The sequence below is a fragment of the Phoxinus phoxinus genome, assembly GCF_949152265.1.
Source record: "Phoxinus phoxinus genome assembly, chromosome: 21".
In the NCBI taxonomy this organism is placed as follows: domain Eukaryota; kingdom Metazoa; phylum Chordata; class Actinopteri; order Cypriniformes; family Leuciscidae; genus Phoxinus; species Phoxinus phoxinus.
In genome coordinates, this window is record NC_136896.1 from 10,543,878 (window position 1) to 10,611,241 (window position 67,364).

The 67,364-nt window shown below is 36.9% G+C and overlaps 6 protein-coding genes and 1 pseudogene across 10 annotated transcripts; 5 read left to right on the forward strand and 2 right to left on the reverse strand.

The window, feature by feature from the left end:
* The first annotated feature begins 10,099 nt into the window (after nucleotides 1–10,099).
* Nucleotides 10,100–13,875, forward strand: LOC306989815 (uncharacterized protein). The gene is made up of 6 exons (XM_079595828.1): nucleotides 10,100–10,431; nucleotides 11,198–11,253; nucleotides 11,410–11,559; nucleotides 11,878–12,039; nucleotides 12,123–12,212; nucleotides 12,777–13,875. Exons 2-6 carry the CDS (start codon nucleotides 11,227–11,229, stop codon nucleotides 13,089–13,091), a joined length of 744 nt encoding a protein of 247 aa, XP_079451954.1. The 5' UTR covers nucleotides 10,100–10,431; nucleotides 11,198–11,226; the 3' UTR covers nucleotides 13,092–13,875.
* Nucleotides 13,876–15,446: 1,571 nt separating this feature from the next.
* Nucleotides 15,447–30,681, reverse strand: nrap (nebulin-related anchoring protein). Of its 2 annotated transcripts, none has more exons than XM_079594533.1 (43): nucleotides 30,442–30,681; nucleotides 30,130–30,224; nucleotides 29,869–29,956; nucleotides 28,663–28,767; nucleotides 28,447–28,551; nucleotides 28,204–28,308; nucleotides 27,869–27,976; nucleotides 27,674–27,778; nucleotides 27,483–27,590; nucleotides 27,292–27,399; nucleotides 27,085–27,192; nucleotides 26,723–26,839; nucleotides 26,108–26,212; nucleotides 25,874–25,981; nucleotides 25,656–25,769; nucleotides 25,369–25,467; nucleotides 25,168–25,272; nucleotides 24,944–25,051; nucleotides 24,751–24,858; nucleotides 24,425–24,622; nucleotides 24,215–24,319; nucleotides 23,983–24,081; nucleotides 23,784–23,888; nucleotides 23,570–23,677; nucleotides 23,145–23,456; nucleotides 22,956–23,060; nucleotides 22,113–22,211; nucleotides 21,891–21,995; nucleotides 21,686–21,793; nucleotides 21,492–21,605; nucleotides 21,197–21,394; nucleotides 20,983–21,087; nucleotides 20,684–20,782; nucleotides 20,493–20,597; nucleotides 20,215–20,322; nucleotides 19,730–20,041; nucleotides 19,496–19,600; nucleotides 18,938–19,036; nucleotides 18,733–18,837; nucleotides 17,729–17,836; nucleotides 17,317–17,628; nucleotides 16,944–17,096; nucleotides 15,447–16,295 (listed from the first exon to the last, which is right to left on the reverse strand). In XM_079594533.1, exons 1-43 carry the CDS (start codon nucleotides 30,511–30,513, stop codon nucleotides 15,948–15,950), a joined length of 5,586 nt encoding a protein of 1,861 aa, XP_079450659.1. In that variant the 5' UTR covers nucleotides 30,514–30,681; the 3' UTR covers nucleotides 15,447–15,947. The 2 variants fall into 2 exon arrangements, with proteins under 2 accessions (XP_079450659.1, XP_079450658.1); XM_079594532.1 differs by having other exon boundaries at nucleotides 28,447–28,554; nucleotides 30,442–30,659.
* A 2,456-nt stretch (nucleotides 30,682–33,137) lies between these two features.
* Nucleotides 33,138–40,744, forward strand: casp7 (caspase 7, apoptosis-related cysteine peptidase). 2 transcript variants are annotated; one of them, XM_079595266.1, is made up of 7 exons: nucleotides 33,138–33,298; nucleotides 34,335–34,457; nucleotides 36,194–36,342; nucleotides 36,829–36,957; nucleotides 37,565–37,740; nucleotides 37,942–38,080; nucleotides 38,976–40,744. In XM_079595266.1, exons 1-7 carry the CDS (start codon nucleotides 33,267–33,269, stop codon nucleotides 39,200–39,202), a joined length of 975 nt encoding a protein of 324 aa, XP_079451392.1. In that variant the 5' UTR covers nucleotides 33,138–33,266; the 3' UTR covers nucleotides 39,203–40,744. The 2 variants fall into 2 exon arrangements, with proteins under 2 accessions (XP_079451392.1, XP_079451393.1); XM_079595267.1 differs by lacking the exons at nucleotides 33,138–33,298; nucleotides 34,335–34,457 and adding an exon at nucleotides 35,284–35,429.
* A 659-nt stretch (nucleotides 40,745–41,403) lies between these two features.
* On the reverse strand, nucleotides 41,404–44,453 carry LOC306989636 (putative E3 ubiquitin-protein ligase TRIML1). Its single transcript, XM_079595510.1, has 6 exons — nucleotides 44,156–44,453; nucleotides 43,982–44,077; nucleotides 43,642–43,875; nucleotides 42,735–42,754; nucleotides 42,372–42,514; nucleotides 41,404–42,183 (listed from the first exon to the last, which is right to left on the reverse strand). The coding sequence occupies exons 1-6, from the start codon at nucleotides 44,174–44,176 to the stop codon at nucleotides 41,606–41,608; spliced, it is 1,092 nt and encodes a 363-aa protein (XP_079451636.1). The 5' UTR covers nucleotides 44,177–44,453; the 3' UTR covers nucleotides 41,404–41,605.
* Nucleotides 44,454–45,174: 721 nt separating this feature from the next.
* Nucleotides 45,175–49,307, forward strand: plekhs1.4 (pleckstrin homology domain containing S1, tandem duplicate 4). Its single transcript, XM_079595511.1, has 10 exons — nucleotides 45,175–45,531; nucleotides 45,801–45,820; nucleotides 46,454–46,487; nucleotides 46,567–46,661; nucleotides 46,757–46,872; nucleotides 46,985–47,119; nucleotides 47,643–47,718; nucleotides 47,833–47,886; nucleotides 48,295–48,381; nucleotides 48,468–49,307. The coding sequence occupies exons 1-10, from the start codon at nucleotides 45,471–45,473 to the stop codon at nucleotides 48,471–48,473; spliced, it is 684 nt and encodes a 227-aa protein (XP_079451637.1). The 5' UTR covers nucleotides 45,175–45,470; the 3' UTR covers nucleotides 48,474–49,307.
* A 1,375-nt stretch (nucleotides 49,308–50,682) lies between these two features.
* LOC306989249 (pleckstrin homology domain-containing family S member 1-like) lies at nucleotides 50,683–55,646 on the forward strand. 2 transcript variants are annotated; one of them, XM_079594761.1, is made up of 13 exons: nucleotides 50,683–50,794; nucleotides 51,109–51,200; nucleotides 51,309–51,424; nucleotides 51,500–51,652; nucleotides 52,097–52,199; nucleotides 52,324–52,515; nucleotides 52,604–52,692; nucleotides 52,822–52,878; nucleotides 53,339–53,413; nucleotides 53,531–53,626; nucleotides 54,226–54,318; nucleotides 54,485–54,617; nucleotides 54,699–55,646. In XM_079594761.1, the coding sequence occupies exons 2-13, from the start codon at nucleotides 51,135–51,137 to the stop codon at nucleotides 54,759–54,761; spliced, it is 1,236 nt and encodes a 411-aa protein (XP_079450887.1). In that variant the 5' UTR covers nucleotides 50,683–50,794; nucleotides 51,109–51,134; the 3' UTR covers nucleotides 54,762–55,646. The 2 variants fall into 2 exon arrangements, with proteins under 2 accessions (XP_079450887.1, XP_079450886.1); XM_079594760.1 differs by having other exon boundaries at nucleotides 50,687–50,794; nucleotides 51,106–51,200.
* A 1,288-nt stretch (nucleotides 55,647–56,934) lies between these two features.
* On the forward strand, nucleotides 56,935–62,212 carry LOC306989250 (annotated as a pseudogene). Its single transcript, XR_013800726.1, has 13 exons — nucleotides 56,935–57,052; nucleotides 57,369–57,405; nucleotides 57,520–57,614; nucleotides 57,723–57,838; nucleotides 57,914–58,066; nucleotides 58,408–58,486; nucleotides 58,815–58,988; nucleotides 59,068–59,156; nucleotides 59,264–59,320; nucleotides 59,741–59,815; nucleotides 59,923–60,018; nucleotides 60,589–60,671; nucleotides 60,809–62,212. The product of XR_013800726.1 is annotated as an uncharacterized misc_RNA (transcript).
* The last annotated feature ends 5,152 nt before the right edge of the window (nucleotides 62,213–67,364 follow it).

The window sequence follows — 67,364 nt, forward strand, 5'->3', positions numbered from 1 at the left end:
ACTTTTACAGTGTTCGAATTTAAATATGCAAATAAGAAGCAAATAAAAAGCCCTTTAGTTATACCAAAAATGCATAATTTAAGAGTTATGTAACTGGGCAGCATGTTTATTTGCGTTCAGACAAGGACTGGAAAAGATTTACGAAAATTACAAAACCCTTCGAGGACGGACAGCATAAGTGGACAAGCTATAAAAAAAAACCAGTCAACGATGCTCAATTCTTTATTCTTGGACGTTTTGAACCTTATGCATTAATAAAGTAGCGAAAAAGCCAGAGCACATGCACTGCCCACCAGCTTTCTGCTACAGTTGTAAATGCACAAATGGTGAACACATCTGTAAGACATTACTGTCTGCGGATATAAACAATAGGAAATGTTATCTTTATATTGACGGTCTTTGAGTGTGGGAGCTTAAGACAACAAATAAAAAACCATTAGAGGTCCTTTCCGTTCTCCAGGATCTTTGGGTCAGATCATCGCACAGGATTGCTACTTATTCTGATCCTGTGAGGTCATCATACAGGACTTTGTTCATCACGCCAAACTCCATCCAAACAGCACAGGAGACAGGCCTTGAGATATCATTAAAATATAAGCCCTCTGTGGAAGCCGAGAGTTCCAGAAGCAGCCTTGGAAAGTTCCAACATTCCCTTTAAAGTCAAGCTTGCTTTGCTTCAATCGCAAAATGATTAGTTGTCAAGGAGAAGAAGTGCCAGACTGCTGAAAGAAATCAAGAAATCAACATCATCCTCGGGTTGTATTTCATCAAAGAATTCTGATCCTGTACCATCCAGCAGATATATTTTATCTTAGGGGTGGGCTACCTTCATTTTTTGGTGAAATGGAAGAAATGTTGACAGACAACCTAAAGCTCCATAGATGTTCCTAGATTGTTGTGTCTCAACTGTGTTCTCTCAAGGGAAGGATAAATCTTGATGACTGGATGATTTGAATTTTGGGAAGCTGGAAGAAAAATACAAGATGTCCCCATCCTGTTTTGCACCTGTGGAAGTCAAAACTGTGCGTCATGTTTTCCAGACAGAAATAAATTCATTTCTCTTTAGCCGACTTCAGATGCGTATTGCCAGAGAAACACACATGCGCATAATCACTCACACACTGTCCTGAAACATTTAGATGGTACAAACCAAATAAACTCCGGGGCATGTTTAGACTAGACAGTCACTTGCATGAATCTGAAGACAAAAAAATAAATAAATAAAACACTGTTGTGATGACCCAAACATATTTTAAATAAACTATATCAATATGTAAGCATTTTGGAATGCCAAACTGGAAGGTAACTGGCGGTTACTTATAAGGAGAAATCAATCTTTTATGGGAGATGAATGAAATCCCCTTTTAGTGAGTCTGATTCTGCTGGGCCCCTGAAATCATCCAAAGCTGAAATTAACGTTGTTGCTGCCATAAAGTTTTCACTCCGCTCGCCCCTGCTTTCTCTCGGGCCACTGTCTTCCTGTTTGCACATGGGAAGATTTATAGCTATTTGTTTTGTCCAACATTTTAAGATGAAAACAGCTACGTCTCTATCAATCACCACTGCTGCTGCTGAAGAATCCAGATGAGTATTTCTTTCTGGCCTTACTTTGGGGAGAAGAGAAATTTTCCATATTTCCATATGAATAAAAAAAAAAAGAAGGGGGGAGACTGGAGTGTGAGAGAAAGGGACGAGGAATCATCCGCAGTCTTCAGAGAGTTCAGACGAAACCAGATGTTGAGACGTTTTTCTACCAGACAGAGCATCACCAGAATCACCACAGGTGTTTTCCATTTTGGCTCCCGTGAATACAGCATCATCCTGGAATTGACACTAGGATAACATATCACAAACAGGGACATCCATCTGTCACCGCAAGCTCTGAAACCACAGAAGAAGTGAATGCCGCTAACAAGGCTAATAGGTTAGTCGGGGAGAACTATTGAGGGGATTATTTGTAGTGGCTGTAAATACACCAGAGCAGACTCCTTCCTTACTCTTTCCATCAGTTCTGTCAACACGGTTTGCTTTTGTCTTGTCAAATACAGTCCAATAGCCATCTCAGACATTCTCCGAAATTACCATCCAGAGCAGCAGTAGCTGAGAACATCTGTGGTCAGGAAACCAGGGTCTCCACAACTGCTATTTTAAAAGCCCTGATATGGAAACAGTGAGCATTAATGATTTTCCTCTAGAGCAATTGTGTTGTGAAATATGAAGACAACTAAAAAAGAATTGGGCCAATAAGAGCTCCCTTGATAACTCCGAATTAGCCTGTCAGTGTCTCGTGGAACTCATACCCTCTCTGTGGAAATCATGGAGATCGTCTTTCTTGGTTTGGCAATTCGCACGAATAGGAAGATCTAGCCATACGCATATATAATTGTCAGAGTTCTCAGGAAGAAAATGTAATTCTTCATTTTCCCTTTTTTGAAAGATAAAAGATTGGATAGTGAGAGAACAGTGGATCTCATTAACTAATAATAACTGCTTACAATTTGTGAAAAAAATAAAAAAAATAAAACACAATGATTTGGATACTGTATAAATCCAACAATCCCAAAAATCACATTTTTTACATTCAAATCATATGTTTGTTATACATAAATCACAGTATACAACAGCAAACATTTGCATAGTCGTTTGATTTAATATTGGGAATTTGGGTTGGGGTAGGTTCATGGCGCTGCTCTGAATAAGGTCTGTGAGGTCTGTGAGGGATGGACTCACTGTGTTTTCAATGGCATCCGCTGTAAAAGCAACATAAAGTTCCTAGATCACTTATAATTTTCCACAGCTCATATTGTCTGGGGGGTTTTGTCTACTGAAATTTCTCTGAAATATATTTTTGCAGTGTTTCGTCAGCAGAACAATCCAACAATCCACATCACAGCCTCGCTTTCATTCCTGTTAAAAAGGAAGATGGCGCTGCTGTGAACAACAAGGTCTGTAGTGGACATTCACCGTATCTTTGACAGTTTCGCTCATTTTTCGTCTCATGCACGAGCGTCGCATTTTTAAGAAGCGCACATCAGTTGTGGTAAATGTTTGCTTGACTTGCGAGAACCAATGAGGTCCATTCTCGTGTGTTACTCAGCACGTTTGAGCTTCAGTCAAGCATGTTCGTTTGAGCTTTTATGTTCGCTGATCATTTACGATTTAATAAAAGCCTAAATTCAATCTGTTTATCACATAAAGTGATTGTGTCTCTTCAAAAAATTTGGACTAAACCGCGTAATTTATATGGAGTAGTTTAACAATCTCTTTATTAACTTTTTAGTCAAAGTGGTAGTTGTGTAGCTGTCAACGGAGGGACAGAAATCGCTCAGATTTTATTAAAAATATCTTAATTTGTGTTTCGAAGATGAATGAAAGTCTTACAGGTTTAACACGAGGGTGAGTAAATTATTACAGAATTTTCATTTTTGGCCGAATTTAAGTGAGCACTTGCTTCCATAGTCAAGAATTTATTACTTGGGCAAATGAAAATGACCTACATATGCATCAGGACTTTAAACCCTGTATATCAAAGAGTTTGATTTGGCTTGGCTCACCCACACTCTGAAGGGGATCACATCAGTCACGAATCTGGCTTTGTAATTATTGTCGTAGCATGCATGGCTAAGGTGCTGGCATTCCAGCCCTGGCTGAGGACAAACTCTCTCGGTATCATTAATGAATAAAACATACACCACATTTCATTGAGGAGAATGAAGAATCATTACAGCTGAGTCGAATTCACAGAAATACAAATCCCCTGACTGATAGAATGCATGGAAATCAAACACACATTGCAGGACATATGGCTTAACACATGCTAAACAGATAACTTTGTCATACTGCATATTTTTACATTTGCAATTCAAATTAGTTTAAGTTAAGCGCTGTAAAACAATCCATCCAGCAGGATCAGCAGGTCTTGCACAACTGCATTAAAGAACCACTGCTTTGGGATATTTTTTATATTTTCTATTCCACGATTCTCTGTCAGTCTTTCATATCTCACTCAGTTAGTCTACATGAAATTTCCTGATCTATCCACAGTCACACTGGTTATCTGGAAATAATCAGACAGAGGAAAACACTCTCTTATAGAACATCAAACCATCATGGCTACAGGCAAACAGGGCAAGAAAGGAAATATTATGATTTGAGACTTCTCAGATCATATTTCGTGTTTGAGTAATGCGACGTGGGTAGTCTTGCAGTAACATAGCTGCCTCCTGGTGCCAATTTATGGTGTGCAGTCCTTGGGGAAAAATGAGGGGGCTGTCAAAACACTTGAAAGCTAGTACGGGGTCAAAGGCCATTAGGGCTTTCATCCCATCAGAAGAACCTTCAGATTTAAACAAACGGTTAAGGCTATAAAAGTAACAAATTGTCTGTAATAATTGTTCATTGTTGTTGTGGTTTTTCTTTTAGCTCACCAGACCACCTGTTACCCCTCAGGTCCCACTCGCCCCGCTTGCAAATGATCTGGGCTGCGTTTCTCAAAAGCATCGTGAGGAGAGCTAAGTTGATTGTAGAGACCATTGGTGGAAATGGTGACTATGATCTACTTAGGCTCACAATGCTTTTGGGAAACGCAGCCCTGGTCCTACCATTGAAAATGTGCTTTCTAAATATAAGCTTTAGAGATAAACATAGGCCCATGTCTGTGTTTAAAGAAGAACTCTCGTATAACCCCTTATTGAAAGCGAGGGTGAGCTGGCTAATTGGCATTTTGCAGATGTGTGTAATAGCAGGGTGAGTTTGGGGCACTGACCACAGCTCTGTTTCAGAGGTACTAATCATAAACTAAGACTGAAAGGAAAAAGTAAGGAACTTTTATTAGCTGTAATAAAATATTTTTCAAACAAATAGCCAAGAGCCACTTTTGTGCCAGAGGTGTATCAGTTTCATGAGCAAATGTACGTCAAAACCAATTTCGTCCTTTTAGAGTAACAGATAATGGAAGGAAATTGTTGTCATGATACTGCAAACACACACAGGTTATCCATGTTGTTAGCATGACATGGCTGATATCTAGCTAGCAGAAAAAAGGACGTTCCAGGGACGCTTTGCTAATGTTCCCATTAAGTTATGAAAATGTTATTTCTGAATGTTCTCTAAACATTCAAAACCTATTTATTACTTCCATTCCTTTGAAACCAAACAACTGATATCTTGTTGCATCGCTGCATCAAAAGGAACCAAATTGCAATAATATAAATGAAGTTCCAAGTGGCCAACCAAAGACCACTAATCACCATAATGATGAGGTCAAAACAAAACAAAAATCAGGAAAATTAACATCAATTTATGAAGTCAGCTTATGTGATGTTCTCTCAAAATTTCAGTTGTATTGACAATTCAACATTCAAAATGACTTTGGGAAATGAGTGAATGCAACTAGAGAAAGATAACTGCAGAAGTGGAGGAAATGAGTGAAAAGTCTAATAAGAAATACCCTGCCTCTTTATTATTATTATTTTTTGCCAAAACGGCAGTCAAACCAATCCATTAATCTTAACTTGGGTTTTCTGAGTAAACAAGGCAATGTGAATAGCACAGAATACTAGATTTTTAGAATTAAGTTAAGACAAGTCATTTTTTTTAGTTAGAACAACTGTTGGACTCTACAGTGCAGTTCTCTTCCGTTAAAAATACCACTTTATATATCTTGATAACCGTGTGCTTGATAATAAATCTTGTTGTCGCTTAAACGTTGTCCAAATATGAGCATGTTTTGGAGCCTCTTTAAAAAGCACTTGAATTTATCAAAGACATATGGGGAACAGTGTGAGGTATAAAAGGATATGAGATTACTGAATTGATGCTGGGTGTATAAGGTCCTGCTATCAGGCAATGTGAGTTCAGCTAAGGACGCTGTGTCAGGCTAATGAATATAATTTAGTCGTCTGACAGAGGCTACCGTCCAAGGTGATTCTGCAGAGGAAACATGGAAGGTATCATGATGTTTCAAACTTACTGCCAGTTGCTAAAGAATGTGCTGATGCTGCAGTCCAAACCTAAAATCATTTTCCAGTACCATCTGTTGACAGAGACCGGCCTTCTTCTCTCGAAATGTTTTCCTTTTCATCTCCTCTGTTCCAGTCTGAATAATTTGTAATGTTTTATTTAACGTGCATTTTTAAACTCTTTTGTTTTGTTCACCACAATTAAGGTAAATATGGAAACATCATTCTATCTCGCACAGGGAAAACATTTTCCAGTTTAGATAAATTTGTCCAGGAAAATAGATGACTTCTACAGATGGAATTCTGAATTGCTCCCAAAATAAACCTTAAACTTTGTGCTAGAACAAAAGTAAACCGTTCACATGTCTGAAACACACAATATATAGTGGTTTTATGGACTAAACATGAACGTGCAAATGCTCAAATTACACCGACTGGACATGAAATGTAGCACCATTTCCAGATAAGGTGTTCTGCAAAACAAATCATCTAGATGAGGTCATATTCCATGTAATATATTTGTGAGCTAATAATTGGCATATCATTTTAATAAGGATATGAATTATGGCCAAATTTTACCCTCAAACTCTGAATCAAATCTATGTATTTACAGCAGAGGTCTGTTTTACTAGACTGTGAGGAGATCATAAAAGCTAGCCATTTAACAAAATATATGCCACAAGCTCAACTAATGTGGCAAAAATTATTTTGAAGTTGCCTGGTTAATTATCTGATCATAAAGCCCATAATAAATCATAATGTTTTTTGGAAATATTACTCAAAATGTACAAAATATGATTTTTGGACTCATTTTAGTCAAAATAACTCATAAGCCAAGATCACATTAGCTTAAGCTTAGGTAAATTGCAGTCATTCCTTCTGAATGTTAATTACACGGCTCTCTGAAATACTTTAATTTGGTAAGTCACACAATCCAGCAGTCTGATATGTCTTATTAAAATGGGGTCTCATTTGTGAAATTTGGGCAAATTTTCAATAGCAACAGTTCACATTGAAGTCACTTTCTAACCGAGCAGGTTTCTGTTGGTCAACATGGCGAATCCGCACGACTAACTCGAGCCCATTGCGAAATCGGAAATCTTTCACTCTTCACTCTTTTCAGTGTTATTTTTTTTTGCAGAGTTTGTCTTATTTCTAGACTGATTGTACTGTACATTGTAGTGGACTACTTTTTTCTTAGTGGAGGCTTTATGGTGTGTTCCATTTGTCTGTGGAAGTGTGAAATTCCTTGTTCCCACTAGGAACTTTTAACTGGATTGCCCCCTAAAGTGAGAGCTGTGACTGGGAAACTCGGGGGAAGTGCAAAACCCCGACTTCAGAATCCAATATGGCTGTTCAGCGAATCAAGCGTAGTGAACCAGCAAAGGTTTGCCTGGATGTTTCCTTCTTAGTTTTTCAACCTGTGTAACGGAACATGGTGGACATCGTTCCCAGCTCCCACATCCCTTTTCTGAGGTAAATGGAACGCAGTATTAGTATACAGGCTACACTTATAAAACAATTTCAACTCAAATCAATATTTCATGTCCACATATTATATTTATTTGGTGCGTAGTCATGTAATAAGCAGGAAAATGTACAGTCAGCATGTCATTATTGCAGAATAAACCCCCTCAGTTCATTATCCCGTAATTAATTAATGTTTGCTGGTGAAGGTTACGTGACTTTATGTAGACCCTTGTACATAGCATTGAGCACAGTATGGAAAAACTTACCAGTTTGGGATATCTGTTTTCCACAGCATTCTCTGCCAAGCCTAATGCTTCTTATTACCTCATGAGAGAATGCAATTCACCAAACCAAGCTATAACTGGACCCCAGGGGGACTCGCAAATTTATTGAAGAAAGAAGTGTTTTTTGAGCCAGAAGAAATAACTCAGCAATTAGGTTCTATTTTTTTTAGGAATTTTGGGAAGTGACCCCAGCAAGCAATGTAGTGGAAATGAGTAGGATTACCTTGGATTGGTGCAACTGCAATGCACCATCTCCTGCTTTGCTAGAAAAAGACCCTTTAATACAGCAACTTTAAACAAAGATGAAGTTTATCAGAAAATTCACAGTGAAAAATGCCCGATAATAGATTGGTTTGGTTTTATGGCTCCAGTACGCCTGTTTCCCTCTCTGCAGGATTCCACAGTGGTTCTGTGAACCTGCGCGTCACAAACGGAGAGCTTGGGCATTGCGGTGAGGCAGGAGCGAGAACAGGCAGCCATCAAATTAGCTTTAAATGTCATGTCATGGAACCATGATGCAGAAGTGAAGTATGTTACAAGTTTTATTTGTGCACATGATTAACAGCCATTACAACGGTTGGTTTTCCAATGGAACCGTGTCCAGTAAAAACTCATAAGAAAACCTCACTCTGCTGGGAATCCCTGAGCAACCGTTCTCATCCTGTTCTCATTTTCACACTTAGGTCACCCTGCCCTGGCACCTGGCAAATTCTTGGCTCTTCAATTCTCTTATTTATTCTGTCCCTCTTGCCAAAGACCACAGAGAAGACGTGAGAAAGAGAGATAGAAGGAACGTGAGATCTTTAATGCATTACATATGGGACATAAGGAAGAGCCAACCGCGTAAACAAACAAAAGGGATGGTGGATCAAGTACTGTGTATAAGTTTAGCTACATCACTTTGTGGTCCTTGATGTCTCACATGACAGTAAATGAGTGGCGCTCAACTGCTTTTGACCAAGGTTTACCTAACACAGTGGCACAATTGATTATTATTAAAAAAAGTCCTTAAAGGTATAGGCCCAATGTTTTTAATAAACACTTGTTTTTAGGCCTGCTGGTTGAAACTCTTCACATCCTGAAAGCAATCAGAAGTCTAAATATAAAAAAAATGTGCACATATCTTCTGTGGAAGTCTCATAACCAAAAAAAAGGATTATAGGACCAAAAAAAAGGATGCCCTATCTGCCTGTCAACGTATGTATTTCCATACCTCCGCGCATCCTGCTATCCCTTTAAAGTTCTTTGTATAAATATGTATTGAAATGTAATACCATTACAATCAACAGCATTACTATAAATATTGCACATATTATTATGAGACAGGCTAAATAATTTCAAGCTTACCACAATTAACGCACAAAACAAATTGTGTTTGACACAAACTGCATGTCAAGAAACCTGTTAACCTGTTAGCATTAGCCTGATTTGGCTTTGGTAAAAACCAAGTGACAGATGAATTTACAGAAAAATATTGTAGAATTTGATTTGTCAATCAACAAAAGATGGGTTGCGTTTTCTCCATTCGTTTTGCTGTCCTAACTATTTCCCCCCACGAGTCACGACCCCATCAGAACAGACCTGTGGCCCATTTTTGGGTCGCAACCCACCAGTTGAGAACCCCTTCTGTAAATATCACCGGTGTTGCATTACAGTTCTTAGGCAGAGAGCATGTGTTCATTTTTCCATCTACGGATCTAATTCTGACAGTTTGTGTTGCAGCACAGAAGACTCAGGAATGTCCTTATTTTCCATGTGGAAAGGCCGACTCATGAAAGCCAATACTCCAGTGGAATACAACTCATTAAGTCAGGCTTTTTTTATACAAGCCATGTGGCACTATTTAAACGGACAGGGTTCACTTCAAACTGGACAGAAACTGACTGGCCACCATGTCACGTTTTATGTGTGTCCGCTGGTCCCCCCTCACTGGCTGTAGAAAATACACAGTGCGCAGTATTTTCTTTTCAAAATGAGCTTGAAGGTACACTTGAAATTTACAACATGTGTAAACTATACTCAAAGGGTTAGGAAGTGTTTCCTAAGATCTTTGGAACATTCATGTACTTTGCAAAAGCAAACTAAAGACAGAGCCAAGCTGCTGATGCTCTTGGGTTGCCCTGCTTATGTTATGAATTTAGCAATTGATCTCCATCACGAAAGGTCATAAAACTTCTGTTTAAACTAGAGAAATACCAGAAACGTCAGTGCACATTTGCCTTTGTGAGCCATTCAAGATAATGCCAACCTTTTTCAATCAGGTTTGCATTAGCGAAGTTCATGTCTGGCTCCCCACTCAGTCTAATCACACTTGTGTGTTTGTAAAGTATAAGCACAAAAGCAATACAAATTCACTATTAAAGGTCCACACTGTAAAAAATAATCTGATCAAAAAGTTATGATAACTTATATATGTCATTAACTCAGACATAACATAATGTGTTATGAAATTTCAGCTCAATTGTTTGAGTTTTCAATCTTTCAATTTAGGTTCATAAGTTACTTCAATGAATCACAAATTACAGGTGATTGAATGAACTTGCCATTTTAAATTAAGCGGAGGACAGCTCTTTGCGCATGTGCGGGAGACTACAGACGACGAGGCCACGAGACAAGCACGTTTTTCGCGCCTGCAAGGAGTCACACTTCAAACGGCCAGGTGCCTCATTTTTCCATCAGACAAGACGATCGGGTTGGCGTGAACAACTTCGCTATTGGTAAGTGTTCGTGTTTTGTAGATATTATGAATGTGCGTTGATGAAACCAATAACGCGATTAACGTTACCTTTTGATATGTGCGGCAACTGTGATGTCATTTAAGCGAGGCACATTTCAGCGGCCGTTAATGTTAGCTAGAACACGTTTGCAGTCTTTTAGTTCAGTCAGAGACGGTTGATAAAGCTTCATCTGAGACAATACCAGTTTTCACTGTAAACTGTTGTAGAAAACACCATTTCTGATAGACCGTATGTCAAGGCCAAATAACGTTAAGTTACACTAACGTTACCGTTCAAAAGTTTGGGATCAGTCAGATTTTTATCTTCTGCTCACCACGGCTGCATTTATTTGATTAAAAATACAAACAAAAACAGTAATATTGTGAAATAGTATTCCAATTTAAAACAGCTGTTTTATATTTTAATATATTTTAAACTGTAAATCATTCCTGTGATCAAAGCTGAATTTTCAGTCTTCAGTGTCACATGATCCACCAGAAATCCTTCTAATATGATGATTTGATGCTCAAGAAACATTCATGATCATTATCAATGTTGAAAACTGTTGTGTACAATTTTTTTTCAAAATTCTTTGATGAATAGAAAGTTAAAAATAACAGCATTTATCTGAAATCTAAAGCTTTTGTAACATTAAACACAATTCAAAAGTTTGGGGTCATTAAGAATTTTTATTTTATTTTTTGGGGAAATAAATAAATTTATTAATAAAATAAATAAAATAAATCAATACTTTTTGACTGTCCAGATCCCCCTGAAGGACTGAGTGATGAAGACATGGAAGAAAAGCGGAGGATGATGGAGGTACATCACACACATGCACATCACACATACCTGTCTAATATTACTGCATACATACCTGCCTATATTATACTAACTACCTACACTTTGCTTTTGTGTCTGTGAAGCCTACTATTTTGTCTTAGTATGTGCCCTTTGTTCTTGTGCAATCAAATTCAGATGGAAGTGCTGAAAAAAGACCCAGATCACCAGCAGATAGATGAGCTGATGTCTGCCACGTTCTCCAAGCGCAGAAAGGAGATTGTAGGGGATCAACCTCTCGTTGGGGATGTCATAGCTAGATGGCCGGCCATGTTCTGTGAGAGACAGGTATAACAATAGACAACACAGCCTAAGATTAATCACTTACCATAATCCAATGACTGGATATCAATGTATGAGATTCTCTCCAGTAAGTACTAGAGAGATGTCTGATAGTGTACTGTAGTCCGTTCAGAAATGTGTTTTTTTTTAGTCCGAATGGTGGCGTGAATGTGCATACAGATAAGTGAGAGGATTGTGTTTAGTTTTACTGAGTGGATGAAAGCCTTTGACAACTGACCACTTTATCTTACTAAATTGTGACTCTATGCTTTGAAAAATCTTTTCTCTAATTTCTTAACCTTTTTGTCTTTTTTGTCTCCTCAGGTTCGGGCAGAGTTCAAAAGAGTCGTAAGCACAGACCTTCTTGAGTCGTTCCTCGATGGACTTGATGACCTGACACCAAGACTGCTGGAAGTGTACGAAGCTGCGACCAAGTCGGCAAAGAAGCCTGCACTGAAAGCGATTTTGGACTGTCTGAAGAAAGACGTGAGTAGACGAGCTGAGAATTGTAAAATTGGGCACCAGATGTTCGCAATAAAATCTCAACACTGCTTATTTTTGTCTTGTAGGACACAAACGAAAGGAGAAGGACTGCTGCTCTGCTGGGTCTGCCACACTACCTAAGAGAAGAGCCATCAGACATCATCAGGATGTGTGACGTAAGACCTTTTTCTGTCATGCATAACAGCCCATATACGAACGCACCCACCCACATATACACTTGCGTGCACACACACACACCACTCACCTCACTACACCCCACACACACACACAAACAAACAAACACACACACAACCTTTAACACAGAGCTTGGATTAGATACACTCATGGGTCTTGATAAAGTCCTGTGGCAGCAAAATAGTGATGATGCAGGGAGGGGTGAGGGGCAGAATAGGGATGGGGAGGATGAGGGTTGGGTGGAATAGTGGTGATGGGAGGAGGGAGAGGTAGAACAATGTTGGGGGAGGAGAAAGGGGGGGTAAGAATAGGGATGGGGAGAGAACCCAGTGCAACATACACTTAACCCAGATCTGAGAGGACACTGAAGTTTTCACCCTTGCAGTAACCTTGCAACATTGCCCCTACAAACATGCACACTCACAACCAAGACTATTTTATTAGTTTGAAAACAAGGCTTATGATCACTGAGACTTAAGTAGCTTTGCAGAGCATGCACTTCTTGACCCAAACATTCACACTATTTTTTTCTTCTGCTTTTCAAGGCCCATGGTGAGACTCTGACTGCAGCCATGGAGGGGATGCAACTTGGCCTGTTGATAGGCTATGAAGGTGAAAACCAGGATGTATTTCCACGTGAGGTCTTCAATGAGGCAGTTGTGGTTGAGGAGACTGTTGTGCTTCACAACTTTAAGGATGTGCCATCCAGCTTTGCCATGCATTTGGGGATCATCTACTGCGTTAACCTTGAGTATCCACGAGCCATGAAGTATTCCTTTGAGTTCCTTCAGAGGGTAGTGATGAAGATAAACCAGATCAAGCCTCTGCCAGAGTCAACGGCATCCGAAACAAGCTCCTGAGGTACAATTTGTAAACCATGCCCCACCCGAGAATACGATTGGAATTCATTTTTGCTTTATTTCTGTTGACATGTATCAAGTCTCAAATATTTGAAAACAACCAGCTGCAGTCTGAAGTTTTACACACACACACACACAAACAAACAATCAAACACATACACACACACAAACACACAAACACACACCACACGCAAAAACAACACAAACACACACACACCACACACATGCATACATACAAACAAACACACACAGAAACAGGGTTCATCACAGATTAAGACGATTAATGATTTATAAAAGTATAAATATTGAAATTTAAATGAATCTTTGTGCTGATTAAAATATAACTGATATTAAACTCACCAAAGACAAAGAGTGTTGTGTAAGGAAAAGCTAATGTGTTTAAAGGAAAGTATTTTCTATTGGGTGAATATGAATAGTGTTGTATTGGCTTAACATTGGTTTTAATTTTTTTTAAAAATGTTTTGTACACACAAACACACACAAAGAAACAAGCACACCACAAACACACACAAAGAAACAAGCACACCACAAACACACACACCCACAAACAAACACCACACATACACATACATACAAACACACACCACAAACAAATACACACAGAAACAGGGTTCATCACAGATTAAGACGATTAATGATTTATAAAAGTACAATTTAAATGAATCTTTGTGCTGATTAAAATATAAAACAGTTGAAACTGATATTAAACTTACCAGAGACAAAGAGTGTTGTGTAAGGAAAAGCTAATGTGTTTAATGGAAAGTATTTTCTATTGGGTGAATATGAATAGTGTTGTATTGGCTTAACATTGGTTTTAATAAAAAAAAAATGTTTTGTACACAAGTGTGTGTGTTTATAATTCATTAAGTTAAAACAAGAAATTATTTTAGATCATCTTAACTTGATACCCTAATTCAAAGACATTACTTAATTGAAATTACTAAGTTGAACCCACTAATGGGGATAAGTGAACAGAATGCTCATTAATGAGTTCACTTTATTTTGAACTTGCATAGCAAAGTTGAAACAACAAAAATTGTTTAGTCACGTTGACTCGCAGAAGGCAATTCACAGCTTAACAAGACTCAAAATAATGAGTTGAAACAATTCATTAATCCATTTTGTTTTTACTTGAAATTTTGAGGCAGCTGCTTAACTTATGCTTTTAAGTAGAACCAAGTAGATATTTTTTACAGTGCAGTGAGATGCATAAAGAAACTTGGGTGACAAGGGGTTTGCTGGACACCAAATTAAACAGGGTGGAATGATGACTGCACACATTCAGTAGATGATTTTACTACCACTTTCACCACAAACCCACTGACTCACTGGCAGTTCTTGTCTTTAGGAAAAATGGTCACATTACTCAAAGCTTTCTTTAGAAATGTCAGGCTCTCCTCTTTCCTCAGCAGTGAACTTTGTCTGAGGGGATGCTGCTTTTTCTTTGATTTTTTCGTTTTCTTTCTTTAAAACACTTTACATAACATTTCTGCTTTTATTTGCATGCAAAATGTGCACTAATTGCAAAAACTGTCATAATTAGTCATCCTTTGTGTCTATGTCACCATTCTTGAGGAATCACTGTTAGAAAGATGTATTTAGAAAACCCAGCTGTTCTAATCCTATATATATATGCATTAACCAGAAAACTGTTTTTATTCCATATGCTATAATGCAGCATTTGAAGCAAATAGACCTATTTTTTTCTTTTGAGAGTTTTTCCACTGATTCCTGTAACCAATTCCAATAGTCCAATGCCCAGAACTCATCTGTGAACTCGCATCAGCCTTCACGAGTGTTCCCATGGACTAACCATCACCAGTTCCTTCACAACAGTTGTTCAGCACCTCTGCTTTAGGCATTATGGGTCAACACTTGCATTGGAAAAGCAAAAAACAAAACATGATTTATTTGCTTAAACTGATTTTCATTATGTCCCAGCAATATCTGTGAGGCCCCGCTGAGCAGTTACTCCAAAATGCCAGGAGGAATACCGCTATTTTAACAACTTTTACAGTGATCCATCCATCCATCCATCCATCCATCCATCCATCCCACCCACCCATCCATCCATCCACCCATCCATCCATCCATCCATCCATCCATCCATCCATCCATCTATCTATCTATCTATCTATCTATCTATCTATCTATCTATCTATCTATCTATCTATCTATCTATCTATCTATCTATCTATCTATCTATCTATCATTAAACAAGTCCTTCCTCAAACAGAAGTTTATAACAAGACTATCAACTATCAACACAATAAAATTGTATGTGACTGCCCTCTAGTGCTCAAGATGGTTAAAAAGGTGAGATGTTTTATGAAGGACATTTGAAACAAAACCTTTTATTATTATCATGTGTCATAATTCACACTTCAAATTCTGAGTTGCTGGGCTTTCTCATAAAGCGCAACTTGATAGACATACAATATCTCCAACATAACGTATTACCTACTGTCAAATCCACCAGAGGAACATGGATCTTACTCTTAAACAGGGCACTTCTCCAAAACCACGCTCACCCTTATTCTTTACATACATTGTCCATACATGCAGCTTTGTTTGATATATTTTCATAACAATAACTACAATCACCTTCATTAAACCATAGTCAAAAGAAAACCAACCATGATTTTCATCAGTTTCAGTCTGCACTTACTTTAACCATCTTCAAGTTCACTTTTCACTTATAGCTTTCATCTAAATATCCCTCATTCATGGATCAATTAATAATACAATCAGTGAACACCAGGATCTACATGATGTTCATAAATTAGATTTTAAAAAAAAAAGAGAGAAAAAAGTAAGGAAGACAAAAATGACAGATTACATTGTTCCTGACTTTGCAGAAGCCTGATCTGTGATGGCCCGGTTTTCACTCATCTGTCTTGCGGTGGATTCATCAGCATGAGACTGGCTCATAATGGATTGTTTCTTGGAGGACTGGTTGGTGATAGACTGACTTGTGGTTGAATGGGAAGCAACAGACTGTGACGTGATGGATTTTGTGGTCTTGGCCTGCTTGAATGTGGTGTGAATAGTCTTCTTCCTCTTGACGTGGAGGATCTCCATAGCATCAGGATTGACTCCTGGCTGCTGGAACTCCTTTGTGGTCTCCGTCTGCTCTGTGGTGGATTGCTGTTGCTCCTGGAACTCCTGCTGTCTCTGGAGCATCTGAGACGGAAGAAAATGATCAAATGCATTATGGGGAGAGGAAATAGAGTCAAGTTGGTAATGTGGTAAAAAATGTAAAAGCATGACAATTGCTCTGTTCCAAAACCTAGTGCGCTGACATTTGAAGGCGCACTCCTGATTTGAAGACCATAGCTAAAACTTAATATGCCTCCAAGGATACCTTGTTTTAGCCAAATTCTAAAGCAGTATCCCATAATACTACGACAACCTCAGTATCCAAGATGATGGATGAGCTAAGGCTAATAAAATGTAATCTATTTTCTAAATCTTATTGTGAACAATTAGAAGGGAAAAAAATATTTTAATGTGATGGTGACGTATGCAGGACTTTTCCAATAAGTTAGTCCACTTAAACCCCGCCCCTGAACGCTTGTGTTCATCTGCCTCCATTTTTGAATATCGCTACTTAAGTTTCACTATGACTTTAAATTTAATTAAATACTAAATGCGTCATGTATTTTTATTCTTAAAGTATTGTACTATTAGGTTAGCAACATGCTAGCGTCCTAACTCTATTGAAATCAATTCACAGTCACATCATCAGTGCTATTTGTTTAATAGTTACTGATGATAACTAGTACAGTTATCATCAGATAAGTCATATTGTGATGTAGAGTTCTGTCTCACCATTAGATGCTGATACTGGGCGATAGCCTCGTCAGTGGTCACTCCTTCAGCAAGGCCCAGTTCTGCAGCACGGCGGGCCATTTCTACCTTATGAGAGCCTGGTGGGGTCCAGCCCACACCTTTAATCCAGTTCAGATCTGATTTGTAGTTGACCTGCAACCACAGAGTCAGGACCATTAAACTTGCTACATGAGGACAAATAAGAACAATTCATTTGTCAAAATAATGTCATCTGAGAAACTTTCTACCAAGTCACTGCAAGGTCATATTTTCACATGCATAGTGTCTCATGTCAACCACATGTCATCAGAGACATTAGCATACATTGGCATCAATACAGTTCTTCACAACATTTAATAATCCCAAAACTCACATCGCTCTGCAGCTGGTAGGCTTGTTTAGCGTGTTTGACGTTGAGCTGATTAGAATCACAGGTGTAGTCATGGAGATGCTGGCGATAGTTGACATTGCTGAGCTGAGCCTGGCTCTTCTTAGCATGCTGGAAATCAGGCTGGTCGGCATGGATCTTAAACTGAGAGCGTGTCTCCTGGGACTGCTTCTTGTACACGTTGTTGCTCTGGAGCTTCCCTACAGCCAATGAGTGTTTCATCTTGGGGTCATCCTCAACGCTGAGAAGGCCCACCTGATGGCCCTTCTCTTTGACAAATGCCTCCTTATAGCGGAACTGAGAAGCAATGGTACAACATAATTAAAATACTGAAGTTGGGTTTTACTTAATGAAATAGTTCACAATTTGGCAGATAAATATTTTGATTATAACTTACATCACTAGCAATTTCTCTAGATGCCTTGGCTGTCTGGAAGGGAATGGCGTCCAACCTGAAGTCATAACCTGCAGACTTCACCTGCTCACCTGATGTTTTATACACTTTCTGTAAAGTGAAAGAGGAAAAAAAGAGCATAGATAATATTAAAGGATGTACACTACATTAAAAAAGATTTTGAACATTTGAATGATAATCTCATGTTCACCAAGGCTGCATTTATTTGATCAAAAGTACAATAAAAAGTTGATATTGTGGAATATTACAATTTAAAACTGTTTTCTATTTTAATATATTTTAAAATGTAAATTATTCCTGTGGTGATAAAAAGCAGAATTTTCATCATTACTCCAGTCTTCAGTGTCACGTTAATAATAATAACTTTTCAGAAATCAGTATAATAATAATAACTTTAGAATAATAACTTCAGAAATCAGTCTAATTAGCTATTATTTATCAGTCTATTTGCTGCTCAAGAAACATTTATTATTATAATTATCGATGTTGAAAACAGTTGTTTTGCTTAATCATTTTGTATAATATATAATACTTTTGTTCAGCAAGGACACATTAATTTAATAAAATATGGCAGTGACTTTTTTTTTAATGTTACAAGAGACTTTTTATTTTTTTATTTTTATAAAAGCTGTTATTTTGAACTTTCTATTTCATCACAAATACTGGGAAATCTTGGTTTCCACAAAAATATTATGCAGCAAAAACAGTTTTCAACATTCATAATAATAATAAACGTTTCTTGAGCACCAAATCAGCCTATTAAAATGATTTCTGAAGGATCATGTGACACTGAAGACTGGAGTAATGATGCTGAAAATTCAGCGTTGCCATCACAAGAATAAATTATATTAAAAAAGATATTGAATCAGAAAACAGTCATTATTGTGAAAAAATATTAATAATACTACAATATACTACATACAATATTTTTGCGCATTAGAGACTTCTTACAGAGATACCTCTCATAAGAGACCCAAAAAACTTACATTGCTAATTTGCTGGGCGTTGATCTTTGCTCTGATGAAGTCAGGATGATCGGGGTGTAATGTGTATTTGTGCATTGAGTCAGAGTCTCCAGACTTGTACATCCTCTGAAACCGGATAAAAGTCATGTTATTCACTTCACCTAAAACAATACACACTAAAACTGCCTACACACACATTGAAATAAGCATGCTGGGTGAATCTCACCTGACTACACTGCATGTAGCTGTTCTTTGCATGGATGATATCTGGTGAATCAGCAATTTGAGTGAACTTCAGACTGTCAGGATGTTGACGGTACTTCTTCTACAGAGGGTAACCATGAAGAAAAGCATTTATTATTAACCGTGATTGTATCAAAGTATGCAGGCAAAATTACAAATATAAACATGAAACCCCACTCGCAACCCATTTTATTTCTGTTTTCATTTCAATAATATGTGTGAAGCAGGGTATTTAAAAAAAACACATTTAATTGATAATTGATTGGAGCGTGAAAAGTGGGCGTTCCATATTAGAATGAATCCAAATCTAAAAGAGTTAAATAGCAGTTCTGCCATTAGTTCAATTTACCCAATAGACTGTTTGATGTCTGGCCTAACGGATGTCAGCATAAAATGGTGGTTGAGTAAGAGCAAGTTAGGTTACAGGGGCATTTTTTATAATTTTGGAATAATGTGCATGGGTGATACATAAGACCAGGAAATTGCGTTAAAAAAGTAAATAGGGTCATTTGATTTCATGTTGAATTGAAGTGTAACTTACATCACTAATGAGCTCTCCGGCTTTCTTTGCAGACTCCATCTGGGGTGCGCCTGCTGAATCCCAGGCCACTCCCTTCATGAAGTTCAGATCGGATTTGTATACATTCTTTGAAAAGACAAAGAAGACAAGATTATAATGATTGTATTAAGATGCTTTGCCCTGTCACTCCTTTATGATTTAAATCCAAAACTCAAGATCAGGATCTTAATATTTTATGGCATTACTCATTCTCACCTGGCTCTGCAGGTCATATGCCTTTTTGGCCCACTGCACCTTTATATCATCAGGTAGGACTGTGTACGAGTGGATGTGAGTCTTGTAATCCTGGTCGCTGGCTAAGGCCTGGGCTTTCTTGGCTTGAACCAAGTTCACCATGTCCAGAGGCAGCTGATACTGGCCGCTGGTGGACACGGCGTCTTTGCGATAATGCTGGTCACTGTGCAGACGACCCATCTCCATGCAGTGCATGAGGTGCGAGTCCTCCAGAAGGCTACGAGCTCCGATGTGCTTGCCCTTCTCCAATACATGGCTGTGCTTGTATTGAACCTATCAAGGCAAAGGAGGTGAATATGTTCCACTGGATGTCAGTGTACATCTAGAATATGCTGTTTAACACAAACTTGGCTGCATGATTGCTTACTGTATGTATATTCATGCATGAGTTTATCAGAGCTGTTTTTGCCCATAAATGTGTGTGAATTTAGAGAGGGTAATCTTACATCACTAGCAATGCTGGTGGAGGCTTTTGCAGCCTGGAAGGGGATATCCTTCATGGTCAGTTTATAACCCTGAGCTCTTAACACATTCCATGACTCCTTGTACTTAACCTGAAATAAAACCGAAAATGTCCAAACTTTTGTCTTTATGGTCTTGCATGCAAGTTCATTTGACTAAATTCCTCTTTAGAATATCTTTAAAGTGAGCTATCAACTTCAGTTAAGAATAGTAGATTTTATGATCCATAAACACAAAAATAGAGTTGGAAGGCTCATCTTACATCACTGAAGTTAGCAGCGTTAATCTTGGCCTGGGTGATTTCAGGTCCCTCAGCAGTACTGGTGTAGTTGTGCTTGAAGTTCTCTCCCTTTTCTTTGTACAAGCGCTAAATAATATCAGACCACAAGACATTATAATCCCTCTTTCACTGCAAATCACAAAACACAGAGACAATATTGCATGTCCTCCTACCTCATTATTGATCTTGCAACTGGTCTTTGCATGCACAATATCCGGAGAATCCGTGACAGATGTGTGTTTAAAAGAGTAGGGTTGCTGGCGATACTTTTTCTGTTAGGCAACAGAAATAAATCCATTTATAATGTGAATTAAAAACACATACCCTACTGTTTAAAAGTTTGGAGATGGTACAATTGTTATAGAAGTTTTAATTTCATTAAATTTTTTTTATTAATGAGCCCAAACTTTTGAACAGCAGTGCAGATGACCATGATGGATCAAAGTGTTGAAATTTAAATAGCCATTCATACCTCACTGATTAGATCTGTGGCCCGTTTGGATCCCTCAAACTGTAAGGCACCGGTGCCAATCCAGGCCGCACCACGAAGGTAGTTCAGATCAGAGCGGTAGAGTTTCTGTTGTATAAACACAGTGTGTTCAAGAGCACTCGACTTTCAGAGGCATTCTGTGGAGCAATGAGTATTGGCAACCATACTAGTGTAAATGCATTGAATAAGACATTACCTCACTCTGCAGTTCATATGCTCTCTTGGCAGCCTGAACTTTGAGGTCATCGGGCAGTGTTGTGTACTTGTGTAATGTAAGTCTGTAGTCCTGATCACTGATCAGAGACTGAGCATTCTTAGCATGGAGCACGTCCAACATATCCATTGGTAGATGGAACTGAGAATGCGACTTAGAAGAGTCTTTTTTGTATTTGAGCTAAGGAGAGAGAAAGTTGATCAATTGCTTGAGCATGACCTCTCAAACTCACATTCATGGTACTTCATTCGGGTTGTATCCTTGCTGGAATACTCACATCACTTTGTATATTTGTGGCATGCACAGAGTGAGCAATGTTTATGTCATCCTGTAGTCCCTTTAGCCCAATCATCTTTCCTTTTGTCTTCTCAAACTGTGCCTTGTACTTTTGCTGGAGGTAAACATTTTATACAGTTAGATAAATGGACAACAGAAACTGTAGTTCATCCCTATTGTGTATACAATACTCACATCACTGAGGATTCCTGCAGACGATTTGGCTGCTTGGAATGGGATAGCATCCAAGCGCAACTTGTAGCCACCATCTTTAATCTTTGTCCAGGACTCTTTGTAACGTGACTATGTAAAAAAAGAATTAATGTGGAAATTCAATTGTTTGTGCATGTTTTTAATAGCTACTGAAACAGAAAGAGCAGTGTGTGTAATGGATTCTCACCTCACTGATGTTCATGGCATTGATCTTAGCCTGCACATGCTCTGGAATATCTCCAATCAATGTGTACTTGTGCATTTCATTCTCTCCTTTCTTTCTGTATAATCTCTGTTGACATGAAGATCACATACATGAAGAAGAAATGCAACATTTTCTCCTCTCTTTTAACAATTGTCACAGAATTCAATTCATAGATTCAATAACTGATTCATAGAAACGACGTACATCAAGAACCAGTTTGCTGCTGATTTTGGCCTGGACCATCTCTGGTGTATCCTCCACACTGGTGTACTTCAGAGCACTCACATTCTGTCTGTATTTTTTCTGGAACATATACAGGTCATGGCAAAGATTTATATTGACTTTCAGTGCTGGGAGATAAATGTGTTTAAAATTTATTGTCTGAACTGTCTCTTGGGTGTACAGCCCTCAAGGTCTTTCATTTCAAGGACGATGTGCTTCAGTCATTTCATAATAGCTTTTAACACGTGTATAATTTAAGTGTTAACCCCTAAGCATATGCTTTTTTTATCTTAGCTGAGTTTCACATCTATACTCAAAGTAAGTGCATCTAATAATATTCATGGAGGAGCCTAACAGTAGCACTTACAATCATAATATTTCTCTGCTGTACATTTTTCAAAGTCTTAAAACCTTCAGTTTATTCTCAGTTTAAATTTTATTTAGTAAATTAGTATATAAAATAACTCTTCTTTAGTAAAATACTCAACTACTGTATTAGTTGAAGATATATGCCTTATATTTAATATAGTTCTCAGCCATGTTTGCTGAGACAAGGGTTCTTAATAAACTATACAAAGTGCTGATGAACCGAACACTTTGAAGTTTAGCAGATATATTCTCTGCTAAATATAACCCCAGCCATTAACCTATTGCTTAAGCTATTCGCTATGCAAGCATTACAGAACTATTCTCTAAGTGGTACTACACTTTAAAACATTTTTGGAGCGTCCTGCAGATGACCTAGGAATCTAGTGACTCCTTAAGGCATTTTAATTTAAGTATATGTGTATGGTTGGTCATTTTTCATGAGAGGCTGATTTGTACCTCGCTGGCTAAATCTGTAGCTTTTCTGGCCTGTTGTATATCAAGTGATCCAGTGGTCTCCCATCCTACCCCTTTCATCCAGTTCAGGTCAGAGCGATACTTTTTCTGTGAAGAAAACAAAGTTTTGTTGTATTTAGCTTAACAAGTCATTGGCTTTACAAGCCATTCAACTGAATGCTGGGCTCTTACATCACTGTGTTGGCCATATGCTTTCTTGGCCCATTCCAGTTTCATATCACTGGGCAGGAGGGTGTATTTGTGTAAGAAGGTTTTGTAGTTTTGTTCAGTGGCAAGTTCCTGGGCTTTCTTGGCATGGGTGAGGGTCATCATATCGAGTAAGGAACTGTGTTTGGTCTTGGTGTCTTCATACTCTTTCTTGTAGTTGAGGTCACTCTGGAGTTTGGTGGCCTGGGCCGAGTGGGCCATCTGAGAATCACCTGACACAGTCTTCACACCAATCATCTTCCCTTTTGTCATCTCATATTCTTGCTTGTACTTCACCTACATAAATGGAATATCGGGAGATTAGATTATAAATCACGATACTTAAGATTCCAGTGTCTAGTTTAGTGCCAAGTGAGTCATGTGTATCAGTAGAGTGTTTGGTCACTCACATCACTGGCGAGATCTCTTGTTGTTTTGGCTGCGAGAATGGAAAGCGTGTCCAGGCCTAGCTCAAAACCCTTCTCTCTCTGCTCTTCCCAAATACCCTTATATGTTTTCTGAAAATGATCAATGTAACGTTGATTAAAAGCAGGCAGTGGGTTGTTAGTTTGTGTGCAGGTTATTGGTGCAACATAAGTACAGGTTCGTGTGATTCATTCATACCCCACTGAGAAGCTTTGCGTTAGCTTTGGCTTGCTTGAAGAGAGGCTCATCTTTGCTCATAGTGTACTGGTGCATTGTCTGCTCAGTGCCCGCCTTGTACGTCAGCTGAGGATGAGAAAACACCAACCAATCTTAGATAGGACTCCAATTAAATGTCCACTGAGAAGATACATATTCAATCAGACTGATCTTATCTTACGCCACTCTGTAGTTCCTGACTCTTCTTGGCATGTATGATGGAAGGAGTGTCTGCCACTTGTGTGAATTTCACACCGTCCACCTTCTGGCGATAATGTTTCTGTATAGAGGTGAAAAATGCAGCAGGATACATTTTACAGGATGTTTGTTTACTGTTAAAAAGCCTAGGGAAATACTTGTGACTGGCTATGCGAGTCTAATAAGTATGGAATACACATTTTGTAATCACCAACCTCACTGAGTAGTTCTCCTGCCTTCTTGGCTTGTTCCACATCCAGGCAGCCATCAGAATCCCATCCGACTCCTTTCATCCAGTTCAGGTCTGATCGGTACTGGTTCTAAAAGAGCCAAAACAAATATCCATTTAGCATGCATCAATGAATGCCCATTATCTGTATCATTCTACTCTGGTCTTGCATATAGACATGCTTTCGTCTTCTTACATCACTCTGCATTTGGTAAGCTTTCTTAGCTTGCTGCACTTTCATGTCATCAGGCAGGACGGTGTAATCGTGTAACTTCGTCCTGTAGTCCAAATCACTCGCCAGGGCCTGAGCCTTTTTAGCATGACTCAGATTCACCATGTCCAAAGGAAGGTGGAACTTGGATTGAGTCTCCTTAGAACTCTTTTTATAAGCGACCTATAGCACATAAATTTGATTGTTTTTAGTTGTCTATGGTGTTTGAAGAATCTTAGATTGAGCACTCATGTTAATGGGAAAAATACAGTTTTGTTTAACTTAACCTGACTTTGACTACTCGGACTTACCTCACTGCTAAGCTTGGCCACCTGAAGGGAGTGCAGTGTTTTAGAGTCACTCACATCCATTCCAATGGCTTTGTCCTTGTTCTTTGTGTATGACTCCTTATACTTGATCTGTGCGGCCCACGAAATCAAATCAATCCAAGAAAACAAATTTGAATTAAGTTTTACATTTAAACATTGAACATTTGATTCTTACATCACTAGCCAAGTCTCGAGAGGCTTTGGCAGCTTTCAGTGTCAGAGTATCCAGGCCGAAATCACATGCTTTGGATTTGTTCTTCTCCCAGTTTTCTTTGTATTTGATCTGTGAATGTGAATGAAAGAAGGTGCTTAACAATGCAGTCAACACTGGTAAACTATTTATATATGGATGACAAACAATGTGCCAAGGCTCTGGAATGTGTGTGAGCGTAGCCTTACATCACTGACAAGTTCTGCATTGGCTTTTGCCTTCTTAAGTTCTGGTGTATCTTGAGATAATGTATACTGTGTCTTTGTCTTCTCATAGTTGGCTTTGTAGTTCAGCTTTAATGACAGAGAGAGATTATATGTGAGCCTTACTGTAGATATGTTATATTAAATTCAATTAAGCACTCAATGAAAAGGACAATTGATGCTTACATTGCTAAGCTGATGAGCATTGATCCTGGCTTGCACAATTTCAGGAGTGTCCGTAACCTGGCTGTATTTCAGCTTGTCGATATGTTGTCTGTAGTTTTTCTGAGTGGGAGAAAAAGGACATCCATTTAGATTAGCTTGCATGTTTACAAGCGTAAAGAAGATCATTTGTAAGACTAACGCAGCACTGTTCAAGCAATTAAGGTTAGCATTATTACTGAATGACAAATTCTATACACTCTAAGTATAGAGGTTTAAGTTTATAGCAGCAACAAGAAAGACAGACTTACATCTTTGAGCGGCTCCAGTTTTTTCTGTGACTGATAGGATGGGGTGATGGTGGCTGGATAGTTGTACTCACCCTGCACATTCTTCTCCTGCTCATATTCTGATTTGTAGGAAATCTGAAATCAAATGGTATTAGAGAATATGTAAGCATACTGCTCTGTGCCTGGTAATAAATAAAAAACTAGTAGAGATATTATTTTCAGAAAAAAAAAATTCTTACATCACTGGCAAGCTTTCTGACGTTCATGGCATGCATGGTCTGTTTGTCGATGCCACCCCCCTCATAGTGCCCCTTCATGTGATTGGTGTAATTCTCTTTGTATTTATTCTGCAAACACAAAGTGAATGAGCTTGCATATGACTGCACAAAAGTGCCCAGCACAGCAACACCTTAAATATAGAATATGCAGTCATTCTTTGGGTATAGCAGTCACATTATTGATGAGGCACTCACATCACTGGTATACTTGGCGATCTTTGACACATTCTTGAACTGTGGCGTATCACAGTAGTTGATGCTGTGGCCTTTTGTGTTCTCAAGGTCCTTCTTGTATTCAACCTGTATAATGGGAGGATGTCTGAGTCACATGGGCAATTTTAAGTCTCTATCACAGAAAACCATGTGCCCTTTTGACATTTGCTTGTAAATCAGGGTAGGATGGTTTCATCAGGCATACACTGTGGCATGCAGAAAAATCTACTGGTCGAGTGAGAGAGTCAAAATAGAATGATGATTGTGGCCCCTGGGCTTGCGTGTTCTCTTTGTTTATGTCTGTGGGTGGCTGGGCTCAGTAGGAGGTCTCATGGGATGTGGGGAATGCAGGTGTGGAGACGTTATGTCTGGCTAAGCCGATGACAGATGAGTTCGCTGATCCTCTCTTTCTCTTTTAGCACTTGTACATCCTAAAAAGCCATGTTACAAATCTACAGCTAACTAATCAAGGTTTTTTCAAAATATTTTTAACTGGAGATAGTAAATGTCTATTCAAATTAGAATGCCCTCCATCTATTCTCCTGTACCTCTTCTCAACATATTTAGGCAATGGACCAAGGGCAATAAGTCACTCACCTCGCTCATAAGCTTGTTGATCTTGCGTGAACTCATCAGAGTCAGGTTGTCCTCTGTGTTTAAAGTGTGGTATGCAGAAGATCCCTTCATCTTCTTCAAATCCTTCTTGTATTTCAGCTGCAGGTTAAAAATGGAGAGAGAGAGAGAGAGAGGGGTAAGGAAGGTGTTCAAACACAACAACACTAGAAAGAGCTCAATCTACTCTACAGGAAGCTTGTATTCATCTGTCAGGATGAATTCCTGTGACATGAGAGAAGATACACAATCAGTCATTTAGACAGTCAGTAAGTCTAAATATGTCCTTTTGATGCCTCTAGAGTGACATACATGACAGACCGCTTCATGAGAGTGGTGATACTCACATCACTGGCCATGTCATGGGCTCTCTTAGCCATCTGGTATCCAGGGGTAATCATAGCGGGGAAGCTGCCCTTGCCCTTTTGCTGTTCATATTCCTCAGTATAGGCATGCTAAAGGAATTAGAGACGTTTAGTATAACCACGTGCAATGATGTAACCACATAGGATGTAAACCAAAGGTACTGTATGTGCAAAATAGCATTGTATCACCTGACTGAAGTGTTCTGCATTCTCTCTGGCCAAAGCAAATTCCGCAGCCCCGGCTTCAGTGCTGGCCTTGCCCTTCATCTCCTGCTCATATTTCTGTTGATATTTCACCTGCACAAAAACAAACACTGATTTTGCATCTAACACGCACATGCAGCTGGCATTTACATGCAATCGCACATTTGGAAACTTACTTTGCTGGCCATCTCGCCTGCTTTTTTGGCCACCTGGTATCCAGGAGTGAAGTGGGCAGGAAAACTGCCTTTGCCCCTCTGCTGTTCATAGCCTTCAGTGTAGACATACTGTTTTCATGGAAGGAGACACAAAATGAGGATATATGGAGAGTATTCAGCCACCAAGAATTTTCAAGATTCTATTCACTTACATCACTGACGATCTTCCCTTGATTTTTAGCTAAAAGTACGTCAGGAGTATCCGTCACAGCGGTGTACTTTGACACTCGTTCTTCATGGCCTTTCTTATACTCCAACTAAATAAAAAAACAAGGAATAATAAACTCATACTCAACCTGGCTGGAAAGAAACAGCACTTTTTTTTGCAACAGAACCATTTTGCTTACATTGCTAGCCAGTGTATTGGCTTTCTTTGCCATTTCATATCCTGGAGTGATCATGGCTGGAAAACTGCCCTTTCCTTTAGATTGTTCATATTCTTCTGTGTATTTCACCTGTAAATCAACACATCAAATCACATCACAGATAAGAAACACAAAATGTGTCCAATGACTAATTATTAACAGTCATTAGAAATATGAAATAAAGAATTTGCTACTACCACAGTTTGCTATGAGAGAATACTATACCAAGCTCACAAAAATGTTGTAAAGATTCTTGAATTCTTAAAACATTGCATGCCATTTGGGTGTCAAAGGTCACTTTGGAAATTTGTCCTTACATCACTGGCCAATGAGACTCCAGTCTTGGCATGTATCATCTCAGGTGTGTCTGCTACAGAGGTAAACTGCGTCACACGCGCTTCATGGCCTCGTTTGTATTCCACCTGCAGCCCAAATTACCATGTCAGGTCACTTATTTTTTTAATACATCATCATTATTTATCCATTTATTGATGCAGGATATTAGCAAGAGCCTCATTTTTCAAAGCATTTGCCCTTTGTGTCTGAATCAGATCACTCACGTCACTAATGGTCTTCTGAGCCTGGGTCACACGTACGATTTCCTGGCTGGTAACGCTGCCTGAGTAAAATGACTGTTGGCCCACAAATTCAGTTTGGTAACCTTGCTGCTTTTAGAGAGATTAGAAACCAGTCACATGTTGAAGTCCATGGCTAAACTTCAATTTAATGGATTTCTGTTCCTACAGTCTATATTTTTTTATCAGGGAGTTACTCACCTGACTGGCAAGCTGGCTGGCCGCACGAGCTTGCTCGATTTCTTTTGATCTCATGTCATAGTGAAAAGTGGACATAAAACGCTCCCCTTCTTCTCTATATCTATTCTAAAAAACCAGAGGGATATAAACATGGAGTTGTCAGTGAGCTTCCTATAAGCAAAAGCAAAGATATGCAACGTCAGTGGGTCTTTTTACACTGGCTTTTGATCATTTTCTGGTGATGAAATGAAATTATACATGTGAAATGAAAGTATGGTGGTTTGCAATTTGTCACTCTGAAGACCATCATCGCAGAGCCCAGTGACAGACAGGGGCAGCTGGGGATCCCACAGAGAGAGATATAGGAAAAGAGAGGGAGGGAAAGGAAGCCAGAAAGGAAGAGAGGTGGGCTATGTTCATGAGGTATAAATTTAAACACCGAATACATAAAGAAGGCCAGAGAAGAGTATCATGTCACACCACAGAAATAACTGGAGAGATGCAGTTCTCATTCCAATCCTGTAGAGTCACCAGGGCCTTTGAGCTCTCCTAAAAACAACACTTTAAGCCAACTCATATAGGGGGAATTACGAGCAAAATGACCCATATTCAATTCTTTAAATACCTTTTGCTTGTAAATCAGTGTAAGACAGTATACACTGACCACCACTAGTTCAGCACCAGGCAGCCTAAAAAGCCGAATTGTAAAGCTTCTCTGAATCTGTATGATTTTTTTAAATAACTTTATTAAACTTTGCGCATATGTGTTTCAAAGCTGTTAATGAGCTTAAATATCTTTAAAGTCAAGTATTTTTAAAGTCTCCATAAGTAAACTAATGAAATAATTGAAATTCAAATCGTATTACACTATTCATTCTTTTATTTGTTAAGAAGCCGTGTTATAAGCGGGATAATGTACAGTCAACTGGTCATTATCGCAAATTAATATGTATTATATATTCTATATAGAAATACACCTCAATGTAACAGCATTACCTTGTTTTTTTAACGCTTGTGAATTTTACGCTTGCACTCCCTCAATAATGATACAGAAAAACAAAATATGACTTTATTTTTTATAAAATTCTTAATTTTTATAACCTAAGCTTTTCTCTGTAAGGTGTACTTCGTTTCTTTACTATATAAATGTGTCAGATGTACAGTATTTGCAATTTAAATCAAGTTTGGTTGTGTTTTGTGTTGTCTGTGATGTAAACAAAGCCTCACCTCACTGGCTGCCACAGATTGCTTCTTGGCATTGATGTTGACTGGGGTCTCATAAACACTTGTAAAAGTGTTGTTCTTTGGATTATGCCTATGAGATATGAGAGGCAAATAATTATATATGCAACACATGAAAGGGCCAAATTGTGCAAATTATGCCTTCAGCCATGACGCAAAGAAGAATAAGGCTGACTTATTAAAACACTGAGCCTTAGTTTTTACAGAAAAATGAGATTCGAGCCAAAAATTATCTCAAAAACTTACACTTGGCAGTATGGCCTTTTCTGATGGCTGACATAATTATTGGCAGTCAGAACCATTTTACAGTCCTCACAGTGAAAACATGATTTGTGCCAATTCTGAAAGAGAAAAGAGGGACATTTCATGCAGAGCGTGATTAAAAATTAAAACAACTGAATACAATTCCTACTCCTGAAATCTGTCCAATTTAATTGGTCCAAAGTAGTCTTGCTCAAATCATAGAAACATGGATAGACTTAACTTTAAAACACATTATCTCATTATGATGATCTATGAACTATCATTTTAATTGAGACACACGTGGTAAAGCCTTACCTGACCGATAAGATTGATCTTCTCCGCTGGGTACACCACAAACCCACACCTGGCACACTTTTGAACATTCATAATTGTATCCAATTAAGACGGCAACTCCAGAGAAATATAAAAACAACTTGTACAAACAGTCGGTACAGGAAAGCGAGGCTTCCCAGACAGTCCCTCGTTCCCACTTGTGTCTCAGTCTCTGTCCTGTGTTAAACTTAGATCTGCTCTCTGACAGAGACCCTGTCTAGTAAATGTCAGTGGGTGCAGAGTTCCAGCCCTCTTTAGCTGTTGCCAGTCAGCTGACTGGTTGACCAGCTGTCAGTTACATTGAGAGTTGTCACTGAATTGTGATCACGGTGTTGTTCTCTTTGAGTACATTAGTCAGAGCCTTCAGACATGCTCTAAATAGGTGAATGAAGTCACGGTTAGATTGGCCATTGCACACGTTATGAAATGGCTTATAGTTTCTAGAAGCATATCATGGCTTTCCGTCATTTTCTCAAAAAAGATTTAATTGTTCATGCTGTTATATACTACATAACTTTAAGATATAAAAATATGGTGACAAGTCTACAGACAATCGGTCATTAAAAATATTAAAATTATAACAGAAATCCTGAATAAAATGCATCCTTCTATAATTGTATGAAATAATATAAAATGTTTGACTACATCATTTTGTACATTTCTACTTCACTGACATTTACAGTTTTACAATTTTTACTATTTTTTTCCCCTACGTTAATTACTGCAAGTGGAAATTAATTATATAAATAACTATTAAAGTTGATATAAATAAGAATGTCTGTCTCTCATTTAATGTCATTGGTGTTATAAATGTAAAAAAATATAAAAACCTTTCCAAAGTCAAAGGTCAGAGGATGAAGAGGCTGTACAAATGGGCACATGGTTATTTCTCATCATGGGATAAAATGGTATTACTTTAAATTTAATGGGGATAATGTATTGATTTTTAGTCTGGTTGATGATGTTGGTAACACTTGATTTAGTTTAGGATGTTGGCTGTTTATTACATGTATAAAGCACATATTAATGCTTTATTCTGCATGACCATATTCTTCATTTTGAATCCTTCCCAATTCCTACTAAATATCTAAACGTATATAACAACTACCTTACTAACTATTAATAAGCAGTAATTAGGAGTTTATTGAGACAAAAGTCATAGTTAATAGTTAGTTAATAGTAAGAATTGGACCCTAATCTAAAGTGTGACCATGATGTTTGTTGTAAATTGCAATTGACAGCATTTTTATTTATCCTTCATGATGTGAATTTGTCACTTTCTGTATTTCTAAATAAAATAAACAAACAAGTCAAGTTGTCCCTAAAGAATAGAAGGCTAATAGTGTCAACATACAGTATAGCCCTATTAGTAAATATTGGCCCTCAACTTTTATGTTAGAAAACATGCGGTATTCACATGCATACCCTGCATAGGTTACAGAAGGCCTACCAGATGCTACAGTACGTCACTGATTGGAAGAAGTAACCCAGGTTTAAGGTGTGCAAAATGAGTGAATGTCTCTACATAAATAAATAAAATCAAGGTTTTATAAATTCATCGACATAAACGTAAATGTAGCCTATACAAACATTTTCCCTTGTTTAGTCTTTTGAGCCCTTTGTTTCACATTTTTTTAGCAACCATATAATTTGTATCAGTTTTGTGGAAGAGTTTTCTGAACTTCAGATCTGTTTGCTTATCTGTGTGAGATCCAGTGGTCCTTGGAGTGTTGTGCCCTGTCCAAATGCAAATACCCACACTTGCGGCGGTCTTTGCACTTAACCGTCTACTTACATGTCGTATTTCCTGTATTTGCCCCAAGTGTTCAAGTGGGCGTGAAGACGTCTTCACGCCCACTTGAACACTTGGGCGTCTGCAAGTGTGTAGCCTATAGCACTTTTGATTACCCGATAGGACACACTTAGTTGCAAAAAATGCACAAAAAAGTATTTACAGAGCTTTTATTTTTATTTTCAATACTTTGCATTTTAAAATAAACTTCCAAATGTCTGTGGTCGCTTTGTAACTAACAGAAGACAATTTTAAAATTGTGGTGCTTCTAATTATGTGATAAAAAGCAGTTGCAAATGTTGTACAAAATACACATAGCCAACTCATCTTTGCACCAATAAAATGTGCAACACTTTATGTTTTACTACCAACTTATATGTAATAGCCTATCTCACTAATTAAATTTAGAGTGGAATGTTTTCCTCGACATCTTGTGATTTCGGGGCACGTGAGTTGCCACACATAATGCATGATGGGATAAGCTTAGCCTCGAATACCGCTTCGGAGCGTGGGTTTAGTGTCCATCAAGGGCACTGCACTTTTACTGGGACAGTCTTGCGCACTTACTTCCTGTCGCGTGCAGGCGCAGACGCAACCGCTAGTCTAGTGTATGACAGTGCATTTCCACAGGTGTCGAAGTTCATCGCCATGGTTCCCCCGCCAGCTTATTGATGCCCGTCCCATTTGGGGCTTTGCCAATAACATTATAACAACCTGCTCAAACACACACACACACACACACACACACAATTATTATTATTATTGTAATGTATAAAATACGTTTAAATCCACAAATAAATCATATTTATTTCTGACTAATATCATGTGTCTGTTGTTTGAATCATATTCTATTGAATTCTATACAGGAAGTTAGAGCACAATAGTTTTCTTCATCTGTGACTGTTTCTTTAAATAGCCTACATCACAGACGAAGTGGTAGCTAACGTTATTTGAAAGTAGGCTACCGGCTTAGTTTCATTTTCTCAGTGTATCTTTGGACTTATTTGGAAGAACAATGAACAAAACGGAGGCTGGTCCGACAGAAATGTAAGTTTCGAGAGTAAAGATAACTTAGTAGTAACGTTAATGTTGTGAAAACATCAAGCTAAGCTGAAACATCTTTGTTTAGCTAACGTTACTGTAAGTTAACTATCAAATTAACGTTATGCATTTCATTTCATTAAGCACGGAAGTATTACGAAATCAAAATGTACATGCTATATTTATTATTCCAAACTTTGGTTTGTAAACTGGTTTAAGTTTGTTCTGCTATTTAAATGTTACAAACATTAAACAGGTAAGTTAAGTTAACGTTAACGGCTAAACGCGACGTTTGTCATCGGATATTTAACGTTAACTTACATCTCGTAAAAGTTTTAACGTTAGCTGTAGTTGAACACATTAAATACTTCATGTAAATAACTAAAACTATTCAACCATCAATAATTGATAAAGTAGTTGTATTACAGAAGTATGTCACAATCCTCTGTGGATGTTAACGCGGTGAACCTCTGTCTTACACGTCATCATAGCTCATCAGCTCCACTCATACATAGGCTAAACATAAGGGTTTTATTTTTCCTCTGAGCCACAAATTAATAGATTTTTAAAGATTATTTTTTTAAATTAAAATCCAGTTGAGATAACACCTCAAAGTGAAAGTAATAGTTAATTTACTGAGTATTTGAATAATAACAAAATCCACTAGCCTACTTGATTGAAAGGAACTTTCTGAAACAAAAAAATAAATGTACCAAACCGCTGTACAGTTATTTACACTACTATAAAATCATGGTGAATAATAGATCTTCAAACAGATTAATAACTTTTCTTTCATTTTAATTCCTTATTTTGATGTCCATGGTAGACAATACCAAGTAGGCTACCCACTGATTGTTTTTTGGTGGAAACTAATGTTACAGTGAAAAATCATTGGGAAAAGGTGTGACAACATGTCAAGATAATTATCAGTATAACTTGAAAACCAGAGTTTCAGCCTGTCAGGAATTCCACATTACTCAGCTTTATTTCCTCAAAGTTATGTTGCGTTACTGATAAGTACCAGCTTTCATTCTTGCTCCAGAATGGATAAAGAAACCCCTGCAGCTGAGAGTGAGGTGACGGAGGAGGACCAAGAGAACCATGGAGAAGGAGACGTGACAGATGCGAAACCTGACCGCAAAGGGAGATTTATCCTTTTTGGCAGGTGAGATTGGGTTTTCTAATGTAATACATCCATTCATCCGTCCATCTGTCTGTCCATCCGTCATCCTTCCATCTGTCTGTCTGTCCATCCGTCATCCATCCATTCATCCGTCCATCTGTCTGTCCATCCGTCATCCTTCCATCTGTCTGTCTGTCCATCCGTCATCCATCCATTCGTCCATCTGTCTGTCCATCCGTCATCCTTCCATCTGTCTGTCTGTCCATCCGTCATCCATCCATTCGTCCATCTGTCTGTCTGTCCATCCGTCATCCATCCATTCGTCCATCTGTCTGTCTGTCCATCCGTCATCCATCCATTCATTTATGCAATGTGCCACGGTAGACTAGACTACCGTGACTATTATTAAAAGTAGTCTTCAGGTGTTAAAGACCGTGTCATACACTAGGTGGCGCCACAGTCCTCTTTGTAAATGACACAGTCGCTGTAACTCTTGCATCATATATGCAATATTTGAATGTGTTTTGAGATGTTCAGAATAAAGTTTCATAGCTCTTCAATATGAAAGCACCTGCATATTTAGAAATATACTAGACTACTTTCTTTGTGAATAAACAAATTCACTTATGTGAAGAGACTGTACATTCGGTGGCACTTTTGAGTATTCTTGCTCTGAGTAACAGGCCTAATATGTAAGTGTGATAGTATGTTTGTCAGTAGAGGTGGGCTGATGTCCTGCATGACCCTGGCTGATGGGTTTGAATAGCCCTTTCGAAAGCTCTGGGGGGTGGCGTGTGTGCTGACTCAGGTAGCGTGCGCCGCCCCTGCCCAGCGGAGCCACCGCTCCACTCTTTATAGAGTATAGAGCATGCCAGGACCCTAGCACAGACCACACCGCACAACAAGGAAAAAATCCACCAAAAGAGCCTAAAATTTGGGCCAAATTCAGTAGATCTAGAAGGAAGAGAAGCACTTTTCAATGCAGAGTGGCGTACCATTTAATGAAGAGCCCAGGTAGGAGAACCGTCAAGTGGGATATGAGGTAGGGTTTAGTTGGAGGGGAGTTGGGGGGGGCCTTGCTGTCCCGCATCACATGGGACACCTGTAATTCACTCCACTGTTCATGTGTGCGAGAGAGAGTGTATAGGCAGGAACCCATTGTTGTGGTTGGGTAACGTGATGACTAGGCTCTTCTGGAATACTGGCACATATTGTACATCCAGTGGCCACTGTGGCCTTCTAATCTGGACGGATTCTTTGGAAAATTGACAAGGGAGATATGAGACGTTTGTGAGAATTTTACCTCAGGCATGTGGAATATTATTTCTTTGGGACACCATGCAGCTAATATTATGATCGATAAAGGGATTTAATTGTCTTCATGATATCCCGGTTAGCTGCCATTTCCTATTCTCTGATGGGCATGGGTTGTATTTTCCTTGAGGTTGGATTGAGCTTTTTTTATTATTTTGATGTGTGCTAATGTCTCTTTTATATATATATATATATGGTTACACTTTGTTTTAAGGTGTCACACTGTAATTATACAGAGTAGGCTAGTGAGTAACTACATGTACTTACTTACTTTAGGGTTTGGTTTGGTTTTGGGTTAGTTGCATGTAATTATGCATAATTTATAGTTATTAATATAGTAACTACATGTAACATATGTAACAATGACACCGTAAAATAGAGTGTTACCATATATATGGTATAAATATATATATAGAATGATGGTCCTGTAATAGATTGGTTAACTGTCCATCTCTGTCTCTCAGTAAGAAGAAGGATGGGAAGTTGCAGGAAAAAGAGCAATCTTCTGAAAGCCATTACAGGATTGTTTCACCAACATTCCAGTATAAGATGAGCCACCGGCGCATTGGCAAGTGCATCATCATCAACAACAAGAACTTTGATGATAAGACAGGTGAGTCTTCATCTGCATGACTTTTTGTGTTGGACAATCAATATTAAATTGCGTATTGCTTTAATTGGCACATCCAGAAAAACACCCAAATTCATTGGGATTGGGATGCTAATAATAATAATTAAAAAACGTTTTTGTTTTTATCACATACTCAACCGGGTTTTTTTTATTATGAGCCTCTACCAAAAAGTAGTTTTTTCTGAAAACATTTAATGACAAATGATTTGTTAAATTGTGATTATAAAAACATTAGGATACTAAAGTACGCAATGAGTCAAAAAAGAAAATCGACTTAGTTAGTACACAATTCAACTTGCTCTTCTGTAACTTTTCTTACCATAGTAACTATAGTTTCTGTAAAAACACCACAGGCATTAGTGTCTGTCTTTAAAAGATTTACAAGAAAATAAAACTGTTGAATGTAGGTAGTTACTAGGTCGATGCTCAGTTAGATAAATGGCGCTAACTTTATGCTCTGTGTTTAAGGGATGAATGTACGCAATGGCACGGATCGGGATGCTGGAGAGCTGTTCAAGTGCTTTAAAAGCTTGGGTTTTGAAGTTTTCATCTACAATGACCAGACCTGTAAGAATATGGAGCGTCTACTTAAAGAAGGTGAGTGGCCAAAATATTCATCTTTACCCCAGACCATTAAAATGCCACATCCAGTTTACAATTTAGGCTTACATAATTCTACTGGGAATTTTTACTTTTTTTATTACAAACATAAAATATAAGAACATACGTATGTGAGCATTATATATCAGTAAGAGCCAGAGAGGTATCTAAAACGGAATGTGGTTGGGCTGCCTGATTGCTGGAAAATTGCACAATGGCATATGTTATTTTGATTGTTGTTGGTGTAAAGTTTTGTTCCAAACCCATTGAGCTGCCTCACTGTCACCTGACTACAAAGGGACCTGCTTTCTAATGCACTATAACCATCATGAAACCACATAAATGACCGTTTTGGGTTGGTCTACTTAGGTTGTTAGGTGTTAGTGTATCGCTTAGCTAATTACATTACAGGAATACATTATAATGAAAAAAAAATGAAATAATGTTTTAATGACACCAATGAAACCATTTTTTGCTATGCTTTTCAGTATTGAATCTGCTGGCCTCTACTGTGTAGTGGCCCAAATGACAGAATTAAAGAGAAAAATGTGACACAACAGTTTTCTTTTTCTTCTCTCACATATTTTTCCTGTATGTATTTCAGTCTCAGAAGAGGACCACAGCGACAGCTCCTGCTTCGCCTGCATCTTGCTGAGCCACGGCGAGGAGGGCATGATTTACGGCACGGATGGAGCCATTCCCATCAAGAGCATGACCTCGCTCTTCAAAGGAGACATGTGCAAGAGCCTCGTGGGCAAGCCAAAGCTCTTTTTCATCCAGGTAAGAGGAGCAGGGCTACAGGAGGATTTGGGGAGGAGAAAGGATGATGAGGAAGAAGTGAAGGAGGAGAAAATGGAGCAACTCCAGACAACGGTGTCTATTGTTTTAATGCTATTTCAGTCGCACCATACCCGGAGTGAACCTGTTTTTTGAAGTGCACTCTAGGCAGATATTGACATGGCCGTGTGTTTTTACTGGCAGGCTTGTCGGGGTTCAGAATTTGATGATGGCATACAGACTGACTCAGGACCGCCCAATGACACGATAGAGACAGATGCCAATCCAAGACACAAGATTCCAGTAGAGGCAGACTTCCTGTTCGCATATTCAACTGTGCCAGGTAATTTTTCTTTTCTTAGTCATGGAATGCAGGACATTTTGTATCAAAGATTACCACGAAACTGGCAAGAAAACACGTCTTGAGTTGTCCTCTAGAGCCGCACACAATAACAAACAGCAATGGCCAGAATAGTCCAATTCATGAACAAATGACTCAAGTTCTTTTTAGTGAATCAAAAACATATACAGTAGTGTGAGCAGTCTAGTCTCATTGATAAACATATTACTTTTATGATTCAATCTGAAAGAACAAACTCAGGAGTTGATAAATATATTATAAACATGTATACAAATGTTACAAAAGATTTCTATTTCAAATAAATGTTGATCTTTTTAACTGTCTCTCCATTCTGAAAAAAGTATCAGTTTCCACAAAAATATTAATCAGCATAACCGTTTTTAACTTTGATAATAATAAGAAATGTTTCTTGAGCACCAAATCAGCATATTAGAATGATTTCTGAAGGATCATATGACACTGAATGCTGGAGTACTGATGCTGAAAATTCAGCTTTGCCATCAGAAATAAATTACATTTTAAAGTATATTCAAAATTGTAATAATATTTTACAATATTACTGTTTTACTGTTTTGTTTTTTTATCAAATAAATGCATCCTTGATGAGCACAAGTGGCTTCTTTCATAAAAAAACAAATCTTACTCTCTGACCCACTACTTTTGAACAGTAGTGTATATTTGTATAAGAATTGTATATATACAGTACATATGCGTTTCATATATAAGCAAAATGTATATTGAAACTGAAATGTACCCAGGTGAATGAGAATTTAATCAAATCGTTGTGAATCTGAAAATCAGAGTAGATACCCAGCCCTGGGTTAAAATATTGTCAAATCCTGTTCGTTTTAACATTCTTCCACATTTGTTCTCACAGGTTACTACTCCTGGAGGAATCCGGGCCGAGGGTCCTGGTTTGTCCAGGCCCTCTGTAACGTCCTTGATGAGTTTGGCAAGCAACTTGAGATCATGCAGATCCTCACACGGGTCAACTACAAGGTGGCCACCACCTTCGAGTCCTGGTCAGAGGACCCTCGTTTCAGCGAGAAGAAACAGATACCTTGTGTGGTGTCCATGTTGACTAAAGAGCTCTACTTCAACTGATCTGAGTCGACCATCTTCACATGCTGTGCTCCGTCTGCCTTTTCTCAGCGCACACATTTTCTTCCCAAGGACATTATAGTAGCACACTTTTAATTTGTTATCTTTTAACAGTAAATATTAACAGAATTGTTATCCTTTTTTGTCATTGATCCGCCATAAGGAGGGAAACCTCAGTCTAATACTTGAGCAAAATATTTTTACGGTGCACATTTTAGGATGGCAGACAGGAAAGACACATCAGGTGTACAAAGACCGACCACTGACTGACTTGTGGTCAGAACATTCAGGGATGATCCCAGATGGAAGTTTGTGCGTGAAAGCAATTTTTTACGTTATGCTGTGCATACAGACACCGAAAAGGTCTTCCTCTGTGCTACTTCCTGTTCGAGTTCACTACCTTCTCAGTGCATGTTCTATTCCAACTTCCTCAGAGTATTCCAGAGAATAGTGATGTCATGTATGATCTTTGTCAACTGGCAGTGTAAAATATCCATGTTGCTTTGCCAACTTTGAAAGTTCGCTGCCATTTTTACCCTACAAGATAAAACTCTTTTTGGATATGAATGAAAAAAATCGTTGTTAAAAATGTATATATGGTGCTTGAAAAAGAACCACACAAAAAAATTGCTGTTGTTCTGTTTTATATTGATAAGTAGAAAAAGACAACTCAAGCATTTACTCTATATGTAGCATTTCAGTTTGGTTTGGTTTGGTTTGGTTATTCCAGAATGCTCTTCAAAGGGGGTCAGAGAAAGGGCATGTATGGAAATGGAGTGACAAATAGTGAAGTAATGCTGACACCTGACTGGTTTTAAAAGCTATTCATTTATCCCTCGCTGGTTAGTTTGCATTCACTGAAAAAACCTAAATCAGATCTTCATGCATCCCATGTATTTTGAGCACACTGTAGCTTTAAAGTTTAAAGTCTTCATGCAGCATTCACTGATGTTTTGTACCGAATCCGTCTATAATCTACAGAGGCAGCTATTGAATTACTGGTGACCATTTTAACCATTTATCATCCATCTAACCTAACGTGTTGTTTGAACCTTGATGGAAGGTTCTGATGTGTTCAGAGCTTGTCTTTGGTTTCGTCCTACAGTTTTTACTTTTCCTTTTGGTTCTTTCTGTATTCTCATTCTCAGTTATTGATTGTTCATTCAGATCACACACTGAATCTGCCAGCCTGTGCAACCGACCGACTGCCACAGATGAAAGGCCTTCTTTTCTTTATGCATGGATTATTAGTGAAGTGCTCAAATCATATTAAAGGAAATGTCAGCTCCACTTTTTTTGAAATGGAAAACGAGTTTTATTTTAAAATTGATACCACATCGAGTTAAAATTTAAATGCTTTACTGTGATCATTTATATAAAAAAAAAAATTATAAGATATTATTGGCACAAGTGCCCTTATTTTTTTTTACATTGTGTCAACATTACATTGTATAAAGTGGGGCTGATTTTTGTTTAAATTACTTTACTTCAAATGAATGCCTTTGTAAGCCTAATTTTATTGTATTAAAAAACTTTATTGAACTCTTGTCATTTTTTTTCTTATTCATTTATGCTATGCACTACTGTTAGTCACCATGTGATTAAAAATCAAGCTTTTAATGTTGTTTATATGTTTTAGTGGTGTTCTTCATAAGTCAACACCATTGCTGAGTATTTACTCCTTAACTGTAGTGAACCAAAGACAGTCTCAAAAACACGATTTGAAATCGCTGGTGTTTCTGACGTCACAAACTACCTTGTAACCAATCACGTCAACGAGTGGATCTCTGAGCTGATGTTGAGTGAGTGGAGGCGGGCTAATTTGCATATTTATAGAACCATGTATACTAAATGAGGCAAGGATGTAGAGTTACATTCAAGCTATTTTAAGGCATTACAGATTTTCTTTCAAGGGAAAAACGCTTAAATATGTAATTTTGGGGATCAAAGGTGAGTTTTAAGGGATAAAATGGTCGACTACAGGGCGACTTTAAGAAGTTTGGGGTCGGTAAGATGTTTTTGAAAGAAGTCCCTTATGCTCAGTAATATTGTGAAATATAATTACAATTTAAAATAACTGTTTTCTACTTTAATATATTTTAAATATTCTAATATTTTATACTGCATATAATATATATATATATATATATATATGACCTTTAATGTTTGAATGGTCGTGTACATGGGAAAAAATAGTAACATGTAAACTCATACTTTCCCATTTATTCAGTAAAATAATACAAAAAATGGCACAGATGATTTAATACAAATAAATTCAACACTCAATCAAACAAGATGAGAAACAAGACAAAGCTAAGGAAGATTTTCCGACTAATTCCCAAAAACTGAACCTACACTTAAATTTCACATACATAAACCCGGTCCCCAACCCTCATTGGTTGTCCATCACAAGGTGGGGGCGGATTTCGAGGCATCGCAAATCAGCAGCGGTTTCCTGTTTGTCCCCTGGTTGTCATGGCCAGGACAGACAGCCTGGTAGAGTATGTCTGTGAAGGTTCCTGCACAAAAACTGTACAGAGGCGTCATGGTGTCTGCCCCCAAGAAACAAATCAAACCTCCCTCTGAGCTGGAGAAGATGCCAATGCGCTGGAAGGTTCTCCCACTTACATGGGTGAGCTCATGGGAAACGCCATTGTGCCAGGCTGTGAAGTCGCCATTGAAATACTCAACACACCAGGACGTTGGGCCCCGTCCCAACCAGCAGTCCTCCTCTCGGCCCTTCCTGGGGATTTTAGGGTAAGTGACGCCTAGTTCCCAGTATGTCTTTCCAGCAACCTGCACTTCCCAGTAGTTGCGAACATCCGTGAAGCTCTTCCGGCTAATCACATTCAAGGTGGTGTCAAATCGAGAGGGATTTTCAGAAACGTCCTGCCAGGAATCAGTGTAAGAGACTGAGTCGCCCTCAGGGGAAACGATAAGTTTCGGGTGAGCAGAGTCAGGATCCAGAACAACATCTTGGGCATCTGAAAAATTACAAAATAATTGACTCTATAAATAGAAACAAATTCTTAGTAAAAGCTCTGAGGGGCTAGGGACAGGTTTAGCAGGGGTTAGAATGATGGAAAACATTGCAGGAATGTTTGAACTTGCTCTAGCTGTACATACTAAAACCATTTGAGTAATTCTCATGTGAAAAAGTTACGGTCCTCACAGCTTTGAAAGAGTTTCTTGGTGACAGGAACCTGAGAACGTATGAACAGTAGCAGGTTGATGGTTAAGCAGAGCAGCTGTTCATTCTTAAATTCATCCATCTGTATTAACTCTGGATCAGTCAGCTTCAGAGTCTCCATTATTCTATAAACAAGGAAGAATATGTGCAGAAAAATGAACATGCCACACAAGGAGGAAGAAAACGCATGCTTGATTGAGCATTAATTAAACTTGGCCCATTTCCGTCCCAAAAACAAAAACAAAGAAGAGTAAACATTCCAGTAACTTTAGAGTGTTACATACTTATTAAACTTACATGTCCACCAGCTAGAAACCAAATTCCCAAAACTGCAACACTACTTACCTTTCTTCCATCTCTGACATCTGTAAGTAAGAGAGAGGGGGAGATATTAGGGTTGAAAAATGAAGCCAATTGTAGAACATTTCCACACTGCAGATGCCTTCATTTATCTATGGAGCAGACACTTTAATACAAAGCAATTGTGCTACATCTTTTTTATATAAATATATATATATATATTTAAAATAAAATTAATGTTTCATTCTGGTTTCTAAAGACTGATCAGAAATCATGACATCAATTAGTTGATTTGAATTCATTTAATTAAAAATAAATTCAATTAATAGCTCAAATATTTTCCAGGTAATGTTTTAACAGTTTGCTTTATTACAATGTAAAACCAAAGTATTTCATTATCTTTACGATTTCACTCTTATCAAACTTTACAAATGGGTTTAACACAAGAAAATATATAGCCTACACTACGCTCAAAAGTCTTGACATGAAGTTGTTCATGCTCTCCAAGGCTGCATTTATTTAAGTTAGAATACAGTAATATTTGTGAATTATTATTATAATGACAAATAAATGCTTCTATTCTAATATATTTAAAAATGCAATTTATTCCTGAGATGGCAAAACTGAATTTGCAGCATCATTAATCTTCAGTCTTCAGTGTCACGTGATCCTTCAGAAATCATTCTAAATATATAGTTAAAATCAGTCAAGCTGCTTAATATTTTCGATCAATTCAAAGCATCTTAGCTAAACAAAATAATTTATTTGAAAAAAAATAAATTCAACGCTGCCTTTATATTTGATGAATTGCATTTGGGGTCATTGCAATAAAACAAAACTTGTTTTTGAGAAAAACACAAAAAATTGGAGTTACTCAAAAAGGATTAGGTTGCTACCTCAGCTACATACAGTAGTATTTCCATCTAAAAATGTGCTACTACAGAAAATGCACCTTCTCTTGACCCAGACGTTGATCTTTCTCCATCTGTGCAGATAGTTCAGCGAGCTGCTGATCGATTTCCAGCGTGAGGCGGTAGCACTTCTCAATGCTGTCCTCTACAGTTCTCTCCATGGCCTCTGTCTCAAGATCCAGCTGACTTAGTGTAATTCTAAGATCCTCATCCAAAACCCTCTTCATGTCATCATATTTTTTCTTAATCTTCTCTTTTAGAGTTGCAGTCTTGCTCTGTGGAATAATAAAAGATACTCAAGATACAACAAACCCGACTGCCACATTAAAAAATTTACATTTATCGTACTTCCAGACGTTAATGGAAGTTTCGGCAACTTACATTGAAGTCAGATTGTTTTGATGACAGCTTCTTCATTCGGAAAGCCAGAATGTCTCTTTGTCTCTTCAGGTGCCCCTGATGTTTTATTGGGGTGTCCTTGAATGTGACATTTCAAAAGTCAAAATCAAGTTGAAAATATCCATCATAATGAATAGAAATGCATTGAATATTTACCTGGGTTTGTGTCTTCATCATTGACTTCTCAACTCCAATCTAGAACCAGTTCTTCACTTAATTTGATTGGTTTGGTTTTCTTTCCAGTCTTGTTCTCCACTGGCACACGACTAGCCTAAGCCCCAAACTTTGAGCTTTATACTGTACGTACGGTTAAGATGCCAAGAATAGGGGAGGGGTGCTGGTCCATCTGTTGTCCCTGTGCCCTGGGAAGTATTCACGTTGTACGACTGTGGTCTGTAAATCTGGCTGAAGGACTGAAGGAGCTGTACTGGGCCTGCTGTAGTCTGAGTACATTGTGCCCAAAAGAGAAGGGAAGCAGCACTTCTAGCCAAACAAAACATCTATTTATATCACCGTTTCACATGGAAGACTTTTTGAAATGTGTCGCAACAACAAATATTTAGATGTTTAAATCAGGGTGTCCCATTTAACCAGTGGGAAAAAATGACCGGGTTCTTCTTACTGTATCTACAGATGCATTTTTAAGTTGAAAGTTGAAAGTTGAAAGTTTTGCATGTTTAAGTTTGCGTGTCGCAACTGGGTCGCATTCCAAATAGTTCAGAAGCACTTATGGAGCAGGTAGCACTAATTATAGGCTTCAGCCATGACCGTTCGGCCTTGTAACGACTGATACAAATTCCATGAACTGCGTATGAATGTTTGAATTGAGGCCTGTGCCAAGCCACCTGCAGCTGCCGCCTGTCTTTCTATCCCTGATACATCATGGCCAACTTCCAGTCACAGTGCCATCAAACAATGATTATTCAGCCTCACGCCATTGGATGAGTAGGCGTGCGTGGGAACTGACGTGGGTTGGCGATGACTCTTTGATTGAGAACATTTTAAGTATGGCTGGAAAGTAGGGAAGGGGGTTTTGCACAGTGTAAGGTAGGGTGTCAGGTTACCACCAAGTTTTTTGAAGTTGACCTCTGGAATGTAGCAGATAAATGTTTGTCATAATAAGTCATACAAATATGCTGAAACTGACACTTCTGTTCATAGATGTGTGAAAAAGCACCGCACAACAGTACAAGTGTACTTTGTTTGGTACTTACTATTTTTCTCCAATCCAATGTGACAGTGTTAAAGAACAGAAGTTAAGAGCAAATGCATATGCACGTGTTGTGAGTTACAGTAGGTGGAGATTTTTTCGTGATTTCACCTGTGCGTACAAATACGAAATAATCCACGCAATTATTAGTGAATGAGACTTTGTTGAGTGTTTGTTTAAAAATCCCGACTATCTCCAGACATCAACTTTGGCTCTACCAATGATGTGAGTTCGGGGCGGGGCTATCTGTTTTTATGACCAATGGCAGACGGGAGGTGTTCAGGAAACCTGGTGGGAGTGACTTCACCTTCAATATCAGACTGTAAGTCTAACATGCAATCTGCGCCAATAATGTATATTGCAGAGATAATAATCACACTATTTGAATACTGAGTACATAAAGTGAGTTTAAATTTGACAATAGTGGCATTAGTGTTCCTTGTAGGCAACTTCTTTCTGCTTTCTATTTGTTGTCCAAGTACATAACTAAATATGTTTAAATCACCACCTTCCTTGTGACATCACTTCTGAAGATTCTCACCTTGACGTAAACTTCCTCATATGTTTTAACCACATGTTGTGTTCTCACAGACAGGGAACATCTATCTCAGGTACAGAAACTGTCATTTTTCTTAGTCATATAATAATACTACAATCATAATTTTGTATAACATTACTTGCATAATTGTTCAAAAAAGTGTGTGTGTATGTGTGTGTGTGTGTGTGTGTGTCCTGGTAAACCCTACTTTATGGGGACAAAATGTACCCAATTTTTTGAAAATGTAAAGTTTTCTTCGATGGGTAGATTTAGGGATAGGGTTCGTGTACGGAGATAGAATATACAGTTTGTACAGTATAAAAAGCATTATGTCTATGGAAAGTGAACATGAAAGCGCGTACGTACGTGTACTGTGTGTGTGTTTGTTTCCTTGTTTGTGCTGCATGCTTACAATGATATCTATTTTTCGACTCGGTTTACACCGTCACTAACAGACTAGTATGTTTTTTGAGGATTGCTAATATCTTAAAGATGCCCATCATGTGCAAACACAGATCGATGGGCTTACTGTCACACCTCCTATTGTAGTCTCAGACCATGTGGATGTGGCTTTGGAGGCCCGGTCCAAACAGTGTAATTGTTCCATAAAAGGACATCTTTAATTTCAAACATTTGGCACTTGAAATCATTCATCATGCTGAATATATGCTAAAGTAACAACACCTTGTTCTGTTTACACTCACAGTATTCCAATACTCACCAAAACTGTACAATGGCAGGTATGTTCTTTTAAATGTCTCTGATTGGCATTATTGTCATAACATGGCTTAGTTTTAAATAAATTATTTGTCTATGCAGATAAAAACTATGCATTTTACATACATGGTGCAGAGGAGCAAATGTGTTCTGGATATCTTTACAAATCTCCCCCAGAGAATCAGTTCAAGACTCAGGTATGTTTCTCTAGAAGAGCAGAACAGGTTTTATAGTGCATTAATGGGAGACTCCCTTTGCCAATTTCTCTCATGCGGATTCATTTTTTTTGCAGAAATCATGGAAACGGAGGTTTTTTGTTCTTCTAAAGTACAGTAACAGCACATGCCAGCTTAAGTACTATAAAAATGAAGAGATGAAAAAACCACTTGGAGACATTGACTTGACTAAGTATGTTCATTACTGATCTACCTCATCAGATCACATCAAACTTTCCTTGCATAATTACTATTGTACAGTAAGGCTGCAGAAGAGAACATCTGTTTTTCTGCCTGCCCTGCAGGATCACATTAATGTTCTTGAACCCTGAGATGGATAAAAAGTGGAACTGGATTCAAACCCATTTCAGATGTTCTCCTTCATGCGTAATGTTTATTAGAGTACCAGAAAGAGACTTCTTCTTTATCGGAGAAAACAGGTTTGTCCTGAATGTGTTTGCTTTGTTCAATGGCCGTGATTTATTGTTATTCTTTTTGTCATAAATTGAGTGAAAATATTTATGGTAACACTTTAGTTTATGGTCCAATTCTCACTATGAACTAGTTGTTTATTAGCATGCATATTACTAGGATATCGGCTGTTTATTAGTACTTATAAAGCGCATATTAATGCCTTATTCCACATCCCTAATATACCCAATTTCTAAACTTAACAACTACCTTACTAACTATTAATAAGCTGTAATAAGGAGTTTATTGAGGCAAAAGTCGTAGTTAATATATAGTTAATAGTGAGAATTGGACCCTAATCTAAAGTGTGACCATACTAATGAGCCTAAGACTTTTGCACAGAACTGTAAATGATATCTTTATGATAAATATAGAGATGACTTTTACAGAAACGTATAACTTTTTGTCAATTCAATTTTTTTTTAAGTAATCATGATATGATTTGACTTTTTAAATAGTCTCTGAATGATGCAATGTAACATATTTCTGCAGTTGGGAGATGGACAAATGGTTCACTGCTTTATTTGACATCTTAAATAATCGTCCACACAGACTGTTGGATCCCAAGGTAATGTTTTTACTTTTCTGACTCGAAAATGCATGCATTTCATCCATAATTGTGCATGGTGTGCAAAATATTTTCTTTTAGTTGAATAATCTGAATTATACATCTGTCACACAGACATTTGGGTTGAATAGACACATCATGGAACTTCCACAATCAGAAAACGAGGAGGTATTTTAGCACCTGGAAGGGGCTGTCTGCTAAAAATAGGTCTTGGTATTGTGGCCAACTGGTATTTCAGGGTTTTTTTATCCTTAATGATAATAAGTCTTTAGAACTTATGGCAAAGTTTGACAAGTATTTTCCCCTGAGGAGTGTGGCACAGTAAAATCTCAATAAATGTGAATCGAGATAAGAATGAGAGGTCACCATAACCAGTCTATGTGGCTCTCATTTCTGCAACCCATACTGATTATATCAAACAAGCTGGGGTATAATAAAAAAAACAGCGATGCTAAAAAAAACAACAACCTTGTAATATGATTTATTTAACCCTTTGCTTTGAGAGTTCACTCCACTTATTCTGATTTGCAGCTGTTCAATAATCTAATGATATCATTAATATTGTGTTAATGACAGAAAGTTGAGTGGGATCATAATGAGCTGCCATCACATGTGACCCACGACCCCATCTATGTTTCTCCTGAAAAATTCAAAAGTAATCAGGTAGATGCATGCAAACAACACAAGAGGAAATACAAACATATACTCACAAATATACTAATAATTTCACTCTTTTTTGCCCGAGACAGAATTGAGAACAGAAACAAACCGCGAAGATAACGACACGGATTGTCAGAATGAGTGCAGAAATGTACTGTACTTCATCTAAACTCCAGCTTCTTTACCAGTTGTTACTGAGTGCTAATTGCCATAACAGTCTGGAAACAAAACTGAATTTAAGATATATTTGTTGTTTTATTTTCAGTTCAAGTAGAATGTTGAATGTGAGGTTGAACAGGATTCTTATATGCCAAGTCATATTTTGTTTCACTGACTTGCCCTAAACCAAAGCTAAATGAATGTGTTTATAATAGTTCTGCATTGGGAACCTCAATTGATATCGATAATGAGATGAATTGCACTAGTTGCATTAATTTACCAAAAATAAAATAAATATGATTAAAGCAAATGACCAAAAGTCAATTATATTAGAACAACGCAGCTTATTTTCAAAAAGACCAGAACAATACTTCAGTATAAAGAAAATGATAGGCTACTAAATGTATGTTTAAATATTACGTTTCAAACAACGTTTCAATTAGGCCTACCGGTATATGCAGTTAAAAATTGTTTCAAACAAATGCATGTTCTTATAAACATTCACCTTGATGTGAAATGTACAGAAAATAAAATGTAAATGGATGATCCGTTTTAACATGCACACATTTGATTAAAACTATATTGTGTGTGATTTTAATGTCAATATTTTTTCATATTCAAATGTAAAAGATTTCTGGTATTCATTTTCTTTCATACCCTGAAATTACTCTGCAAACTCAGTGTATTGCTTTTCTTTAATTCTGTATTTTGTATTGTAGGTCTACTGCAGCTTTTTGAAGGTTTCTTATGATAAAAACTTTATTTACCATATGTTCAAATGTTTCCTCAAAATCAATTTATCTGTGGCTGCAACGTGATATTTGTATGTATTGTTATTGTACATTACTCACATCGTAATATTCTTTTATGATACTCACAGCATACACAACAACAACTGAATATTAATGGATGCAAGCAAATACTGAATTGTACCCAAGAAAGAAGTTTAATATATATATATATAAAAAAAAACAAGGCAACCAGTTGGATTCACCTAAACTTATAGATCCAATAACTTACAGTATATATAATATATCCAAAATAACTTCCAGTGAGGTGCTAGATAAGTTATTCCTTGAATGAGCAGTCTTCATTGAAACTAATTTGACCTTCTACAGGGTGGGAAATATTGAATATATCAACATACCAGTGAGTGTGCTTAAAAAACACAAATCAATAGGATTCAATGTGCTATTGACGAAACTATTGGTTGATCCATGACACGCATTACTTCCACATTCCTATGGACGCCTAGGAGTGTCGTAACTCTGTTTTTCAACGGCACTATACGTCCATATTATACGTTTCAGCAATATTGTTACATATTAACTATGTGCATTCTATAGATATTTGCATTAATTTGTATGCCAGAAACAAGCAAAGTGCAACTATGAAAAACATTCTCACTTAAACACCCCTTATGTAGACTTATCAATGACACAATTTAGTTCAATCTTGGTTTAATCTTTACATTCTGTAATCTTTACATTCTTAATCTGTACCCTTCACCTAGACTCCTATTATATATATTTTTAACTTTCATTAAAAGTATTAGCATTATTGCATGCATATTAGATCATTTGCTCATCCAAATAGTTAGAAATGTCATGCCATGGTATTTCTGTTTGTAGTATATAGTATTGTTCTTGCTTAGAGTACAAATTTATTTTAACCCTAAAAAACAAACAAAAAAATCCATCAATCACCCCCAACCCCCTCACCAGTCAAAAGTATGCTACACTTGAAACAAAAATCCAGGTAAAATGGAGGAAAGACAATAATTAATATTTACTGAAATCCAATGATCAATAATTTGCATGCAGAGAAAGGAGGACTGATTTCTGCAAGGTAACTTATTAATTGACCTCCTGCTTTCCTGAAGGGAACCAGGAGCTTCTAACCACATAAGTTACAATCTGATAAATGGAAAAGTGCCCGTTTCAGTGAATATTTGTACTTAATGTGCAGCTTAATGGAAGTTCTTCAGAACTTTTGTTTTTGTATTTTCCCCACAATTCATCAAAGCCATAAAAAAAACCTTGTTTGTCTGGTAATTTCCACAAACTAATGACCGTCAAAATCAAAGGGAGGGACCTTAAACCTGAGATTACATATGACAAGAAACTCCTCCTGTTACCAGAATAACTCTCTGGAAGAAACAAAGAGCCTCGAGCTTCCTCCTAATCTGCCTTCATAACACGCACGTTGAGAGAGCTGAATAACTTTTCAGAGAAAACTATTTTTACAGAGACACAAGGTAAGACAATAATATTATAGAATATGGGTACTGATATGATGATTCTGCTTTGTGATGCTTGTATAGAAATAATGCTGATACTATTCATAACATATAATTAATGAAATATTGAATTAGTCTTCATTGGATATTAGTTTTGTTTTACAAAATCATAAATGTTGTTTGCATCTGATTGTATCTGATGTCAGTGCTTACAGTAAAATTATTTCACATCTATTTTAGCAAAAACATGAGCAAGTCCAATAAAAATAAAAGTGGTAGGCTATCTATGTGTTTAATGTTAATCGGTTTTATTCACGTTTCTGCGGCAGCAGCTGCAAAGTTTTACAAAGAGCCAGCAATGGAGGAAGTGTACACTGGATACCTGCACAAGTCTCCTGGTCAACTGGCCTTATTAAAAACCTTTGTACGTCTCATATTGCATTTCAACTTGAAATTTAAATATATGCAGTGTGTCAAAGACAGTTTCTCTGTTCATGAAACTTATCAGTTTTACCTGGTATATCTGCCGCAGAAATCATGGAAGCGCCGTTTCTTTGTGCTCTCCAAGACGGACGAAGGCGCCTACCATCTGAAATATTATACAAACGAAAAGAGAGACAAACATTTGGGAGACATAGACCTTTCTAAGTAAGAAAAATACAATCACACTCAAAAATAAACAGTATTTTCACATTATAACAAGAAATTCTTACTGTTTTAAAGGATCACCTCGATGATTACTTGCCTAGAGACACATCAGATGTGGGACTGGATTCAGAAACACTTCAAGTGTCCTCCATCCTCGGTGCTGTTCTTGAGGGTGGAAGACAACACACAAAAATACAGCAGAGACTATTTTCTCATTGGAGAAGACAGGTTTGCAACCGTAATTTTACCCTATCTCTCATTTTCACTCCATAGTTCCATGAAAGTCAGTATACACAAAGAGAAAGTATACACATTTAAAGTTGAGTCTTACAAAATAAGTCAACAAAGCTTTACTGGCATGACTGTTTGCGTTTGCAATATTGCAAAAGCATATAGCATTCAAACATTAATTAATTAAAATAGACAATACAGAAAATACATATGAAATACATGAAGAAAGATACATGAAGTTAAACGAAAAGACAGTAAGAAAGATAAGAAGTATTTGAGTAATTTCATGGAGTCTTTAAGCAGTAGCTTAATCATTCTACTTGTAAAGTTATATACTGCAAATAAAATTCTAGAAATTGTTTCATTTAAACTTTAATTTCTCATTTTAAAACAACTGATGATGATTTTTTCAAAACAGTCAATGTTTTCTGGTGTTTTCAGTGATGTGGATGGTTGGTACAAAGCCCTGAAGACCCAGAAATCAGATCAACAGAGACACACACTTGACACACTTGACACACTTGAAACACTTGAAACACTTGAGGTAAACATTAAAAAATGTCTCTCTCTTCTCTCTCTCTCTCTCTCTCTCTCTCTCTCTCTCTCTCTCTCTTTACACACGTATATAAAAATTACATGCATGCTCACATAATTACCTTTTTCCACAGGACAGCAGATTTAGATCAGATTTAGAGAAGTGTTCAGAACCAAAGGTTGAAGATCAGTCTGATGACCAGTCTGATAACCAGTCTGATGACCAGTCTGATGACCAGTCTGATGACCAGTCTGATGACCAGTCTGATAACCATTATGACTATCCTCACAAGTACAGCACGCCTCCAGTACCAATAGAGCGCAAGGTTTTGCACATTTACATTTTTCTTCAACATATGCACACAAATGCTTTTAAAGTTCCATATGAGAAAAACTCAAACTTCTATTTGACAGATTTCAGTTAACGAGGATAAAGATGAGAAGGATGGGAAACAGGATGAATCTCCAGAAGAAAAAAATGACTACATGCCAATGGCATCAGTGTAGGTGTTTGAGAGGACTTCTCAACTTAACTGGCCTAGTGAAATGTGAAATGTACTCTGTTGATAGAATATAATTTTTTGAGAGACATTTAATTTAATTGTTATTTTTCTGTGGTCTTTCCTGATTAGACAAAAGGAGTTGGAAGATGTCCAACAGGAGGCGGACACTGCATACATACAGACAAAGTAATTTTAAAGTCTTCGATGCACCATTACATTGCACTATTGTGTTAGTTGTGCAAGATACAATACAGTAAACACAGTGCGTGTTGCCATCTGACACTTTGCAATGTGCTCACGAATTCATTCCCCTGAGCCTCAGATGCTACACATAGATTGTAATTATTTTATTTAAAGACTACAAAACAACTCTTATCTTAGCATTGCAGAACGTTCTGTTTTGTTGTTTGGAAATGTCCAGTCTTGCTGAACAGGTCGGATCATGGATGAATGCTAAGTTTTAGCATTGTTTTAGCATCTTGATATACGAGAAGCAATAATCTCTGACTAGAACGATTAAGCAAGCATCGTTCTGAGGTTGAGCCTTGTTCAACACTAAAATGATCTTGATTCTTGATGCCCAAAAATAAAATGTTTAAAATACATAAAGTTAAACTAATTTTTATTATTATTTTGACTTTTTCAGCACTTCCATTAATGGACACGAGTCCTCTGTGTGCAATGGTGCAGTCAGCCAGGATACAGATGATGAAAATAAACGGTACATTTTGATATATATTTTCACATACTGACACCATGGCAGCTTTGAATTGTGTTATTCTGCTGAATACGTCTGAACGATTTCATCGTTGTTTTACTTTCTTACCTTTTTCCTTAGAATGAGTACAGGTGAGAGATATTCTCTGCCTGGTCTCCTCGACTTCAATGGGAACTGTTCCTCTACAGAGAAGGTCGAGGTGCCTTTAAACAAGAGGTGATTTTTATTATTTCAGTTCACCCTTCTCCCACATTAGTCCATTAGTTCAACACTAGAAATACAATTAGAGTATAATGCATAAAAGGAAACGGTCCCATTGTATATTAGGTGTCTAATATACACACACAATATGTACTAATATATATTAAGTGTAAAATGCACTTATTGTGTTCATGCTGTATTGCAAAACACTTTTGCTGCTACTGAGGTGGGATACGAGAAAGGTTAGGGACAGGTTTGGTGATATGGATAGGCTTAAGGGTGGTTTAAGGTGTAAGAGAAGGGTCAACAGTGTAAATATAATGTAATTACATAAATTAATTACCGTTACAGCTGTAATTACATGCAGGTATTTTGTCAATTTAAGTACAATGTCAAATTATGTATGTACACAATAAGTGCATTGTATCAAATGATTTGTTTAAATATAGTTAGTATACCATAGTTAAAAACACTTAATATAAAGTGGGACCAAGGAAACAATTATTTTAATTTCTTAGTTTCCTGGCTATTTGATTCTCAGCTATGTTTAGCACTAAGGTTGTGAAAAATATGGCATCTGTTTAATATTGTCAATGCATATTTATATTCTGTAGTGAAATGCAGACACATGTTGAGAAGGAGATCTGCGTTAGTCAAAACAGTCTGAAAAACAGTCTGATCTTGACACAGGAAGAAGGCAAACCATGGTACTACTCTCATTAATACATTAGTTTAGTGGTTACAGTTGTATCCAAATAGAGAAAACATGAACATGAGTACTAATAGAGAAAACATGAACATGAGTACAAAAGAACAACTTACATTGTATTATGGTTTTCATTGTTCTTTGTCTCTCATCCTTTTCCTCTCCAGTGTGTCTGAGTGTCGACAGATTCAGGACTCACGTCTGTTCCATAAGGGGGATCAAATCCTGGCCTTCAATGACCTGCTAACAGACACAGTAGAAGAGATACAGACATACCTAAGAAGACTAAGCAAGGACGAGGTAAGATGATGATTCCCATTTGATGTTTTTCCATCACTACATTCAGAGATCTATAAATAATGTTATTGAAATTATCTGCAGGTAAAACTCACTATTCGGCGGTTTCTAGGATCCCAGCCTCTGCACACTGAACCCTCCACATAACACTGAGGACATGAAACTAAATCTCATGTGAATTCTCTTATCACAATTCAGCTATTAGACATATTGTGCATGTCTAGTTTAAGGTCAAAGGGTATGTGGGACATTAAAGCTCAGTCATTTGAGTCTAATCACACAGATGGAAGACAAGGCGTTAATAAGTAACAGAAGTGGAAATTAGGTTATCTAAAGTACCTTGTCCTTCTGCTTGTACAGTACATTAATCATGTAAATATGCAAAACAATGTGAATTAATTGTTATATTCACGGACATCAAAATGTCACTGAGTGAAAGAAATTGATAACATTTAGAGTGTATATATGTACATAAAACTGTATGTAAAGTGGTAGTGGGTTTATATTTGTTCGTGTTGGTTTATGTGAAGAACAAGATTCAGTCAAGTATTATTTTATTAAAATTATGAAGGTTATTTCACTGTGAAAAATGTACGGTTCTAAACGGTTCATGTATTTTAACCTCTTTAAAGCTGCACTTTTTATATTTCTAACAGTATGAGATACTTTATATATACAACTTTTCAGCCATTGTTGTATTTCATTTTGAAAAGCATGTAATCAATGATGTATTGCTCCAAATCATTATACATTGATTTAAATGTTTCAGTCACTCTTTAGATTTATGATTACTGAAGATATAGACTACTTAATATTATGATGTACAAAAGCATGCATTGGCACATTGTTACACAGTGAATCGTTATTAAACTTGCATAACTCTTAACCCTTGATTGTGTGTCACTTAAACTCGAGATTTAAATATTAGAGCTCAGAGATACAAGGAATAATCAATGGATTTGAATGATTAGTTGGATATATACACAAGAGTTTATTGTGCATTGCAAAGTAAAATAAAGATTGTTGTAAGATATATTGTCATAAGCCTTTTGATTATAACGGATTCTTATGTAAAATCTTTGCTTACTAAAATGTTCAAATTTGTCCTCAAAATCTATTTATCTGTATCGGTGCATTCAGATGCAAGATGGGATAAATCAGTGCCAGGTCGGAGGTTTGCATGTTTTTTTATGCCAGGACTAAGCAAAGTGCAACAATGAAAAACATTATCATGTGCACACCCCTTCCCTTACGGGAATTAGTATGTACACTAATCAATGACACAATTTAGTTCAATCTTTGTTCAATCTTTACATTCTCAGGGACCCTTCACCCAGACTCCTATTATATATTTTAAAAAAAACTAGATTATCAAGTTCTTCAGTAGTTGTGGAACTCCAGTAAGTCGGCTGTCAATGCTATTATTCACTTTAATCATCAGATGAATTTATTATTTTCTCTTTAATACAGATGATGCTGTCATTAATAAATTAGTCATGACAGATGATATCCAAACTATTTTTCCATGCGTCTGCTATGAAAGCAATACCTAGCTTGTTTGGTGGCTTGTTTAATACAGTAGCTAGTAAGTCACCCACTACAACTAACACAGCGATAAGCCTGTGTGTGAACTGATATTAGGCTAATGTTGTAGATCTACCGTTGTGTTGGGATTTGCTCAATATGATGGTAAGTGGCAGATCAGTGGGCTTGTCTGTCCCAGATGAAACCTAATATACTATGTGGAGGACACAAGATCATTTAATAATTATAATATGACCGCGTGGTTAACCTATGAACCTAATTCTTATTTAAACAACTATCCCTTTGTATAAACTACAAGTACAATTTTGGCTGTATTATTAATGTCCCCATCAAAAATTGCTCTTGAAATCTTTTTTGTTTATTGTCCCCCCCCCCCCTACTGTTAGATGAAATTTACTCCAATTTAACCCCAAAATGGGGTGAAATCCTTTACTCAGATACTCGCCCTCAAGTTGATTACAAACCTCAATGAATTTCTTTCTTCTGCTGAACACAAAATAACATATTTTGAAGAATCTCGGTAACCAAAAAGTTGATGGGTCTCATTGACTTCCATTGTATGTTTTTTTATTTATACTGGAACCTTTTGCATTTCTAGGGAGCTAACAATACGCTAATTTCTTTTTGTAGTATAAAGTTTTCCAAAATATCACAAAGCCATTATGATCTTCTTGTTTGTCTGGTAATTTCCACAAACTAGTAATAACTGACACAATTAAAAGGGAGGGACCTTTAAACCTGAGCTTACATATGAACAGAAACTCCTCCTGTTAGTAGCATAACTGGAACTGGAACATAAAAGCCTCGAGCTTCCTCCTAATCTGCCATCATAACACGCACGTTGTGAGAGCTGAATAACTTTTCAAAGGACACTATTTTTACAGAGACACAAGGTAAGACAATAATATTATAGAATATGGCTACTGATATGATGATTCTGCTTTGTGATGCTTGTAAAGAAATAATGCTGCTACTATTCATAAAATATAATAAATGAAATATGGAGGGTTCATTTCCACTGCATTTTAATTAGTTTTGTGGTTACATTTGACCATATATATATCATATATATATATATATATATATATATATATATATATATATATATATATATATATATTACAAAATCATAAATGTTTTTTTTTAAATACGATTGTATCTGATGTCAGTGCTTACAGTAAAACAACAAACATTTCCCATCTATTTTAGCACAAAAGCTACGACATGAACATGTTCAAAAATAAAAGTAAGTCTAAAACCTCTTGATAAATGTTATAATCAAGAAAGCCTACCACTCAATTTAATTTGTCATTATCTATGTGTTTAATGTTAATCGGTTTTATTCACGTTTCTGCGGCAGCAGCTGCAAAGTTTTACGAAGAGCCAGTAAAGGAGGAAGTGTACACTGGATACCTGCACAAGTCTCCTGGTCAACTGGCCTTATTAAAAACCTTTGTACGTCTCATATTGCATTTCAACTTGAAATTTAAATATCTGCAGTCTGTCAAAGACAGTTTCTCTGTTCATGAAACTTATCAGTTTTACCTGGTATATCTGCCGCAGAAATCATGGAAGCGCCGTTTCTTTGTGCTCTCCATGACGGACGAAGGCGCCTACCATCTGAAATACTATACAAACGAAAAGAGAGACAAACATTTGGGAAACATAGACCTTTCTAAGTAAGAAAAATACTATCACACTCAAAAATAAACAGTATTTTCACATTATAACAATAAATTCTTACTGTTTTAAAGGATCACCTCGATGTTTACTTGCCTAGAGACACATCAGATGTGGGACTGGATTCAGAAACACTTCAAGTGTCCTCCATCCTCGGTGCTGTTCTTGAGGGTGGAAGACAACACACAAAAATACAGCAGAGACTATTTTCTCATTGGAGAAGACAGGTTTGCAACCATCATTTTGACCCTATCTCTCATTTTCACTCCATAGTTCCATGAAAGCCAGCATGATACAGACAAAAAAGAATAAAAGTCTCCATGAAATGTGGCTTTTGGTTTTGAAGATATACACATTTATAATTGAGTCTTACAAAAAAAGAAAAGAAATAAAGAGACATGAAATTAAAAGACACCGAATAAGAGTCTTTTCATTATACTTCTAAAATAAGTTATATACTGTAATATAATTCTAGAAATTGTTTTATTTAAACTTTTCATTTTCTTTTTAAAACAACTGATGACGTTTTTCCAAAACAGTAGTGGTAAAGGTTTTCTGGTGTTTTCAGTAATGATGTGGATGGTTGGTACAAAACCCTGAAGACCCAGATATCAGATCAACGGAGACATACATTTGACGCCCTTGAGGTAAACATTAAAATATTTCTCTCTAATCTCTCTCCATCTATCTATATTTCTTTACGCACATGCCTGTATATATAAACTACCAGTCAGAATTTTAGACACACTTACTGATTCTTTATTTTTACCGTTTCCCACATTTGATTTGTAATTTGTAATATTATTATAACTTCATACAATTACCCTTTATTTTGTTTTTGTTTAGAAACTCACACATTGGCATAATTGATTAAGTACTTTAATGAGTGAAAATCATAAAAAAATCTAAGTGTGTGAAAACTTTTGAGAGGTTGTGCATGCTCTGATAGTTTTTTTCTTTTCTTTTTCTTTTCAGGACAACAGAAGTAGATCAACATCTGAACCTCTGTACAGTTCAGAACAAAAGGTTGAAGATCAGTCTGATGAAAGAAGGTCAGCACCTGAATTAATGTCATCTCCTCCACCAACCCCAAGCCATTATGACTCTCCTCGCAAGTTCAGCGAACCTCCAGTACCAGTAGAGCGCAAGGTTTTACACATTTACATTGCTTCTTTAACACAAATGTTTTTAAACTTCCATATGATAAAAACTCACTTCTATTTGACAGATTTCAGTTAACGAGGATAAAGATGAGAAGGATTGGAAACAGGATGAATCTCCAGAGGACGGCAATGAATATATGTTCATGGCATCAGTGTAGGTGTTTTCTCCTTAACTGGCAGTGAAATATGAAATGTACTCTGTGGATAAAATGCAATTTTCTGAGAGACATTAAATTAAATTCTGTGGTCTTTCCTGATTAGGCAAAAGGAGTTGGAAGATGTCCAACAGGAGGCGGACACTGCATGCATACAGACAAAGTAATTTGGAAGTCTTCAATGCACTATTTTGTTAGTTGTGCAAGATACAGTAAACTAAGTGCGTCATTGCAATGTGCTCACAAATTCATTCCCCTAAACCTCAGATGCTACACATAGATGTAATTCTTCGTTTATTTAAAGACTACAAAACAACTCTTATCTTAGCATTGCTGAATGTTCTGTTTTGTTTGGAAATGTCCAGTCTTGCTGAACAGGTCTGATCATGGACGAATGCTAAGTTTTAGCATTGTTTTAGCATCTTGATATACGAGAAGCAATAATCTCTGACTAGAACGATTAAGCAACTATCGTTCTGAGGTTGAGCCTTGTTCAACACTAAAATGATCTTGATTCTTGATGCCCTTTTGTTTAAAATACATAAAGTTAAACTCATTTTTATTATTATTTTGACTTTTTCAGCACTTCCATTAATGGACACGAGTCCTCTGTGTGCAATGATGCAGGCAAACAGGATACAGACGATGAAAATAAACGGTACATTGACTTTGGTGCAGTTTTACTGGTAGCTTTGAATTGTGTTATTCTGCTGAATACGTCTGAATGATGTCATCGTTGTTTTACTTTCTTACCTTTTTCCTTAGAATGAGTACAGGTGAGAGACATTCTCAGCCTGGTCTCCTCGACTTCAATGGGAACTGTTCCTCTACAGAGAAGGTAGAGGCGCCTTTAAACAAGAGGTGATTTTTATCAGTTCAGTTCACCCTTCTCCCACATTAGTCCATTAGTTCAACACTAGAAATACAATTAGAGTATAATGCATAAAAGGAAACGGTCCCATTGTATATTAGGTGTCTAATATACACACAAAATATGTACTAATATATATTAAGTGTAAAATGCACGTATTGTGTTCATGCTGTATTGCAAAACACTTTTGCTACTGAGGTGGGATACGGATAAGGTTAGGGACAGGTTTGGTGATATGGATAGGCTTAAGGGTGGTTTAAGGTGTAAGAGAAGGGTCAACAGTGTAAATATAATGTAATTACATAAATTAATTACAGTTGTAATTACATGCAGGTATTTTTTACAATGTAAAAACATGTACTTACACAAGAAGTGCATTGTTTCAAATGATTTGTTTAAATGTAAGTATACCATAGTTAAAGACACTTAATATGAAGTGGGACCAAGGAAACAATTTCTTAATTTCCTTTGCCATTTGATTCTCAGCTATGTTTAGCACTAAGGTTATGAAAAATGTGGCATCTGTTTGAATATCATCAATGCATACTTTTATTCTGTAGTGAAACACGAACACACATGGCGGGAAGAAGATCTGCATTAGTCAGAACAGTCTGATCTTGACACGGGAAGAAGGCAAACCATGGTACTACTCTCATTGATACATTGTTAGTTATTACAGTTGTATCCTAATAGAGAAAACATGAACATGAGTACAAAAGAACAACTTACATTGTATTATGGTTTTCATTGTTCTTTGTCTATCATCCTTTTCCTCTCCAGTGTGTCTGAGTGTCGGCAGATTCAGGACTCACGTCTGTTCCATAAGGGGGATCAAATCCTGGCCTTCAATGACCTGCTAACAGACACAGTAGAAGAGATACAGACATACCTAAGAAGACTAAGAAAGTCATTAAATTCAGAGATCTATAAATAATGTTACTGAAATTATCTGCAGGTAAAACTCACTAATGGGCGGTTTCTAAGATCCTAGCCTCTGCACTCTGAACCCTCCACATAACACAGAGGACATGAAACAAAATCTAATGTGAATGATCTTATCACCACTGAGTTATCAGCAATGTTGTACACGTCTAGTTTAAGATCTGTTGATCATTAAAGCTTATTGATTTGAGTCTAATTATACAGGTGGAAACCAATGTATTAATAAGAAAAAGACAAAGTGCCTCGTCTTCTTTTGCTTGTACACAAACTATTTAAAACAATGCAAATGTTAGATTCAATGACAACAAAATGCCACTGAGTGAAAGAAATTAGTAACATTTAGACTATGTACTTAAAACTGTATAAGTGGTAGTGGGTATATATTAGTCTATGTTTGTTTATGTGATGAACAAGAGTCAAGTATTACTTTATAACAAGTATGAACTGAAGGTTAATTCATAGTAAAAAAAAAAATGCACAGTTCTAAACTGTTTATGCATTTTAACCTCTTTAAAGCTGCACTATTTTCCCCTTAATGGAACATTGGGGTGGAAAAAATATGAGATGGGAGGAAGTCAATGCTTTTGCGTTCCCTCACAAAAACATTTGGTTCCGCCAAAAACCTTTGCGTTCCCTCACAAAAACATTTGGTTCCGCCAAAAACCTTTGCGTTCCCTCACAAAAACATTTGCGCTTCCCCCTCAAACATCTTACCGTTCCCCTGAGAAACTATTTTGTGTTCTTTGTGAGCAAACGCAAAGTTTCTTGGGGGAATGCAAAACATTTGCCAGTGAACGCAAAAGCATTGACAATAACGTTTCCTCCCTTCTAATTTTTTTTGTTCAACATGTCCCTTAAGGGGCTCCGTACTTTTCATAATTCTAACAGTATGAGATACTTTATATACTGTGTATATACAACTTTACTGTCATTGTGTATTTCATTTTGAAAAGAATGTAATAATGATGTATTGCTCCAAATCATTATTTAAATGTTTCAGTCACAATTTAGATGGAATACTGAAAATGTTGCCTACTTAATATATAGCTGTACAAAAGCATGCATTTGTACATTGTTACACTGTGAAATGTGATTAAACTTTCAGAAGTCTTAACACATAACTCTTAACATTGTGTGTTTCACTAAAAACTATCGATTCAATGAATAGAGCTCAAGGGGTTACAATAATCAATCGATTACTTTTGTTGTACATTTCAAAGTAAAAGTAATAAAGATTGTTATATTTTTAAGAAACAACTGAATTCATTATTATGCATGAATTCACACATCAACTGGCATCTGAAGCATTCATATATGGAAAGCGCTCTTCACAAGAATCTATTTACATTAATGCTACATGATCTAAATCTAAAAGGCAGAAATAATTAGGGCCCTATCATACGCCCGGCGCAATGCAGCGCAAAGCGCGACGCAAGTGTTTTCTGCTAATTTCAGCCTGACGCAGTTATCATTTTCACGTCCTGCACCACGTTGTTTAAACAGCAAATGTATTTGCGCCAATGTGCGCTCATGGGCTGCTGGTCTGAAAATTTCCACTTGCAAAATCTGTCATGTAAATAGCAATCCGCCATGGCCTATACAACAACCAATATGGGGTCAAAATATTGTTTGTTCCTACTAAAAATCAAACATGGATTATGGGTAAATCCTATATTATAAAAAAATGTAAAGTGAATCCTGTTGAATATGGTAATCTTTTATTTATATTAGTACTTATAATGATATGTTAGTACTTATTAGATAAAGTACTTATAACGTACCATAATTATAACTATGAATTTATTAATGTATGACTGATAGTTTCCACAATCAAATTCTTATTACAAACTCGTGATGAACAGAACTCAGATGTTGTTGTTTGGTAGCTACTCTGAGAAGGACTTTTTTAAAAACAAAACGTCATACCAGAAACTCCACCAACTCTTCCCATCACAGCCAAGATCTGTAGCTACCTTGTAAACTTCTTGACGTCTCTTAGTAAAACCAGTTTTTCCACATTCTGTAAAAGGCACACCTGCATTTTGAAGTGCTGAAGGTGACAAAGCTAAGTTGTATCTACATAATCAGATTTTGTCTCACAATTAGCATTGTGTAAATCATAGTGTTGTTTTTTTTTTCTGCAGCAATTTAATGTTTTTCTAATTTTATCTATAAAGATAAGACTGTAAAGATAATAGATTTTTCATTATTCAAATATCTCAACTAGCTTATTCATGTATTATCTGGTGGTTTTAACAACCAAATACAAACTCATGATAAGATGTTGTTGCTTGTGACTGGCAGAGGGACATTTTACTTGAGAGAAGAAATTCCATCTGCTCTTCCCATCAGGACCAGGGACAAAAAACGTCCAGATCTGCACAAGTATCATGAAATAGTCACGCAGCAGAGGACCTACAATGCATGTAGGCGGTAAACAACAATGGTGTCCTTGTGGACAAAGACAACAAGACTGAAACTGTAGAAACACCCACTATATCTGTATAGTTGTGTATGCATAACACACACCCACATATAACATCCTGGATGAGCAAAGGTAAGCAAAATAGGAGTGTTGTTAGAAACCAATTAATAATGGGATCGATACTGAACATTCACTGAACAGTTATTTTCATGAAACAATTGTGATTGTGTTTATCCATTAAGGATACGTCACTGGAATGACACTGACAATGTCCAGAATCGAATGAGATTAACTGGTAACAGAATATCACATTACAGGACATTATTTACATGTGGTAATGCATATACAGTAAATGTACAATTTAGATAAAATTTTAACTTGCACCATTCATTCATCTATGGGGTTTCTTAGAACATGCCTTGATCTGTATCTGACATAGCAATGTGTCTACACAGAAACCTTATCCATCGCAGAAAATGGCAGGCTGTTTCCTCATTGAAGAAAGCAGGTTTGTCAGGGAATCTATGGCTCACATCCAATAAACTTCACTGGGACACTGTAAACCATAACACTCAAAATAATTAATTGGTTTGAGTAGGACAAACTTAAATTAAACTAATTAGTTCAGTCAAATGAACTTGAGAAAGTGAGTAATTAGCACTTTCTTTTTCTTTCAAGTTCACATAACTGATATATTTTAAGTAAACTGAACTGTTTCATTGTTTTGAGTTATTAAATTATTTATTTTAATTTAGACGAACTTAAGTTTAAACCGTCTGGGATGTCTATTTCCCATTTGCCGATGGCACTTGAAAGGGAGAGTAGATGCTAAAATTAAGTGTAATATGTTTTTTTTTTTGTGCAAGATTAATGTTAAGTGGGAGATTTAGTAGTGATTAATGTTTTGTTATGCTAATTTAGAAGAATTTCTGTTAATGTTGGTTTTAGGATAGTTACCATCATGGTGACAAGTGGTGCATGCAGATTGATTTGAGAGCAAATACCAGTAATCCCTCTATAATGTTTCTCTCATACAGCAAGTGCTTCTGTATAACGCACTAATGCTAATATGTTAACAAATTAGTATGTTAGCAGAATAGCTTGTTAAAGCTAGCTTAGTTTATACTAATAAAAGTGATCACATTGAGATTACATGAAAGTGAATTGTATTAATTAGTGTACTCAAACATTTCAAGTTAAGAACAATTAAAATGTATAAGTACAAAATAAAAATCTGATAGTCCTGCTATTAAACTTTGAATTTCAAAACTTTTGAAAAATTTGAGGCAATTGATTGCCAAGTTTTGCCAACTTATTCGGGTTTACAGTGAATGCAAAATATATAAAGCATATATTATGCAAATTTAACACAAGGTTAAATAATCAAAATGCATGCAAGTTGCACTTTTGCAATGTAATCAGATTTATGTTGCTGCTGATGCATTTAGGGGAAACAAGAACTGATGCATTCTATCTATTCCATGTTAAAATTACCCCCCTTTAAGATGCTTTTCTAGCAAAGCAGTTGTTCATTACACATAACTATAGACCAGTAGTTTTATCAAAGGCATTTCTGTGTTTTCTGTGATTAGGCGGATAGTTCAACGCCTTTCTCAAAACTCAAATCAATGGGCTGAAAAATGCTCATAAATTTAGCATCACCTACTTCCTTCCGGCATGATATAAAAACAACTTAGAGAGCACATTTGTTCATCCATTCCATAGAAATAAAATGTGGTTGGCAAAATACACAAGTCTTGAAGAATATATGGATATTGCTAATGGTAATTTATTTTCACCATTCATTTTACATTTAGTTGTAGTCACATTAGGATTCCTCTAAAACAGAGTTTACTTCTAGAGGAAACTATTTTGGTCAATGGGTTTACTAATAAACATTAATTCTAATGATCAACTGAACATTAGACACTGACTACTGGAAATCATGTAAATCATACTACAAAACCATTTGAGGTAAGTAAGTTTTTAAAAAAAAAAAAGAAAATTAGGTCCCACATTATATTAAGTGGCTTTAAGTACTATGTACTTACATAGAAAAATAAGTACAATGTACTTATTGTGTTCATGTTGTATTGTAAAATGCTTTTTCTGCTATTGGGGTGTGATACGGGTAAGGTTAGCGACAGGTTTGGTGATATGGATATGGTATGGGTAGGTTTAAGGGTGGTTTAAGGTGTAAGGGACAGGTCAACAGTGTAATTACAAATGTAATTACATAAATGAATTAAATTAAATAGGTATTTTTTAAATATAAGTACAATGTAAAAACATATATGTACACAATAAGTCCATTGTATCAAATAATTAATTTCAATGTTAGTACATAGTAGTTAAAGCCACTTAATATAAAGTGGGACCGAAAATTATATTTTTCTTAAGCAAGGATGCATTAAATTGATCAAAAGGGACAATGTAGAAGTTTGCTACAAAAAAGTTCTATTTATTTTCCATTAATCAAAGAATACTGTATTTCTGTAGCCCAGATTTATTTACATGTATAGTTTAAGATGATTCATAATGCAAAAAGGTGTTTCCTTATACATATTGTTCCCATCAGTGATGTCAGAATGTTTTTGTATATCACAACATGCCCTTAGATACAACTGATTACCAGTCACCACACACAAACAAAACATTTTTCAACCTTTTTGTTGTGTACATATGCAAATTCCTTTTAATTTTATATACTTTTTTATTGTTTTTAAATGATGTTTTAGTCTAATAATATATTGTAACCATAATAAGACTTGATTGAAAAACAAATTTCATGAACAAAACACAAAATATATGTCCTTTTATTGGCTTATCACCCATCAAAACGGTGTTGTTAACTGATTGCCCTCATCACCCTTTCCTACATTATAAAGACTTGGCACATTTTTAGCATACCAGAGGAATCTCTGTCATCGTTTACCTGCATGACTGATATCTAGTGTTTTTTTCTTCTTCTTCTTTTTCTCGTATTGGCGAATTTAATTGAATTTAAATGCCCAAAATGCACACACCCAATATGATTCATTGAGTTGGAAGGTTAAGGTTACACCATGTCTACAAAGGACACGAGCGGAGTGATGCGCAGCACGACACGACATGACACGACAAATTCCCATTAGTAAACTGATGCCTCGTTCTATTTATGACGTATTCTCCCAGCACTCGCGATACTTCTCATAGGAATGTTTACTTTGTTGCGTCCAGTGTAGACGGCTTCTAGCCATTGCAACGCAACGTGTCAACTGTCACGTCCAGCGTAGTAGACACAGTGTTAGTTAGATTTCTCAACAAATGATCACTAAGGGTTTTCTTAGCATAAGGTGTTTGATGCAACTGGCTGCGATTGACTGTTGGCTCAAAACTTCTGTGGTCACAAGAACTAAGATGGGAGATCTCAGATTGCAGATTTTTGGGGTCCTGCATATGTCACTGAGATAAATGGGAAAGCCAACGGATAGCTCAAATCAGGTGTTATAGGTCTCCAGGGTGTCTACTCTCTAGTGGTGATTTCTGAAACTGCACTGATTCAGTTCAAGAACTGTGAAAAGTTCAGTGATTATGGACTGAGTTCAATTCACCTATAAAGCAGCTCTGCAGAAAACAGTGATGTCATCACCCAGCTCAGTTCTCACAGTAGTGCCAGAGCAGTCAAATAAATAATATTACTGAATATGAATATTGCAGAAATGGAGAAAAAAACCTCGGGAGTAACCAGGCTCAGTCAGTGGGTCAGTTAACCTCTGGCAAAATGAAGAAACATGGTGTGATTAAGATTTCATTCCAGGCTGCATTACAAGTCAGATTGTGGATTTTTCATTTAGGATATCTCGTCCAGTTCCTTCTGCTCAAAGATCGTATACATCCCACTGGCATTTAGAGGGAGGAGGAGTTGAAGCTGGCCATAGGGTCAGTGCAGAGGACTTGTTTGGTTCTGGTTTTGCTGAGGATCTGTGC

What these genes read in the sequence shown, in the direction of transcription:
- LOC306989815 (XM_079595828.1), top strand. Translation starts at nt 11,227, where the DNA reads ATGGAAGAAAAGCGGAGGATGATGGAG. An exon ending in CCATGTTCTGTGAGAGACAG is followed by an intron (nt 11,560 to 11,877) that starts GTATAACAATAG and finishes TTGTCTCCTCAG; the next exon opens with GTTCGGGCAGAGTTCAAAAG. An exon ending in TGGACTGTCTGAAGAAAGAC is followed by an intron (nt 12,040 to 12,122) that starts GTGAGTAGACGA and finishes TTTGTCTTGTAG; the next exon opens with GACACAAACGAAAGGAGAAG.
- nrap (XM_079594532.1), bottom strand. Translation starts at nt 30,513, where the DNA reads ATGAATGTTCAAAAGTGTGCCAGGTGTGGGTTTGTGGTGTACCCAGCG. An exon ending in CCAATACACTGGCTAGCAAT is followed by an intron (nt 27,779 to 27,868) that starts GTAAGCAAAATG and finishes TTTTTTATTTAG; the next exon opens with TTGGAGTATAAGAAAGGCCA. An exon ending in CTTACCAAATGCAGAGTGAT is followed by an intron (nt 24,320 to 24,424) that starts GTAAGAAGACGA and finishes TGGCTCTTTTAG; the next exon opens with AACCAGTACCGATCAGACCT.
- casp7 (XM_079595266.1), top strand. Translation starts at nt 33,267, where the DNA reads ATGAACAAAACGGAGGCTGGTCCGACAGAAAT. An exon ending in GAGGCTGGTCCGACAGAAAT is followed by an intron (nt 33,299 to 34,334) that starts GTAAGTTTCGAG and finishes TTCTTGCTCCAG; the next exon opens with AATGGATAAAGAAACCCCTG. An exon ending in GGAGCGTCTACTTAAAGAAG is followed by an intron (nt 36,958 to 37,564) that starts GTGAGTGGCCAA and finishes TATGTATTTCAG; the next exon opens with TCTCAGAAGAGGACCACAGC.
- LOC306989636 (XM_079595510.1), bottom strand. Translation starts at nt 44,176, where the DNA reads ATGATGAAGACACAAACCCAG. An exon ending in CAAAACAATCTGACTTCAAT is followed by an intron (nt 43,876 to 43,981) that starts GTAAGTTGCCGA and finishes ATTATTCCACAG; the next exon opens with AGCAAGACTGCAACTCTAAA. An exon ending in AACGTCTGGGTCAAGAGAAG is followed by an intron (nt 42,755 to 43,641) that starts GTGCATTTTCTG and finishes TCTTACTTACAG; the next exon opens with ATGTCAGAGATGGAAGAAAG.
- plekhs1.4 (XM_079595511.1), top strand. Translation starts at nt 45,471, where the DNA reads ATGGCAGACGGGAGGTGTTCAGGAAACCTGGTGGGAGTGACTTCACCT. An exon ending in ACAGGGAACATCTATCTCAG is followed by an intron (nt 45,821 to 46,453) that starts GTACAGAAACTG and finishes TTACACTCACAG; the next exon opens with TATTCCAATACTCACCAAAA. An exon ending in CCAAAACTGTACAATGGCAG is followed by an intron (nt 46,488 to 46,566) that starts GTATGTTCTTTT and finishes TTGTCTATGCAG; the next exon opens with ATAAAAACTATGCATTTTAC.
- LOC306989249 (XM_079594761.1), top strand. Translation starts at nt 51,135, where the DNA reads ATGGAGGAAGTGTACACTGGATACCTGCACAAGTCTCCTGGTCAACTG. An exon ending in ACTGCATACATACAGACAAA is followed by an intron (nt 52,879 to 53,338) that starts GTAATTTTAAAG and finishes TGACTTTTTCAG; the next exon opens with CACTTCCATTAATGGACACG. An exon ending in CAGGAAGAAGGCAAACCATG is followed by an intron (nt 54,319 to 54,484) that starts GTACTACTCTCA and finishes TTTCCTCTCCAG; the next exon opens with TGTGTCTGAGTGTCGACAGA.